This window comes from Tauraco erythrolophus, chromosome 2 (genome assembly GCF_009769465.1).
Source record: "Tauraco erythrolophus isolate bTauEry1 chromosome 2, bTauEry1.pri, whole genome shotgun sequence".
Lineage (NCBI taxonomy): Eukaryota > Metazoa > Chordata > Aves > Musophagiformes > Musophagidae > Tauraco > Tauraco erythrolophus.
Genome location: NC_141466.1, coordinates 128583003 through 128643950, shown reverse-complemented (window position 1 = coordinate 128643950; position 60948 = coordinate 128583003). Strand labels below are relative to the sequence as shown.

Here is a 60948-nt window from a genome sequence, read left to right as displayed (position 1 = left end):
CTTTCCCGAACTCTTCAGGATCTGCTTGTAGGAAGCGGAGCTCCAGTCGCTGCCCCCATGCAGCACTGAAAGCAGCTGGATAAAACCAGATTCCTTTCCTAAGTGTTCCTCGCCTGTCCTGGACAAGCCTTGCATGGTGAGTGGAGCAAGGAGAAAGATACCTGATGATTTAAAGAGATACGAAGACAGGTCAGCAGCAAGGGATCGTTCCCTGGAAGCTAAAATGATAAAGGTGGGGCTCAGAGCCAGACAGGATGAGCTGGCAGAGCTCCTCCACGAAAAGCCACAGGAAGTCTTTACTCGAAAGGCAGTGACACATGGAGTGAGATTGAGGGAGGGGCAGGAAAGAAGAAGAGAAAACGGAAATATTTGACAGTTTCACTGAAATCCCAGCACAGACAACTTGGACTGCAAGTAGGCGTGTTTGCTCAGCAGGATCACTGGATGGTCCCTCAGCCCCTGCGTAAAAAGTGTTGAGGAGAGGGAAGTACGGGGGGCTGGGAAGCAGCCTGGATCGGCTCTTTCTTTTGCGAAATGTAAAGCCATAGTTTGCTTAAACTGGCACAAATCGGGAGTGATTCCCCTGCAGCCTACTGACAGGCACAGGAGAAAAGCAGAGGACAGGACAGAAAAATCAGGGCTATCCAGTCCCAGTGACCGTTAGGAATTGTGCAATGAGTTCTACAGCGTCTCTTGGTGATGTTTTAGGTGTCTGGTAGCTCCTCTGGCTTTAAGGGAACTACGTAAGTGGATGAAGGTAGACACGGGTGCTGCATTTTTGAACAATTGGGTAATCACTACTTGAGTTGTGATAGCTCAGTCTGCAGGACTCTGGAACACTGATGGAATGTTTTCTGTTCCCAGTGTAAGTGTAAGACAAGTCATGTAGCTTTAAAATTGGTATTTGCTCAGCTTTAGTTCTGTTAAATCCTGGCCTTTTTAGCTATGCCCAGTTTAATAGTGGGAGTCGCACGGCTGTAACAAAGAAGAAAATTTGCTGTACAGTATCTTCAAATTACTTGTTCTGGATGCTTAAACAGATTGCTGCAATTAAAAACTCTAGATTCAAAAATGCCCAGTGGCTAGACACTGTTTATTAAAAAACTTGTAGCTGTACAAAAGGCAAACAAAGCCGACTTAAATTTTCCTAGTGTTGATGATGGAGTTCCCATCCGGCCACCTTGGCTTCAACAATTAACAAAAACTGTCAATAGTCCAGTCATATTACAAGGTGGATTGGCAAGTACAATATACTTATTAGCCAGCAATTACCAGTCCGAGAGATTTTTGTTTAATCTCTGGTCCTCTGAGCTGTGGGGAAAAGCAGGCAGAGGGAAGAGAGTTTACTTCACCTCATTCCTGACCTCCGGTTAATTTATGGAACAGATCTTCGTCCAGTGTTTCATTCTGGTCTTTGGAGCGGGTTGACAGGAAGATGTAGCCCCCAATGTACTCATGGATGATTTTGCAGTCTGCGCTCAGACACGTGAAAGCGATAGATACGTTTTGATCAAACTCGATTGCGACCTACAGAAAATACATATGGCAAAAATCAGGAACAGAGATAAGCTGCATGTGGGGAAAAAAGAGCAAGTGCGAGAGCACAGCTGGAGCACAGATACTGGGATAAAGCAATGCCTGTCTCTGCCAACCGAGAGCTGTACAGATTTCTGGGTCTGCGGGATGTCTGATGGGAGAGTGGCTGCTTGTTTCTTAATTTTCTGCTATGGCAGGGCCCTCTGGTGGTCAAAATCTTGTTGCTTGTTCAGGCAGGCAACAAAAACAGGCTTTTAACTAGTTTTTCTAATGGTGTATAAACACTGAAAAGGGCAGGAATGGCACTCCCAACTCTGTGCACTTAACCGATAATATTTAATACTGTTCATTTTTATGTGCTGACCTTAAATCTGATTTTGGGGGCCAGGTTTTGATTTCCAGCTACTGTCAGCTCTAAAACCCAGCAAACTGGGGTTAATTGCTAACTGTGGGTTCTGCCTTTTTCGTGAGGGATTTAAAGCAAATGCAACAGCATTACAGGTTCTGGCACAGGGGGTACTGCAGGAGGGTATTAGGGATTGTATTTGGGATTTGAAAGACAAACCAGGTTCCTGTATCCTCAGTCTGTAATAGACTGAATCACCACAATTTGGAGGATGATGCATGAGCTAGAAAAATGAGATTTTTACTGTGACAGAGCAGTAAACATAATGGGTTGGAATTTCCCTTTGAATGTCTGTATTTCACCCCATCAAAATCAAGGGCAATGTGTAAAGAGTAAGCTTGGTAGAAACCTTTTAAACTGGAGATCTTCTAGTTTCTGAATTTTGACTACAGACTCCATTAAGAAAAAAATCAGATTATTTAATAACATGTCACAACACATTAAAAATCTTTTCACTCTGAGGTTTAAAAAGATTTTCTGAAAGCATCCTCCAGCGTCTGAAATGTAATGACTGAATGCAGAGAGCTGTTCCAGTTTTACCTGGCGTATTTCCCAGTTGACATTCCACTGCTTCATGTTGGAGAACCTCCATGTTGTGATGGGATCTCCTGTGGCTATATCTATTCGTATTAGCCTGTTATAGGACACCCCAAGCACATCATCCTTTTTGCTTCCTTTAAATCTGGGAGAAAACCAAACAACAAAGCTTTTGAGCAGATCTGGTTTGCAGTGATTTCTGTCTAGAGAAACATTTCACCTGCCCTCCTGTGAAAGTGCAAAAGATGTGGGAAAAGTCACAACAGCCTGGGATTGAGGAGAGCTTGGACCTTTCTTTAGAACAGTATTTGTTATACAGCAAAAATGTAGGCTGGTGAACCATGGCATAAGATGTAAAATAATCGGGCAGGTAGATCAGGTTGAAATCTTTCCAATTAATTGTTTTCTGCTAAAAAATACTGTTCTGCCAAAATGCATGAATTTGCTTATATTTTTACTGGAAAAAAGTCAACAATAATTTTCCTTGCTTCATTTCACTAATGTTGAAACATGTTCTTCTAGTTATATTCACCCAAACTATATAAACATATCAAAATGTATTTAATATTTTATATTATATATCACCATTAACTTATTGGGACAAGTGAGTTAGCAATATATGCATGTTTCTGAGTATAAATCACATTACAAAAACATTGAGACATTTTAACATTTTGACCCTCTTCCGATTAGAGATGAAAAATAAATATACAAGTCTCAGGACTTTTGGGGGACAGACATTTCTGAGTTGGAAATAGCTAGGAAAAGATTACTCTGGTAAAGAAACTACCTTCCTCTACTCTCATGCTGAAAGCTTGAAGAAATCTCATCTGACTGCTGTTAATATTTTCAATATTTTTGATCCTGTTTCTGAACCTTCTCTCCTTAGATGAAGCTTTAACTTCCTTGTGACCTGGACCACAATTTGTGCCTCAACTCCCTCACTGAGATACTGCCCATCACTTCTTAGAAATTCACCACAAGATGTTTTGCTGACATTAAAAAATGCACTTTGGGTGTTGGTTTGTTTGTTTAACAGAATTAGTGGTGACAGATGGGGCAAAACATCTATATCCATGTTAGAAAATTAAATAGGGATGGAACATTCCCAGGCACTGAACTCCTGCTCATTTCAATTGCTAGAAGAGTCCCAGGCAGAATTCTGGCTGCAACCAAGCAGTGCTTTCTCAAATGACTCCCAGGTACTGCTCAGGAACTGGAACATCCTCCTTGGATGGATGATCTGGTAGTTCACATGAGGCTACTGGGTTTTGGGAAGTCAGAGTTTAATAGTACAGATGTGGGCTGTTCTATGCCAGCTGGCCTCTGTGCCAGAGACTGGTTCCCAGCTCATTCCAGTTATACCACAGATAGATTCCTAAGTAGCCCTGGAAGAGGTGTTAAGCACAAATTAAGGAAGGTGCCTCCAAATACAGTTGTGTCAGTAATTTTCAGGGGTTTGGTGGTTTGAAAAGAGAAAAGAGTGCAGGCCAGAACGCTGCCATGTTCAAGGTAATCGTCCAGGAAAACTGCTGTGAACACAACAGGATCTTTCTTGAGCTGACTCTTCCAGATTCACCTACAAAAGGGATCGTTTGCTGTTTTCTCAATGAAACGCCAAAGAAATTATGCTCAGAAAAAAGCATTTTATCATAAAATCTGATCCAATTTATCATAAAATCTGGTCCAAAATAAAAAAAAATTGATCATAAAATACGATCAATCCAATGAGCAAGAGTCAGAGTGAACAAATGTACTGCAAAGCTGAGAATGCCACTAAGACGCACATTTTTTACATTTCAGTGAGTTTGTGTCAGTAAGGGTTTAATCCTAGCGATGTGTGACTTCAGGCAAAGCCTGACAGGTCTGCATGAGGGCAGACATAATGGAGAGCCTCACTCCAGCAATGGAGCTTCTCAGTGCTACTGCTACAGGAAAAACCAGCAATGTGGAAGTTACAAGAATTCAAAAAACAGAGAACGTTTCCAGAAGCTGGAGTCAAAGAACTTCCTGCAAATCACCGACCATGAAGACGTTACGGCAGCTTGACATCACTGTAACAGCGTGATTACCTCACGATGTAGTAGGATAAGCCAAACTCGGGGAGGGACTGCCATGCTTGAATGAAGCGCAGCTTGGCCTCCACGAGTGTCATCTGGGATACATTTTGGTGGGCTTCCAGAATGCGAGCAGCCAACTGGGAAACACAGGAAGAGAAAAAGATTTTGGTTGACTGGAGAACAAAAACACCCCTGCTTTCACTAAATCAAACACCATCAGCTCTGACACCATGTTCAGACACTTGGCGGTCACCGTTCACGCAGAGGGACTGCAGAGAGCAGGTGGGGACAGATCCTGAGGGCAGAACAGTGCAGGAAGGTCTCAGTGTCTGGTTGTGCTGCACTGCATCTGGCTCCAGCACACTGCTCTGGAGACTGTCCTGAGCATGGGGAGGCTGAACTCTTTCGCAGCAAAAGCAGTGGACAAGGAGTTAGGTGGAGAGGAAGGAGAGGCACCCAGGCCAAGAGGGCAGGAAGACACTTATTTAAGATGTAGACAGTAACTTCCTGTCCTTAAAACCCTTCCTTTCTTACTCTGAAGAGACTCTCAGGGACAGCGTTATCAGGAGGAGAATAGGATGAGTGACTTAGGAGGCGGTGTGGATGTAGGAGGAGTACTTGGCAGAAGTGCCCAGAGACCTGTCCGTGTGTTCATTTTAGAGAAAAGGCCTGTTCCTAAATATCAAAGGGACAAATGAGTATTGCAAGATGATTCTGCTGTACGGTTTCCAAATGCTGCTTCAATCCAGCCTCACCCCTAAGCAATCGTTGGAACCTCCCATCCGCAACCATCGAGCCATGCTCAGGATACCTGCTTGGGCTTGTATTTTTTGGTGTAACGTAGTGAGACGAAGCATTCTGGTTTCATATCTGTGCTTTCTGGATCAGAGACGGCCTGGGGAGACATGGTCCAGTTCTTCATCTTTAGAAATGAAAGGATCTTGTGGACCTCAGGATGGTAAGAGCTATCGGCCATCGTTTTGCCTTTTGAGGCTAAAACGCAAGCAGCCATCCACCGAGCATATTGATTCTCCTGCAACAAAGACAATTGTTTGGTATTTTTGGACAAACCATTTATGAAGATGACTACAGCTCACACATCTTCCACTGTGCAAGGGAACCACTCTGGAGTCACTCCGCTTAATTTGCGTGGATGCGTAGTTACCATAGTACTCTTGTACGTCCCTGACTGGGCTAATTCCACTTACGGGGCTGCCTTTGAAGAATAGTTAAGTTTTAAATTTTGAAAGAAATCCAGTACTTTGGAATAGATTCTCTTGGAAATTTTATTGCACGACTATTTTCCACCTAATGAACATTTTTACACAATTTGGATTGATACATTTTGATATAATCAAAATAGATTGAAATTGAAAAAAAAAGAAGCAAGATTCTTATCACACTACTCTTGTCTGAGCGGGGAGAGTTCTAATTAAGAAAAAAAAAGAGACCAAAACTCAAACCCCAGTCCTCTGAAAACACTGAACCAAAATATTGTAATTTCTTTTTACTTTTTTGATAGTATATTCTTTTTTTTTATTTTCAGCAGGTTTACGTGGCAACTGATGATATACAGAATTAGTGTCCTTTTATCCACTCAACCTAAGTATTTGTTAGACCACCACATCATTCTTAAATTTTACTAAATGTGTAGATAATAAACTCTCTGCAGCATCCTTATTTTTCTATACAAATTCCAGAACAAGACAACAGGTCTTCTAGACAATCTGCCAGTAAGTCTGGAATACAAACTTTCCCTTGTCTTATTACTCACGTTTTCGCATCTTAAATATACTTCATTCATGCCATCAGCAACAGGAATTAGTAATTTGATTCCAAACTTCTTCGCTGCAACATTTACATCTGGTACAACTTCACATCCTGGATCACAGAGAATCAGAAAGAAATGACTATTTAATTACTACAGCACTAACTTTAAGTACTGATTAATACTGAAGGATGGTACTTAATAGTTGTTTTTCTTTGAGATCAAGGATCAAGACTTTCAAAGCTCAGGCCTAATGAAAGGTTTCTGTTCTTGTTCACTGCCTGGTCTGGCTTGCCAGGGTGATGAATGCTCTGAGCTCAAAGAGCATGTTAGTCAACGTGGAAGAGAAAGGACACAAGTGCTCTCAAAACCTCTGCCTGATCTTCGGAAACGCTCAACACTTAAAATGGAGAGGAATGGATGAGAGAGGCACTTTTCGAAATCTTACCCTAAGTGATGTGAAAGCCTGGACTATACTTTCAGAAGCAACTTAGTCCTGCCAGTGGGATGTAGGTGACATCTACAACAGCTGGCCAGTTCAGGGGTCTCAGAGAACTCTGGGGACCAGGAATTTCACGTTGATGGTGCTATTACAGGCCTTCTGGATTCAGCTGGAGTCGAGGATGCCTACAGTTCCCCTTTGTGTCAAGGGACACCAAGGCCTGGTGAGGTTCCAGCCACTCTGGCTAGTTTTACCATGCATTTATCTGACCTACTGAGGATATGCAGATGGGTATGCAGAGCCATTTGTTCACAGGGGTCAATCTTCTTTCTATTTCAAAGGTTTCTTCTAGGATGAATCCTGGGCATCACTGGTTCCCTGACGCTGACCAAATGATGTCCCTGCAGGAGTAGATGTAGATGGAGGCTATATATAGTGCTGGTGTTTGCTGTATGTACACCTGGGGTTTCTCCTCCAGAAGACTTAAAGCTGGCTGTAGCTATGGAAATCCCCATGCGTGAAACAAACAAGGTCCAGAGAAGGTCTTGGAGCTGTCCCTGCACAGGTGCAACCTATGGCATTCTTGTCCACTGCATCATCCATAATCCTCTACTACCAGTGTGCATTTGCCAAGGACGGAGCTGAGTACTGCCATTTAAAACGGAGTAAAAATATTTGGAAATAAAAGTGTGGCACAGACCACATTCTCTGTCTGACTCATCTTTAAGCGAATCCAGCAGTACCTGGCATTTTACAAGCCAGGTCCAGATAATCTTGGCTTGGGCTAAGCTGGTGAATCCTTTTTGTTCAGGCCTCTTCTGCAGGTGTGGTCTGTCTGCTTAGGAGTGTCAGTAACTGAAAAATTCCCAAAACTAACTGCTACTCTGCTTGCCTTCCTGAGTCTCACAGCGATTCCTTCATTTATCCAGTTCACAAATGAAACAGAAACAGGAAAGAAAGGAAAAGAAAAATCCTACCTTTTAGGTTTAGTTTCTCAATTGGTTCTCCCTGCGCGGATTCCTTGTTTTTAAAATAAGATACTGAAGTGTCTTTAAAGACAAACCAATATGGCTTGATAGCTTTGAGTGACAGCTTCCTGGGCCTAAAAAGAAAAATCACCTTTGTTTATATTGAAAGGTACAAATTGCTAAGTCACTCACAGATATTACTGTGGGTCTGGAGCTGCTCTGAGGTTACACACGTGGCCTCAGCTGAGTTACTCATACTCGTGTCACCGTGTCCCAGCTATCCTGAGCATGGAGGTGGTTTGTACCCCAGATTTGAGCTAAATCCCATCTATGATTTCTTTATTTTTTTTCTCTCTCTTCTATGTGTTTTTTTACTTTGTGTTTTTTTTTTCCCAATTCTTACTCAAAGCTATTCCCCTCTAACAAAGACTAATTCTGTTTTTTAAAGTGAACTCAGTAGCGCTAATGTAACCCACTAGTTTGTTCAGATGCACTAGAATTGGCTTCAGTTTTTCATAGCTCCTTATCTAGAAGATTTGCACCCATAAAACTAACTGGTATTCATTAAATTGTAAGGGAGTAGAGACCATCTTTTTGGCTTTATCTGAATAGCATCTAACACAGGAAAATTCTATTCTTTCACTAAGTTCATAGAGGTTCTGTAGCACTCCAAGAAAAGGAAATAGTTTAAACCATCTTCTTCCACACGGGCAGTGTTATTCCAGCTCCTCACGCATGTAGACGGATGGATATAATCCTCATTTTAATGATTTTACTTAATTTCAATACTTTGCTAATGCAAACTGATATCTTTCACAGAGAAAATTTAAAAGTATCTACTGTGGAATTGAGAATTAACTTATAGATACTAATGGTCAGACACGATCATTGTGCTAGCCTCACCTCTCTTCAGCAAGAGACCATAATTTATTCTACTAGGAGTACACTAACAAAGTGACGAGGTGTATGGGGGGGAAATCCTAGATTCAATATATTTCAGGAGTCAAACCCAGCGGTATGAGCACTATTTTTGTAGAGAAATACTTCACAACTAGCAAAAAAAAGGTCATCAGTGAAGTTAAATAAAAAAAAATAAATAAACCCACTGTCTAGTAGTTTCCTTTAATTCTAAGATGATGGTACAAAGATGGTAGCTGTAAAACAGCAATTTATTACACCCCCTCATGCTTTCTCCAGAGCCTTTGCAGAAGTCCGACTTTAGAATCCTTTCTAGAAAATGGGGATTTTAACGTTTAAATAAAAAAATAACTTGGATTTTCAAAACTGCCAATATAGGACAAAAAATCCTCAAAAACAAGAGACTATAAATTTTTTTAGACTAAAGAAGAAATTATTTTTCTATCCCAACAATTTGCTGAAAATTGTTTTTTGAAAGCTTTTTTTTTTTTTATTTAAAATATTTAATTCTCCACAGTATTATCACCCACGTGGAAGCGGTATTTAGTCGTGTGTTAATGTGACTAAATGTGGATAAACAGTCAGCAGTATGACATGCAGAGCTTTGCATCCAGGTTTGCAATTAAGGAGATGTTTTTATAGTAGCAAAATGTTGTTGTTCCTTTAAATAAATGTTTTACACCTTACCTAGTTTCTACAATGTCTTAGTTTAGTAAGTGATTTATCATGTATCTAGGAAGTTTCTCATGATGAAAAATAACCGCTGAATGCTTTTAAAAGCAAACTGCTCTACTGCTGGGGAAAAATAAACAATCCATTGCTAGAGGCCAGTAACTGACAGGACTTAAAAGGCTTCAATTCCCTTTCATCTTAAGCCACCTTAGTAATTTGAATGTCAAATAAAATTCCTAATTGGAAATTAATAATTAACAGTTCTTAACAGTTAACAACCGTTAAAAATTTTCAGGTGCAGTTTTCAGTTCACTGACTACAAATATGATTTGTCAACAGAATGAATCTGATAAATATTTGTGCCACAGAAACCTTTATCTTCCTGAAACACGAAGTCTGTTTTGTGATAAAACGCATTACAGGCTTGAGGTCACTGCAGTCATTTAAATAACCCATAAATCAAGATATTATAGTGAGATGACAGTAACTCATTTTGATATTAGAAAAAAACTCCAGACTCCACGTTTGGTTAGAAAGGGGTAATTTGTTTGTTTCTTTTGTTTAAAAAAATAAATAAATCCCCAGGGTTGCTTTCAGAAATTCTTCTCAGGGAGAGCTGAAAGTTTTCTTGAGTTTTTCACTGGCAAAAACCAGTAAAATGGGATTGAAAAGAAAACCATAGACTCTTGTTTAGAGTTGATGATTGATGAGCAAGCACTAGGAAATATTAAAAGCGTGGTATTTTAATAAGCATGAGTGTAGCTACCCTCGCACCCCAAGAGCTAGAAAGATTTGCCGAGAATCCTACTCAGCAGCAGTTAAGAGAAAGATTCGAAGAGGGTGACATTAGGCTAGTTAAACCTATCTGCTGTATTTGTTAATTTCTAACCATAGGATCTACCACTGGATTAGAAAGAAAACCTCAAGAGATCTCTTGTATGGTTAAGCTTTTTGGTTTGTATGGTTTATTATTAGTTTTAATAACTCACCTAACTAGCCTGAGATTATCAGCAAGTTTCGGGATGTCTGTGATGTCCTCCTATCAGGAATAATTAGGAATAATTTTAGTACAATGCATTTTGTAATCGTCTGTTAACCCTGTTAAAAAATCAGGAACCAGGTAGGCTCACCAGAGTCAACGCATTTGACACAGTGAAAGCAGTTCTGGGATCTGAAAGGACATACCAAAATGTTACTTGCGTTTCCACCTTCCAGTGTCACTTCCAGATTAGAAAGTGCAGCTTCTACTTCATCTACTTCTGACTCACAGGTGAAATCTTGTGCCTCTGATGACAGTGATAACTTGCTTACATGATACTAAAATAAAACATCAAATAGTCAATGTATCAATTAGCATCCGACAGTCACAGCACATGAAAACAGCCCATCTGGTCTTCTGGGTGTTAGACGACTGTGTAAAGTTCTGCAGCACGGAACCATGTTTGTTTTTTTTTTTTCCACAAGGAAACAGGTATGTCCACTATGATCTCCAGTGCAATTACTGGTACCAGTTTCCTATTTTAATTGCCAGTGTTTGTATCCCTTCACTGTGTAATCTCCAAGGCTGACTCAGCGCTAACATTGGCATGGCGAGTACTGTCAGCTGTCAGTGCCACCCATACCAGGTGCAAACTTGGCAGCAAGGGTCTGTGGTGTTCCGCAGTGGCAGGCCGTGAATTTTTTGGCAGCTCTGTTTACATTTAAGAGGAAGGGATTTATTATTAATAAACATTTGTGCCTTATTACCTACAGGGAGGGGCTAAGCCATGCTAGGTCACGTTGAATTTCTGTGTACTCCGCAGCATCCCTACCTTCACATTGTGCTAGAGCTTTTTTCCAGCCTGTCGAGAACATATGTATTTATGTATTAGAGAGATTTTCTGGATGAGCATACGAAAGGGTAGTTGCTGGTATGGGAAGCGACATGTCATAAATAGGTTGGTATCAAAGTTACATCCTGAGAACGGTTTGCTTTAGATAATGTTAGTAAATGGTTCCATAATTGCATGTGTCAGTTTGAATAATGGGGTGGTGCTACTGAATTTACTTGGTTTAGTTGATGGATGCTGCTTATTGTTTCTCACTCAAATAGCATACCCCCAATCCAAGCAGAGCTATCAGCCTGAGCTTTGCCCTAGTCTTGTCCTAGCTTGTGTCTGCCTCCTGAGGAAACAAGTTTTGCAACTTGGATCAAGTACGTGCCTGTAGCGCAGCGAAGATCAGCATTTCTTCCTCTGTGCAGTCAACTTCTTCTAACAGGATGGCCCAACGGGCTTGTTCATATATTTGGTTTATGCGCACTGCATCATACTGTAGCAAAAACAGAACAACGTTGGGCATTAATGACCATCAAGATACAGGTTCATGGTCAGCTGCAGCTCAAGCCATAAAGGTTGTTTCCTTCCTCCCCCACCTCTGCCCTGCTGTATTTTCCCATCCTTCACTTGCACTGGCTCGTGTGATTATGCGTAGGGTCACAGTGGCTTGCTGAGCCAACAGAAAATGGATCAGGAATCCTTGGCTGAAGCAGAAGGGGAGATCAAGATATCCCCTTTTGTGGTGGTAGGCCTTGGACTGGGTTAACCGAAATGTGAAACCACACTGTGAGAGTGAAAATAACGTGACACGGCCACAGCTGATATGAATGTGACATTCAACAGCTTGCTACTGCCACAAGACAGAAACTCTTATTCCTCACTTCCTCCCTTCTGCTCTTGGCTTTTTCGGTTCTGGCTCTGCCTTTGCACTGGTTTGACATTTGTCAGATCCTGCCGTGAACTGCTTGAATTCGCTACCCATTTTTTGGTTAGTGATTGCTTCTTGTTGTCTGCTTGGTTAATAAGCTGAAGTGACTCACAGAAATATCCAAGCCCCGGAGCTGATGAAAGGTAGGTGATGGGAGGGTAAATCTTGGAACGTGACCTCTCCCAGTACTGGTGAACTATTCAGTTGCCTGAAGCTGTTTTGGGTTATTTCATCCTACAGCTCCATGGCTGGGGCAAAGAAGGAAAATGTTTGGGCTGCTGATGTTGAGGCACATACTTAAGTTTTAGTGGGGATGGCATTTCACCCAAAAATATGCCACCTGAACTAGAAAGTGCCCTTCTTCTTTATCTGAGATGCCTGAAATGAAGGAGTTTTACAGAATTTAGAGAAAATAACGTTGTGAAGGTCAAATCCTTTAAAATTCACATTTGAGCTCTTGTTGATTTGCACTGGTCAATGATCACACTTTGATTTCACTAAGTGTATCACCCAAGCTGTAAAACACTGCCTTAACATAACCAAACCACCACGACTAACTTTTAGTGCAAATAAGGCAACCGAGAAGCAACTTCAGAAAAACATTTAAGTGATTTTTGAAGACTAAGTCTTGTTTTCAAATGAGACTTAAATGTTTAACTTTTGCTGAAGTTTCAAAAGGTATTTAGTCACCCAGTCACATTGACACAAATTTAAGTGCCCGAGTGCTTCTGAGGGCTTCAGCCTAGAAAAGCTGAATATTCAGTGATGGACAGTGGAACATAAATGTCATTTTAAAGTTCATTTTCAAAAATAGCTTTACATTATGTAGGATATTGTTGGTTTAGCTTTCCCTTTAGTTTTTCTTGTGAAAAGAGAGGCAGAAAGTAAACCAACCCCTCTGGAAACCTGGATACTGTTTCTGGTGCTCTTCAGATCTCATCTTTATACTTAAGATCTCTTTTCAGGTGAGGAACGGTGATTCAGTGTCGAGGGGGGAAAAGTGCAGCCTTAGCTGAGGGGAAGAAGTAGAATTTGATCTCTGAAGGGCCCGTAACAAATCCTAGCTAAAATTCAGTATCTTTGACATGAAAGCAGGCAAACAAAGAATAGCAATAAAAACAAAACTCTTACTTTTGGATTCAAATCAAAGAACGTGTAATATTTAAAGCGTAAAAGAAGTTGATCATCCTCCAGAATGCCTTGTTCCATAAGCGATCGAGATGAATCTAGCCAGCTGCGGAAGAAAACAATCCACAGATTCATCTGTAGAGGAAAAACTGTCACACCTGCAGAGCTCCAATGTAATCGTGAAACAAAAGTGGGAACAAACAGCTCTAATTCCTGCAAGCCTGGGGAGAATTCACATAACTTGAGAAGGTGGAACATTCATATGGATTTCCAGCTTTCATTGTATAAACATAATACCTACAATCTTCCTGGTTTTCTCTTGAGCACTATTTGTCAGGAGTACTGATGAACACACTACATCAGGAGTAGATGACAGAAACTGAGCAGTAACTAGTTATGAGGAGATCTACACCAATAAGATCCTTCCTTCTTGATCTCCAGAAATGGGAGGTTCACTTAAGCCAGGACGAAAGTGTACCTGTATATTTAGAACTCCTGCTTTTCACTTCAGTATTTGGTGTTTTAGAATTCTAGCTACTTCTCCAGTGAAATACGATGAAAATATCAAAGTCACTGTGAAATGCTCCACAGATCTAAAAATGATGCTAGAGAGACCATCATCTTGAACACTTGTACCACTGAACTCCCTAGTGCTCTGTATTCCTCTGTGGCGTACAATAAGCAATGTTTGTGCTTAATTCCAGAAGCCACCTCTTTGTAGTGCATTAGAGCTCTACTGAATTTATCCACGAGTATTTCCACTTCCCATGGAAACCCTTCGGGTTTGCTATCCAAACTGTCCTTTAGCTGTGCCCACAGTGCTACTTAACTTCACTGCATTTGTCTTCATCTAACAAAGTGATTTAGTCCAGAGCCTGCACAATTACATTATTCATCACTTGAAACCGAAATTGCCAAACCAAGAATGTTGAATAAGGAAAAAAGACTAAAAAGAGTAAGTATTTCTGAAACAAAACCTAGATCAAAGCATGTTTTTAAGTATCAATATAGACATATATCAGGGGTTTGTTTTCAAATTCTGCTTTACACTTTAAAAGCTGGATTAATGCTGCCCTTGCTAAGCCAGCTAACAAAGATCTCAGAGAGGCATCTTACCCTGCATTGAGTTTGGCTTTGTCAGCTAAAGTCCGAGGCTGGTACATCTCTGCTAGTGTTTCTGGAGAGCAGTTGGGATGACTCAAGGCGAGGATGCTGCAGTTCTGCTCAGTCAAGGGACTGTCGCTGAACCAAGTAATTGTAGAAGAAGCTGGTGTCCCACTGATGGGATCATAAATGGGTGTCATGGTTTTACTATATAAACCTGGACTTGCTGCAAGTTAAAAGAGTAATGTATTATTCCAGGTTAAAACCGACTTCCGACTCAGGTAGTCTACCACCTTCCATCACAAAAGACTTTTTTTTCAAGACTGTTTACAGCAGGCCTTGTCTTTTCACAGGTGAAGTGACCTCAGGGACAGCTCTTTCTTGTTCTGAGATATCTCAGTTGTGTTGGAGATAGCAAACACATACTTTCAAGCCTTTATTTCTCCTTTTCCTTTCAGGCTGTCAAAATTGTTGAATATTTTAAGAGTGGTCCCACAGTTTCAAAGAGCGGCAGCACTTCCTTTGTGCAGGGCCACAGCTGATCACCTGTTTATGGCCTCTCTCACATCAATGGAAAGGAAAACATTTAAATAGACAACAGAAAAATACTGATATATTGGAGATTTCAGTAACTTCTTGAAGCCACTCATTTCAAGCCAACTGTGTCTCTCTGACTACCATCCTCCCTGGTTTTAATCGTGTAGCAAAGGATTTCTTCCTCTTTTGACTTGTAGTCAGAAGAATAAAATCACACTGATTTTTCATTACCTGATAATCCAGAACTCACTGGAGAGTTGCACAGGTTTAAAATATCTTCTGTAAGTGGTTCTTTGCTGTTCTTATCTTTTTTCTTTTTTTTTTTAAGCGTGTCTTCTGATTGCTTCAACAAGGAGAGTTCTTCTGACCGTCTAATATCTACAATGGCAATTCGGGAAGTGAAGCAAAATGAAACATTTGAAACTTCGCAGATTACATCCATAAAAAGCCCATGGTTGGTAATAACATTTGGGGAAGCTCCATGTTGCAATCTGAATTTTATTTTTAGCAGATTGAAAGCAGTAGCCATGGAAAATCCAGTAACGCAATGACAAGGCTAAAGACCTTGGGCTGTGAGAGTGAGTGAGTTTTGACAGTATTTAAGTCTGGTTTTGTAGCAAGCACAACTGCATTTTAGAACACCAGGGAAAAACTCTTTCTCCATAATGGGTCTGCAGTCACCTTTGAGCATAATAACCTCGGTGAAACATCTGACTTATGAATAAGCAAGAACAGAAATGGAACCACTGGATTTGAAGTTTAGGCCTTTCATTATTCACTATATTTCACGTACAAGATTCTGTCTTGGCTATACACTCTTCCCTAATGCACTGCTAATTCTGACATGTATTGTCAGTTCCAAACCTGGCACTTTGTTTCTGAAAAACACTTTTATCCCAAGGTAAGCAAATGCATTTTTGACAGTATTCACTCATGAGAAGAGTCACAGGGTTCCTGTACTGTCTCAATCTGGAAGAAAAATCTGGGTAGAAACATTTAATTCAGCCAAATGTCAGTTGAACAATTGGGGCATCGTTTTATTAGAGCTGTTAAGTGTAATAAAGACATACTATACCTTCCACAATGAACTGCTAGAAGCTGAAATTGAAAGCTGCATTGTGGTCAACCTGAGGTGGTAAATTCCTTCTGAACGTGAATGTGTTAGTGGCCTAAACTTTGAAGATCAAAATTAAAGAATCCCTAAAACTAAGGGATTCTGAAGACTGTTTGCAGACTCAACTTATTCCTGTGGATCAGGCATGCTCCAAATCCTCATCTCTGCTTGGAGGTGCACCATTATTAGAAAGAGCAGAAACGTGGGGACTCAATGTCACAACACCTTCATGGGCGTGCGTGGGGTAGCTGGGTATGCCCTGACCTGAAGAAATTTGGGCATATAAAAGTTTTGAACATTTAAAACATGTTCCTTCTGAGGTAAATACCTATTACCAATAGGCTGAGTTGAATATTATTAATGCTAGTGAAAGTAGGTGATAAATCAGTTGACACCAGTAAAATTGCCGATGGTGAAAGCTGGTGTAGGAGATTGATAAGCTCAAGCTCTTAATCAATGGCATAGAATAAGTAGGACTGAGTCCTGCTCAAGGAGGACAAGGATCCCCAAAAAAACATCAACAGGACGTTGAGTATCCAGTACTCCTGCAGCTCACGGGACGCATTTCTGACCCTGTTTGCTTCAGTAATCACAAAGACTGAGAACCACTGACATGCACTGGATACTAAAAACAAGAACAAAATAATCTATCTTTTGATCTTGAGTCAACTCAATCAAATTTCTCCTTGAGCTAAACAGTTTTGTGAGTAAGAACTCCACATCAAAACAAAGTCACCTAATAAAATGCTCCAACTCAGTTGCCAGAGGGGATTTAGCTTTACTTACTGAGAATTTTGCAGATGTCACTGACAGCTTTGAATACCACGGAAGAGAAGCTGACTTTCAGTCTCACTGTCTTCATGTTTGGCAAGCGAAGCCGCAGCATTTTGTGCTGAGTAGTAAAGAACAGCTTAGCATCTGCCTGCACCCCGCATTTATCGAGCGTCCAGTGGGTTTTCAGAAGCCAACGTTTTTTTTGCTCCCACCAGAGAGCATAGTCTGACCAATCTTGTGATATTTCTAGGAAAATACAAAATGGTTATGAATAAACTATGAAGCAAACAGGAGAATTTATTTACATTGAAGTAGCAACCACAATTCCTGAGACCTGGACCCCATTTGCTGAATAATTGTGGCAGTCACTAGGAACTAACTTTGTTTTCCCTGAAGAGTTAACCTAGATGCTGACTGTGGCACTGCCTTAACCTTGCAGATATCCAGAGGGAGAGTACATCTCCTGAATGTGATGCTATACGTGGTCCAAGGCTACTTGGATTGTGCTGGGATATGGACTAATAACAAGGGTAACCCTTTGCAACTTGATAGCGCAAGCTGAAAATCCTCCCACAAAACCTTGTGTGCCCCCGGGTGCACTCAAGTTCTTCCACAATCTCCTGGGAAGCACCACTCAACAGCTCATCTCTTTTAAGAACCAGCAATGAGTCCCTTGAAGTCTTGAAGACACACAGCTAAGGGTGTTCTCAGCTCTTCTCTGTGGCTGCACAGTTAGATGAACAAGGATGCTCACCTGAGTGCATCCCACTTAGGACAACTTTCCAGTGGCAACATTCTTTAAATAATCAAGGAAAAGAATTGTTATTTTATGAGTAAGCCCTAGGACAGTCAGGAAAGAGTTAAAAAGCTCTCTAAGAAATAAGATGACCTTCTCTACCATGCAGGATGCAGAAACTTTTGTAAGAGAGGTAGAAAGTTGTAAGGGAGGAGAACGGGCATGACACGATATGGTACAGTTAAACTTTTATTAGTCTGTGCAGGAGGGCAGGCTGGTGGGACTGACAAGGGTTGCCTACAGAAACTTCTCAGAGAAGACAGGCCTGCCAAGAGATGGCTGTCTTGTTTCACTAATATGGACTTGCCTGTTCACTTAGTTACAGATTGCTTTAAATATTATTTAATAGAGAAAACTTTTTGCCATTAGTTGAGTACTAGCTATAAAAATATTGTGAAAAATTAGTCTTCTGACCCAGTGAGAACTCCGGCTACCACTGGTTTGCTGGTGGAATTTTGTGTGTGGGTATGCAGAGAAATTGATAAAAACCTATCACAGGTTTGCTACCTGCTTAAATGCTGGAAAAGAGATTCCTTGATAAAATCACTATCTCCACGTAGAACTTTTCCATCATGAAGGATTTTCGTATAAAAATGTCCTTCCATTGAATGACAGCCTTTTGGAAAGAATATCTTGTGCATCTCTCCTTTGTTTCCTTCAAAACTCATGTCTGAAAATAAAACCTCAAACTAGCCACCTGTAAAGTCTATCTGGAAAGGGAGTTGAATAGTTAGTCTAGTCCAATTATATTTGTCTAACTGGAAAACACATCAAAGTAAAGTTTTGTTTGCATTATAGTTAGTCTAGTCCAATTATATTTGTCTAACTGGAAGATACAAACAAAGTTTTGTTTGCACTGCGATAGCACAGGGGCTTTTTTCACTGACAGGCAGGGGTTCTGGCCCCAAAAAGTCCCTGAGGCTGCAGCACCTCTGTGCTCCGGGTACCGTTACAAAGAAGTGAGGTAGTGCCACCTCAAAACGTGCAGGAGCCTCCCTCTGTAGAGGGAAAGCTGCATTTATTACTTTAATAACACTGGGTAAATTAAATAGGTCTTTACTCACCAATTCTTTCTACTAATTTCAGCATCACTCCTCCAATATGAAGGTCCCCTGTGACCCGTAGTGAAAATTCCTTTTCTACCTCTTCATGCTGATGATCAACTACCACCAAGAGCTCCCAGGAGTGGGACCCATATTCACTTGAGGAAATCATTTTGGAAAGGTCTGTGTAAGCTCTGCAAAACCAAAACAAACAAGCAACAAAGATATTTTTTCCTCCACTCCACAAACACATCTCTCCACAGTCTCAAAACACCTCCACGCTGCCAAGACTTTGCAGTGGCCTTTGCTGGAACTTCAGGTGTGTTATCTTGTTACCTCTGGACTAGACTCTGCTCTTGTGATTACTCTTGCAAGATGGGCATGTGGGATATTTTGGTTTTGTCCTGATTCCCTCCCACCAACTCAAGCGTCTCCAGCTGGATAGAGAGAGCCCAGTTTTACCCAGGTTTCCCCACTATACGATGCTAATCTGCCAGTCTGGACACCGTAAAGCCTGCAGTTGTGGGTGGGATCTGTTCTGGCAATCTGTCCAGCGAACAAAGGAATTCCGTTGTACGCTTGCAGCTGTAATTTTCACTGCAAATGAAAGTTTACAATTGCAGTTCTGCCAGCTTGGTCCCATGGCACCAAAACCAGAGAGCAGTTTTACACGTTTGAGTAGATGAGAGGGGAGACAAATAACTTTAATGGCTCTCTGCCAGAAATATCCAGGCACATAACTGCAGTTTCTGCTGATTGTCTGCTTGCACAGAGACGTAGGCACGTATCCTGTCTCAGCAAGGTGAATCGTCTGCTATCCCACCAGGCTCCTGCCAGGACAGGGAAACAGTAATCATGCCAATCCAAACTAGAGAAGATGCTAGAAGTAAAAGCTTTGGTTATCATTGTTAGAGTTCTGCTAATTACTGAAGAAGGAGCTTGTTGGGGTAAGGTGACTGATGCTGCAGGAAGGATTTGAGATATTTAACCAGTGAGAGAAGACACCAGATCAGCACTCAGCGTCCTGTCCAACTGAACCCTGAGAAACAAGCCTTTGCAGCTGAAACTTAGGCAAGAAAGAGGATGGCTTCCATTTATCGCAGACTTTCAGCAATACCTGGGAACCAAATCACTGGCAGAGACTCTGTTAAAGGTGCCATTACAGATGCTGCTTCTAACATAAAAAATAACTAGGATTTGTTCACAAAGGAGGCTAGAGGGGATGTAACAATATTAACAGGTTTCTGTAGATCCTTTTAAAAAGAAGTATTTAGTAAGTTAAAGCCCTGAGACTAAAAGTTAGGTCAAAACCAGAAAAATCAAAGCTTTATGTCACCGATTAGATAATAAAAGAGGTTTTTAGTGCCACTACTTCAGGGCAGAGCCCAGTTCAACGTTCATTCGGAGGTTCCTTTCCAGAGGTGCAAGGAGGCTATTGCCAGCCTGTTACAGCTTAACCTTCCCCAGACTTTCAGGTGTTATTCATGTTTCTTAACATCTTATGGTTTAAGAATTTCAACAGGAAGACTTTTGATATTTTCTTAAATTACATATCATGCAGTATTTGTACTATGGAGTACAACATACATCAAAGTCATCTGCTTCAGTGAAGTTCTTTTAAAATCTGTTCTCAGAATATAAGTGTTGTAGACTTGGTTCCTTGAATTCCTTTGGGCCTAGCCCACGCCTGGTATCAACCATATATCAACAATATAAAATTTCATATCAAAGGGATAATAGAAATGTGGTGGTGATGACAAATTCTGCTAATAAGGAAAAGCGATTCCAAAGGTAAAGGCAATGAGAGTATATCTGTTAAAGATTAGATGGACTCCCCCAAATGAATAACAATATAAACAAAGCAATCTGTCCAGCTCAAACCCATCCTTTTAGGGGAAAACCACCTTACTAAGGAGTTTCCCTAGAACGGTGCTGGGAGTCTGTCTCGAAATTCTAAAATCATGGTGACTTATAGACAGCCCTAACTCAGAAAACCGCAACTTCATAATCATATGACTCCAAGAGGCTAATTTAGACTGAGGAACAAATGCTGTTGTGAATTAGGTTCTCGGATGTGCCAGCCTACACCTTTTCACCAAACAACAGCTAAACCAACAAGGGTTGATACTTATCCAAGAAGTTGGGTTTGCCTTGGTAAATAAAGACATTGTGTTGGACACTGGAAAACACTACGGCTCTCCTGCATCTGGGATAGAGCTGGGATTTTGAATTTGCGCTGCTGTGCACCACATGGATTTACTACTTTAGGTGTGCATTGGACCAAAGGTACCTGGTGGAGAAGGGCTGTGACTCTCCTGAAGGCACAGTGTCCAAGACACAGCTCCTGAGATGGTCTCTCAGGCAGATGAGGCTTTCAGCACAAGGGCAGTGTGAGGTACAGAGAACATTATCGTTGCACTGTATTCGTAGCAAGACAAAAATCCTGACTTTAGAAAAGTCAAAATGCCACCAGTCACGCTGCTAAGTGTCAGTAACAGCTTTAAAAATGAATAAATCTACAGGTGGCCTCAGCACGGGAATGACGTGATGTCATTCCAGGAGACAGGTATGAAATCTGGCATGGGAACATTTTGGCCTGCATTTAGTCCACTATAAGCCAGTACAGTTACAGAAATGGAGCAGTCTCATCTGCCCTCCCGTACCAGCGAAAACATTTGGGAGCTGATCTGGATTTTTTTTTTTTTCTTTTTAAATTTAGTTTAGCTTCCCAGTCTAATTCTGCATAGAAATGCTTGTGCTGACACGGGTGAAAATGAGCAGCCCAAGGGGTGGGTGAAACTCTTCCTTTCATTCACGCTGGCTTGGAAAACCATGGCCTCAGTGCAGCTAATCTTGGCACTCCATCATTCCCTAAAGCTGCTCTCTTCCCTGCTTCCTTTTCAAACCTGGAGCTTTCAGTGTGACGATAAGAAAACACAAACAGTAGTAAATCTATCAGCGTACGCCGGACAAACAAAGCCTCGCCTCGAAAACGTGGAAGCCAAGCAACAAGGGCAACCATTTCGTATTAAAAACCCAAACCGACCCAAACTGCCAGGGCGGGCTGTGCATGCTCCATGTCTTAAAACCTTCAGTCAAGACTGGATCTGCTCCGGGAACGCGCCCCAATTCCTGGGCTCCACGTGGGTTGCAGCTGTACGGCCTGGCACAGGGAGATCAAACAGGCCAGGAACATGTCTTCGGGCTACTGCCGACTCTAGCCAGTATTTCTATGGAGCGCTTTTGTCAGCACGGCTATGGAAAAGCAGCGACTATGCTACAGATTGAGCTCTCTGCAAATTTTAGCCCTTCCAGCCCCAAACTTCGAACTTTGCCTGGAAATACAGGAAGATGTTACTCGTCCTAGAGCAGGAATAGATACACTTTAAGGTAAAGGCAGGGAAAACTCAGAGTATGGCGCTTCCCTGAGTATTTCTAGGACAAGGCGGTGCCCCGGCATCTGTCAGGCGGCAGCTGCCGGGGTGCGCAGGGTCCCCCGGGCGCGCTCCGTGCCGCGGGCTGCGTTTGAGGAAGTGCCGCCGCCGGAGTGACCCCGGGGAGGAGGATCCCGCGGCGACTGCAAGCGCCCGAAACGATTTTAAATAAATACAAATAAATAAAATAAATAGAATAATCTAGTTGCTCGGCATCCCGCCCCCGGCCCCTCCGGGAGCACGCAGGGAGCAGGGCCGCTGGGGCTGCCTGCGCCGGCCCGGACCCAGGCTCCCGCCTTCCCTCTTCACTCACTTGCGGTCTCCGATGGCAGCGCCGTCCCTCGCCACCCCGCCCGGCTCCCTTCGCTTCCACCTGGCGTCTGAGAGGCGGGGAGGGGAAGGGAGCGGAGGAGGAGCGGCGCCCGGCCCGGCCCTGCCGCCGGCACCCCGGGGTGGGCGGCCCTTCCCTTCCCGTCCCGTCCCGTCCCGTCCCGTCCCGTCCCTCCGCGCCGCCCCGCGCCGCGCCGCAGGCAGCCGGCAGGTGGGGAGCGGGCGGCGGGGCGCTGCCCTCGCTGGACGCGCCCCTCGAGGGCTCTCGGCCCGCGGCTGCGGGGTGCCAGGGGTGCCAGGCCCGGCCGCCCGCGTCCTTGCGCACGCTTTGTCGGCAGCCGGTGTGGCAAAGACAAAGAATAGGGTGGATGATCTACTTGAGGATATGGTTTAATGGGGATTAGGGATGGTTGGACTCGATGATCTCTAAGGTCTTTTCCAACCTAGAAATCTATGAATCTATGAATCTATGAAAGCTTGCTGAGTCGCCAGGAGCATTTGGCAGCCATAGTGGCCACCGCAGACTTGCGCGGCTGAAAAGCATCCGCGTGAAAGAGCTCTTTCTGGTGGAGGTGGCTGGGCCGGGAGTGAAGGCTGCCCGGGGGAAGCTGATAGCTGGCCTCAAGAACAAAGAGTGATAAAGCCATATCTGAAATACTTCCATATCTGCCTTTCAGGAAGTGAGAACTGGTGCAAAGATACCAGAAATATGGTTTAAAAGTTAAATATTAACTTTAGGGTAAGTTTGAAACATCTATGAGTCTACTTTAAGACTGATTAGTGTTTGAAAACATAGCTAGGTGGATAGAAGCCACTGTAGTGACCATGGCTAAAAGATTTCCTCCTTCTATCCTGAAAGCCTTCGTGTCTGGCATTGGATATTGGGTGTGAAACCAACAGAAGTGACAGTGGAATGCCCACTGGAGCCACGCTCAGGCATGCTGTAGCAAGGAGGGCTTGTTGGGGGACTCCATCTCATTTACATTTAACTGCACCACCATAATTCCAAGGCCATTGAGACACATTAGGTGTACAAGGGGTTATTGCTTTTAGAATGCAGTTGTTGAGAGATTTGAGACTAGCAGGAGAATATCAGTTCCGTTCAGAGGGTGCAACGTCAAAGAATAGAAAGGCGTATTTGTGATGTAGGGATGTGTTATGATGCACAGGATAAAAGTGGCTTGAATTGACTGGAACTGAGCAAGTGCTTCTCCAAGAGATGTATTCCCACAGAAAGCCTTTTTGCTGTAAACTTTTGACTTGCTTGGTGGTAAAGTGACTAGATAAAACACCGGGGGGGGTGTGGGGGGTGGGCATGTGTATGTGTGGGGGTGGGTTGTGTGTGTGTAACCAAAGCAAACCCAACACCAGAAAAGAGAAATAGAGAAAATAAAGGAAAAAGATCTTTCAGATTGAAGTCATATCCTGGAAAAAGAGCCCCCAGAGGCCATAGAGTTATAAAGGATGTGGCTGTGACACTCCATGGGCAACAAACAGTTACTTTTACTGAAAAAAAGCAGATGTGAAGTTGCCAAACTGGAGATAAAGCCACAGGATATTTGCTCCCCTTATCACTGTCCTAGACTCAGTCACTGAGCTGCTCTGGCCAGCTCATCTCTTCAGATTGTCTGTGCTTGCACCAAGGTTGTGTAAGTGTCAGGCATCCTTTGAGGCATGGACTTGAGAGCTCATACCTTTCAGGGCACTCAGTCACCTGAGGGCACAGATGAGCCTTTGATTGCTCCAACCAGACTCTCCTGGGACCAATTCCAGGAGCTCTAATTAAGCTCAGGCTAGGTTTTCAGTCCGTGCTTGAATGATGTTGTGGGTGCCCTGGTTGGTGAGAGCATGGAAGGGATCACCTTCCAGTCCTGGGTCATCTCTCCATGTGAAGCAACTCCGTGTTTGCTGCTCCTTGGCAGTTCCTTAACTCGATGGCTTTTAGATTTCATAGGACAGTTTGGTAAGCCACTTGTTTGTTTGCTTGTTTTAAATACAGGTATGTATGTAGATAAGCAAATAACTTTTCATGGAAAAGACCATGGAGTAATATGAATTTCAGGTCTGAGTTACTTTCAGTAGTTGGAAAAGCAATTAGAAAAACTTAAAAGGTTGTTCCTGAGCCGGAATATTCTGGTGTGTGCGCTCCTCCCGGCTACGTGAGCTCGTTTTGCCTTACCTGTGTGGCTAGGACACAAAACTAAGAAGCTTTTCCTGATGCTCTATTCGACCTAAGCAGAGACATGATGCAGAGGACCAGGGAAGCTTATAAACAGCTGAATCTGCTGTTGCTCAGCTCAGAAACAAATCCTTGTGTTTCGTTGTTTAAACAAATAAAGCAAAACTTCAGGCCCTTGATTAAGTCGGGGGGTGTGTGGGGGGAAAGGTCAGCAGATAATAGATATAAGCAAAGATGGCTGCTGGGCCAGAACTATTAATAGACATTGACTGTCATCTTCAGGTTGACCTCTTCTAAGTGTAAGCACTATTGTTTTCTCCCCCCCAGTTGCCTGTGAACGCCTAACCGGAGAGAAGAGAGTGTAGAGTTTGATGCCAGCCTTTTTCTGCTATGCTAGGAGGGCTACGGTGCATGTTCCTTCTGAGCTGCTCTGGAACTGCTGGAGAACGTTCTCTGTTACACATCTGCCACATCCCTTTGAGAGGGAAATGCACTTACTGTGCGCTGGAGGAGCTGGACGAAGAGGAAAAGATCTGGAAAAAAGCCAGAAGACTAAGAAGTTTGGGTAAGTTCTCTTTGAATCTAGCATAAACTGTTACAAGGTGTAGGTGTCAGGAAATGGGTGGATTTTCAGTTAGTATGGAACCATACATACAGCATTAAAGGCAGTGATGGCTTATTTCAGAAGAGTTGCAAAGTACGTTTTGGCAGCAGCACGCTTATTTTCATGGGAAGTTGAGGAAATAGGATTTGGACGCCTGTAATTCTCTCATCCTTTGAGAGAGATGGTAAGTGGGGCAAACTGTAACTGAAAAAGGATGGGGAACCTCCATTTGCACCTTCTTTACCAGTTTATGTGCTAAAACCCTCCTCTAGTCAAGAACGAGGCTTAGTGGATGAGTAACAGGACTTCATGCTTGGAGTTAGTCAGCTGAGACTCAGCATGATCATTCAGAGTTTCATTCCTTTTCCTATGGGGTCTACTAAATGCCTCTAGGTAAGAGTCTCTTAGTAGATAAATGTATATTTTGAGAGCATGGGAACATTATGTGACAAAGACAAAATAATAAGTATTCCAACTTTTGTAAAAGATTTATTTCTTCCAGTGCAGTTTTTATAGCTCCTCTGTATGATTTTTAGGCTAGTGTTTTAAATTATCACCAAGCGGGTGTGTAAGACTTGCTCTCTTATTTCTTATGTTTATGCTTCTATTAACAAACACAAGGTGTGGAGAAAGTGTCTCTTGGTAGGCCTCCGTATATCCCTTACAGTCTTACCTTAACTAGAGGAAGAACACTTGCTCAGTAGTAAACTTCAAGCACTCTTGGGGTCACTTCAGTTCATGGGAGCACCTGTTCTCCAATTCCCATTGCTGTCCAACCTGCCTTACTTAGATTCTCTTCACATCCTCCGTGTAGTAGACATAATACTTCCTCCTTCTCCATAAGCGGACTGCCCCACTTGAGTTGTGTCAGGCTGTGTCAAAAGCTGATCCAGAACAGAACTGCAGGTGGGTGGAGAAGACAGCATCAGCTTGTTGCAAGTGCTGTGTTTCCCCCAAGTCTCTTTAGATGCTTACTCACTTCAGCTTTTCCAAGTACCTACTTATGAGAGCGCCCCGAGTTTAGACGGCAGTAGAGGAGGTCTGAGCGTAGCCTTTAAGGCGAAAGTTATGTAAATACATTTGTAAAGTACTTCCAGATGCCCATGTAGGTATCTGGCACCTGTTGAATTTACTAAAGCCTTGAAGGTAAGAAGCTATTGTCGCTTGCTGAGTATCTTGGCTCAGATTCCAGGTGAAGACTCTGACAAACCTGAGAAGAGAATGTCAGTGTCATGTCCCCGTGTCCTATAGCTGGTCATCGGAGACCCGTTCTTCCTGGAACGACATCAAAACCAAAGAGCAGAGATGTACAACAGTGGTGCCTTCTCTTCCCATGGAGAATTTGTGTTATTTTGTAATGTGATTTCTGAAGCCTGCCTTTGAAATGCAGTAGGCAGGTAGATAATTTTTGTTGTGCTAAATAAAAATAGCTTTTGTTGCTCTAGGTGAAGATGTAATGTATGTATCTCTTGTATCCTTCCTCATTACTGACAAAAAACCCCAAACCAATGTAAACCCTGGGATGAGTACCAGGCACTACTGACAAAGCTGTTGAGAAAAGCTGATCTTTACCACAGTGGATCTGTAGGGCTCCCAAGTTTAAAATCCACCCTGTAATAAATGGCCAGGATGAGTGTCATGGTTTGATGTGGGGGGAAGAAGAGCTAACTCTGTCCCAGCTAAAACCAGGACAATGACACGTGGTAATACTTTCCCTTTTGGTATCCCTTGTGTATACTGCCAGGAAACCAGTAGCTGTGGTCTAAATATGTGAAACTTCTGAAAAATTCAGCTCTGAATAGAAGTTTTGTAAGTGATACTCAGATTAAAAAGAATGATAAAGAAGTCCTCCAGTCTTACTGTTGGTTTAGGAGCGTTCAAGCTTCTATTGCAGGTCTGAACTGGGGCCTGAGGTGGATGTGACTGGGTTTCCCTCGCTGCAGAGCAGACAGCAATGATCCATAGTGAGTCAAGCTCGCAAAGAGTGTGTCTGCCCTCTGGGTGCAGATGCTTCTGAAGGGTTCTGAAAGCTGACCCTCGGTCACCGGCTGTCTCATGCTTGAAAAGCAGCTCATGATGAAACACCAACATGTCCAGCACAAAGTCTGAGTCATTTGTCAGTGTTATCAGAAACGTCTTCGATTTGAGGAACAGAGAGGAGGCAGTGGGAGGGGTCCAGTTCCATAGAACGGACCAAGGACAGAAATGCCTCAAACAGACCATGACAGTGCGTGTTTTCCCCAGACAGCTGATTTAATGACTCAAGCCTCTGTCATACTGCTTTCAGCTGAAGCAATGAAGCTCAGCAAAGCTTTAGTCTGGAGTAGAACTGCTTTTTCATGACAGAGAATGAACTCATCCTACCATTCAGCCTTTTACTTTCCTTCAGTCCAGTGATTGCAAGACAGAGCAGAAAGTGGTGGTTTGGACTGTTTTTCAGGCTTTTTAAAAAACATAAGTAGTAGCTTGGTTGTCAAACATGCTAGGTGGTGTGAGACTTTCAGAAATTCTTGGTATTACCTTTTCTGTGCTGCTGTCAAGTCAGGGCTACGAGGAGGTGGTACCCAGTGAATGTTGGCCAGTTTTGAAAATTCTGCCCTTAATTACCTAGCTGTGTGGTTAATTAAATACCTTTTCCTTCTCCACCCTCAGAGTCCAAAAACACCTGCTGTGGAGCTGTAAAAGTTACGAGCTACAAGTTGTTATGCCTCACTGTGTACATAAAAGTTACAGGCATTATATAAAATGTTGGCCAGTGGATTTAGTCTGCGCGCCTGTTACGTTGTTTCTTGTAGATCAAATTTTAACATGTTCATGACAGCTTTGTTGCAGACGTGAGAAAAGCAATAGCAGTTCTCATTCTGCAAGTAGGAAATCCGAGGACTGGAGTGGCTACAGGTCTGTGCAAAGTTATATGCCTTTCAGGGAGTAGAAGGAAGGTTAAAATCCTGATGCCAAGTCTGGAGCTTTAGCTATAAGGCCATGCACATTGTACCTCTTGGATGTAACACTAGTACTTGGCCATCTTTTGGTTGTAGCAGCCTTCCAATAGCAGCCTGAGTTATTCCCAACAAAAAGTGGCTGTATCCCACAGAGCTGTGTGTGGGTTTGGGTTACACGTGCCGATCTGGAGTCTGCTGCTTACCAAACAAATAACTGACCCTCTGTTTTCTGTCCTGCAAATTTTGATAATGGTGTTCCTTTATGTTTAAAAATTTATTCTGAGCTCTCGAGGTGAGCAAAACTGTACAGTATTATCCTGTGGTGTGCTGGACTGTGTCTATTGTTAAGGTGCTGGATCATGTCTGATGGGGATGTCTGGCAGTTGTATGCTTAGCTGTAGGAACAGGTGAAGAAAAAATCCTGAAGGCAAACGTAGGATTTGGTTCTATTCCTTCCAAAACCAGAATGCAAAAGACTGGGTTCAAAATAGTTGTTTGGTTATGTGTTCTTATTGTAACTGTTTTCCTTAGGATACTATTTCTCAGTTGGAGTGACATTGAGAGATATTATCTAAAGCTGGATTGGGGCTGTTTGGATGGAAGCTTTAAAGATAAATAGACTCACCTTTGTTTGACCTTCTTGGTTTAAAATTGTTCATATTATACTACCCTAAGTCATTCTTTATCCTTTTTAGAGGCTTTAACTATTACAGCTGTACTTACAAGATCTAAATGAAACTGAACGTTATATGTCTGTGCAGATTGACTAAAGACAGTGTTTTGCCTCAAGGAGACTGGAGCTTCAATAAGGGGGACCTCTCAGGGTAAAATTCGCACAAAAAGAAGAATGACTGGAGGTTGTGAAGTGGTTCAGTTGTAAATCAGGTGTTTCTGAGCCACAGGTGGTAAAGGCAGAGTTGTACAGGTGTTCCCCCGCTCCGGTTTGGGAGGTCTTGCAGAGCCCCCAGCTCTGTGTTGGGCTGGCAGGAGTTAAGTGCTACTGCATCCTTGCAGGGTTTGGTGGTGCAGCTCTGGGGCTCACAGAGGACTGGTGGTGGTGGGGTCTGAGCTGGCTTCCAAGGAGCTCCTGCCTGTTTCCTGGCCTTTGGGCCACAGCCCTGGAGAGAGCAGAGTTACAACAACTTTGCCTCTGAGGGGGCCACTTAAGTGTGCTGTGTTGGCTGCGTTAGGCTCGTGGGCCTCCATTAGAAGATGTCAGGTGACAAGATCTTCCCTGGTCCGTGTGACGTGGTGTGGAACAGAAACTTGCAGCTGTCTATGAAGCAATGCATTAGTGGACGTTTTTAAACTGGTGTTTCTGTGAAAATGGGTTGTGCACCTCTCCTGAATGAATAATTTCTGATGAAAGTGATGCGAGTGCTCTGTTGCTAAACTTGGTTTTCCCATCCAAACGTGAAACACTATTTTTGGTTCTAGACCCGGCTTTTTAAAAAGAGAAGCTTTAAATAAGACTTTCCTGTCTCTATTCTGGCAACTAGATTGGTGTCAGCATTTTCTAAAGGGCTGAGCAGCACCTGGAGTTCCCAACAAGGGTTGAGACTGACCAGTGAGAGCTGTGGCACAGTTAATGCTCTGAAAAATCATGTTGCAAATCCCTGTGCCTAAGGGCAGGGATTCTCTGTTTCCTCTCTGTTTCCTCTCTGTTTCCTCTCTGTTTCCTCTCTGTTTCCTCTCTGTTTCCTCTCTGTTTCCTCTCTGTTTCCTCTCTGTTTCCTCTCTGTTTCCTCTCATGTCTCAAGTGTGTTCCAAAACAAATAGCAAATATTGTATTATTTAAAAACTAATTTAAGAAAAAAAAAATCTCATCAGGGCACAGCCCTCTTTAAAAACTGTCAAAGTTTTCAAGCCCTGAAGTACTGCTTTAAATATTTATTTAAAAAGAAGTCGTCTTTGACGATGACTGAAACAGCAGTTGTCATAATAGTGGGGTTACTGATATCTCTCTTGTTTTCTGGCCCTGACCCAATGTTGTGCTTCTTGCCTGTGCTTGCTCTTGGGGCTGTACCAGTTATTATTTTGTTCCCTGTGATGGAAGAATACTCCGATTTCTTTGTAAGATCAAGTGAGTGTTGGATACTTGGATTTCCACAAACTGAGAGCTCTACTCCGATGCTTAAGTGCATTCTTCAAACTTGGCCCTCGTTTAGTTTTGCTTTGCACTTAAAGCTGAGCACTGAGAAAAGAGAAACTCTAATGGCAAACTACTCTCTCACACTGACACACGTGAGGCTCGTTTAATCATTCATGCCAGCCTGAGTTCAGCTCTTTCTCTCCACCTGTGACTGAATCACATCCTGTCTGTCACCCATGCAGATCCTTCTGAGTACTTGAAGAAATACAAACATTGCACGATGTGGTAAACAGAAATACCAAGGGAGATCCAAATGTCTCAGCTCAGTCTCTGGAAATAATTGGCCTTGTAGGCCTGCTCAGAAGCCCAGCTAATCCAGGCATAAAACGGCACCGACTTTTGTTGTACTACTGGTAGGATGCAGTCTGACTGGGTTGGAGTGATACGTTCATGTCCTGAGGTTTTTACTTATCTTCGTTGAGGACACGCAGCTGTAATATCCGTTGCTGTAACATCTCCAGAGCAACTTAACAGCAACAATAATAAACGACAACAATAAGGAATAGCAGTGGAGAAAAATTACGCAAGAAGCCTGAGAAGCTCTTCTGTCACGTGAGAAACTTTTGAAGCTGGCAAAAATCCTGCCTGCCTCACTGGGCTGTGACCAGTAGATGCCACTGCAGCCTTATGAACAGGGGCCATGGCAACATGGATCCAACTGAAAACAACTGGAGCGTAGGAAGGGCCACCTGGTGGCCTTCTCAGTCATGTTGGCTGATGACAGCATGTGCCACACCACCCCATGCTAGGGCTGTGCAGGATAGACATGGGATAAAGCCACCTTGTGTACGCATCTGCATGATTAATTCTTAGGGCAGATAACACACTTCCTATTTAGGACTCTCTGGAAAGCTTGCTTTTCCTGTCTGGGTTTCCTGCTTGCCTTTGCCTTATGGTAGAAGTGAGATCCGTGATGGTATCTCTGGCCCTGCATCAAGGAGTGCAATTTAAATTTCTTTCCAGGTTACTATTGCTTTGAGCCCAGCAAGCACTAAAGGTTACTGCCTTGATAGGTGTGCTTGGCGTCAGGATTTGATAAACACTGGCTATTGCATGTTCATGAAATAGAGTGAGCACCTGTATTTGGTGCTTTTTTGAGTATAAAGATGATATTTTGGAGAAAAGATCTTCCCTTGAAATGTTATTTAATGAAAAAAAAGCTTATGATAATAATTTTATAGACATATGTTTTCTTTTAATTTCTTTTTTAAGGAAAAACAAATAGTGGAAGCCACATAATTCTAATTTTTATGTGTACACAATTCTAATTTATATGTGTATATAAATATATATTTTTAACACATCTGACAATAAAGTCTGTTTGGAGCATTATCTATTTAAAAAATACCTCTTAACCAAAGTGTAGAACTCGCTGCTTATACAAAACATATCTCCATAAGAGCCTTAAATTGCTAGGAGAAGACTGCGGTGAGGGTATCTGGGATTAGAACCAGTGCAGCTGTACAGTACAGATGGCGGGAGAACTGGAGGATGTGGTGGTGCCAGGTCTACGTCATTCATGCTTTTGTGTGGAATTTATTAAGGGCGAAAGGAGTTAGCTGTTGTACCAATTTGTTCGGGATATTACAAGCTTGCAGATGCTGTTCCAGCCCGTTTACTTCAGATGGAAAATGCCTCCTTCCAGTCACATCTTATCTCTACCAGGCAGGTGTGAGCAGAGGTTTTGTGGCTGCTGCTGGAGGAACTCTGATCTGAGTACCTGTAACGTGTTTGAGTAGACCTCAAGGAGCACACACCATCAGTCAATTCTCTTTTTCTAGCCTGAGTTCTCTTAACATGAGCCCTTTTTCCTGTGTATTTGGGATCAGTTCTGCAAAGCACATCAACAGATCCTGAACTTAAGGATATGAACAGTCCTGTTAAAGGTGTTCCTTTGTGCTTTGGCCTCGTACGAACTCTTTGCTGGACCTTCATGGATCGAACTATGAGCGACTTTTCCTGTGGCTGACACTGGGAAGGTCAGCTGTTGTTTTGGCTGAAGAACTCTGCAGTTCAAGCTGTGCAGATCTCTTAGCATTTGATACAGATATGTTCACCCTAACAAATATACTCACTTGTGAAGCAATTAGGCGAGCCCCCAGTATCAAGCCCTGAAGATCCCAAATCGTGAGCTGCGCCTTCCCAAAAATGAAATCTCACCCCAATATTTTGTCTTTATCAAACTAATTCTGCCCAGTTTCATCATTTTATTTGTCGCTTTGTTTTTTGTTTGTCCTTCTGGGCCCTTGTGATGCATGCAAGTCATAATGTCAGTCTTTCCTGTGCAGCGAAAGGAAGGGAGATAGACCTTGATGAAACGGAAGGTGAGATTTGTAAGTAATTGCATGAATAGAAGAAAGAAATAATCTGGAGAATACAAGGTATCTGAAAAATTGGATCAGAAGTTGTGGTAGTCTTTCAAGGATTTGATTAAACTGAATTGGACTTAAGATCTTTTTTCTTCTAAAGGAAAGCACATGAATGTGTTTAACAAAGGAAGAGTGAAAGCAGTTTAAATGAAGCCTCTTTTTTTAATAGATGGATCTTGAAAACTCCTTTGTCTCTTTATGTGGGTTCTTCTAAACTGATTACGCTAATGTGATTGTTTCTGTAATTTAATTATCTCTGCACTCAATGAGAACAAGTTAATTAAAAGTCTCTTCTTTTGTTAGCTGAAACGTATTAGTTTTTCCTACGTGGAACTTCATGGCTTTTGTTTGCTCCTCTTGTCGTAGGCTGTTTTTGTTCAGTGCAGCTGTGCTTTCTATTGCATAACAACTTAATATAGCTGGCTTTATAGCTCTTCCTTTTTATAGGCTGGACAAAATTACCTCCAGGGATTTGCAAATGTAGGTCAGTAGTGTAAAAACACAAGTCCCACTCCTATATTAAAATTTGCTCCTAAGTGGCCGATCAGTTTTGCTTCCAGTCCCTTCGGCAGGTTGTATTGCAGACTCTTTGATGTTGGAAGGCTAAATGTGCGCGCTGGGAAATCGCTGGGCTTACAAGCATGGTCCTGGTAGCCTGGGTTTGGAAATCGTATTTTGTTTATAACCAGAAAGGTTTTTATTTTAGAAAACTCTTGGGAGATGAGCTTAACCTTGGGCTACGGTAATGTCAGGACTGAACAGGGCTGGGCGTAAGTTTGTGTTTAGATTGGCAACAGCCAGTCCTTCGGAGCCGCGTGACTCAGTAGCTGACACACTTCCTTCTGGGTATGAATGCCACAGCACGTTGGTAGGAGGTGCTGCACTGCTCCGTGAGTCATTAAATCCAAAGCACTGAATTTTTCCTGGTCATTAAAGATCACTTGGCTCCCTGAAGAGCGCGACTTTGCCTGGTTATTCTGACTAACCCCTGACTCTCAGCTCCCTCCCTGGCACCCCGGCTTCATCGTTTGTTCTTTGCCTTCCTGCTAAAGTGCTGGGGCTTCATGATGTTGGTGTATTTTTAGTACTGGGGGATACACGTGTTTTTACAGCTCTGAAACTAGAAAGCTAAATAATCAGATAACGTAAACGGGATCATTTCTTTTGATTCTGACCTATGCACACCAACGGGACTTTTCTAGTTTTAGAAATTACAGGTTCTGAACTGATGAGGATGGAAGAGGAAAACACGGAAATGAAAATGGGCAGCTGTGCTCCCAGGTCTCTGGACAGCTTTCTAGATCTGTGGCTGCTATTATAGGCTACCATCTGTGAGGATTCATGGTGGCTTTCGGAGATGTCCTTTCCAGCAAGAGTCATGTGTTAGTCATGAAACTTTTTAAACAAAATTTCTTACTCGTTGCATATTATAACACGCCAGCTCTGCATGTTTGATCTGGAATTGTTTTAGGAATATCCAAGTATGAAAGAAATGTCTGTCCTTTAGGCAGAAGTGGAGGCTCTATTTCTAGGCAAATATTCCATAATCTTTACAAGTATCTGATTTTGATAATATGATTTTTAAGTTTCTTTGCCAAGTGTCCTAGTTCTGTGCTTATTGATGTCTTAGCTTATTGCGTTGATGGCCCATTTTGTCTGGTGTATCAAGTAGGCTTCTTGGTCAAGTTTCCAGCCTAGAGATAAATAGCAACTTTGCTTTTAGATCTACTTTTCCGATTTCAGTTTCAAAACCAAAAATCTAACTGCAAAGGAAGTGCCTACTTGGGAAAAGTAAACAGTAGAGCTTTAGTTATCTTAATCCTTCCCTAGAATTTCTCTGGAAATTAAAGTGACTGTCATTCCAGAGTTTGAAGTCTTCTAGCATGTTGTAATCATTTATAACATTTTTTGAGATGTTGTTCAGTAGCCACACAGTATATACATGTTTAATCAGAGTTTTTAAAGGCTTGGTTACATTTCTAGGATGAGAAGTTAGCAGTTAATAAGTCTTTGACAGCAACAACAGTCTTGTTTTAACCCACTTACTAATTCAATACCTGGAAAACTCCTCAAAGGTCTCAGATTCAGCATTGCTTTTAAGTGAATACTTGCAATAATATTTGTAGCTCACACACCGATACCATGCTGTGCTTGTTCTGACCTCCCTTGGAGGACCTGATCCAAAACCAATTTTGCAATAAGCGGAAAGTCTTCCATTGATGTTGTGCTTTAGAACAGATCCTAGAAGAAACTGCAGAGGAAGCGATAACATAGCGGTGGGTCATGTGTCTTGTGTCTGCAGTACTGGGGAGCTGATGTCATGTTTATTAGAAGCCAAGATCAGAGTTCACAGGCTCAGGAAATGTCTGCAGAGTTTAGGAATGGTTTGTAACTTCTATCCCAATGACAGGTTTATTTGGCACTTTTTGATAAGTGGCCTGTTTGAAATTTCCTCTCCAAGTAAGCAATTTGTAATTCCCACTTGAAAGGGCTACTGTGGGGGATGGTGATGGGGCCATATTTGAAAACTATTTATGGTTACTAACATCCTGGCATCTGTCATCCAGGAGTCCTGTGCCTTTATGGTTTTGATCTGTCCAAATGACTTCTTTCTATAGAAACTGGAAAACTCTCTTTGGGTCCTGAGTGCGGATAAAAATATTTATGGTCCCTTAAAACGTGTAAATAGAACTGGTGGCTAAGCTAAAGGATCATTAGAAATAGTTCTACTTTCTTTCCGCGATTCAATTTGCTCGATTTTGATCACAGTCTTACAGTGTGGTTTTCACTGTCCCTCGCCAAAATACCGTCATTGTGGCACTTCAAATCTGCCAATTCCAAACTGTTGCACTGATTCACAGTCCTCTTATCCTGAGCCCCGCTTCTGCTGTCTTAAGCAACAATGTAGAAGTTTTGCAGGTGTTGGGGGTTTCTTCCACTGATGACTTCTGTTGCCTTCTGAAGAAAGTCAGAAAAACTGGTCTTGTGGTGGTGGTGCAGCTGCAGTACTAAAAGGATATCAGGGAAACAAAGTTTGTTGGGAGAGGTAACGGCTTTTCTTAGACCAGCTTGTGTAGCTGGAAAGCGCAAACAAACTCAGAACCTCAAGGGACTTGACAAAGTCACTCTGAGCCGAAAAGTTTGTTTGGTCTTTCTAAATATGTTGGATAAATTCTTGTTTGCCTTTCTGAATTTCAACAGAATTGTCAAGCTTCGTGGATGGGAAAAGCATGTCACTATGTGCTTTTAGGATTATGGTTAGATCCCAGAACTAACTAGAACTATAACAATACTTGGTTTTGATGGTAACTGGGATTCATGAGCTTTGTTTTGTGTAGGATTGTGTGACTGCCCCTCTGAGGCATAGAAGGAGTGTAAAAGAAGAATGAATAATGGAGAATTTACATTTGGCTGCTTTTTTTTCCTCTGTTTCCAGAAGCGATCTGGTGCAGTAGACCTAAACCTGGGTTTCAGCTACACTGGTTTTTATTTCGAGAATTGGAGCAGGTACTTAGGGAAGTGTTACCAAAACATAAACTCTTCAAAATCAGCACTTAGGGACATGGAGGAACTCAACAAAGCAGCTGTTAACTCCACGGTGTTTAAAGAGGATTAACAGGAGTTAGGAGTTCCTGGGAGCACCCAGGTCAGGTAAGGGCCTGTGTGCCTCTCTTGGAACCTGAATACTCTGAAAATCTAGATTTTAGTACATGTGTAACACTTGTAAATAAATCCCAGACTCCCATGTCGTTTGTGTGCTCTTGAAAGTAGCTCAGCTCCTTTTTGTGGCAAGGTCTAGTTGGACAAATAATGTCTTTGCTGTTCTGATGCTTTAAAAATCTAAATAGATGGAAGAGACCTAATTTGCCTGAAGACACGTGGGGGGCAAGCAGTAAGGTTGAGAGGAGAATCTGGGTTCTGTTTCCATATTGCTGCTCTGTTCACTGGGGTTTGAAGTCACATAGGCTAATCTTGAATCATACTCAAATTTATTTCCTGTCATCAGAGGTTTATGCATCAAATATACCCCGACCTCTGTCCTCATCCTGAGGTAAACTAGACCAGACTATCCAAATAGCACTTCATCGTAGTGTTGATCTTGTTCTATTCTTGACTTCCTGTTCAGACCATTTAGTGACGTATTCCTGATGATGTCCCCAGAATCACGGGGAGGGTACTGCAGTTCAGCGTGATGAGTTGAGTCTAGTTCTTGCCAGCAGAGGACATTGTTGTTCAATAAATTTCTCCAAGAAGCTATCCTTTGGTTTTTGCTGTGGATGGTTAGCCTGAAGTTTTATAGAGTTTTGGTATACTTGGACAATTTGTTACACTTACAAAAGAGCCTGTTTTTGTTAAGAGTGAAAACTTTTGAGACTTTAGAAAACAAATTGCAACTGAGCCATGACCCAGGTCCTGGAGGCAGAGTGCTTTTTGTCGTGCTGGTTTTCAGCCAGTAAATCACTGCTTATAGAAGTGCTGTTGATTTGCACCAGTACTGTAAAGATTATGCTTATAGGATAAGCAATCAGCATCAGGAACTGAAATCTAGGGAAACATTATGCATCTATTATTAGCAAAACTTTCACCTGAACATGAGAGATAAGCAGGTGTCATGGCAGAAGTTGAAATTAAGGAGGAATTTGAAACTGGTGGCTTTGAGAAAAGTCAATTTGTATGTGCCTGTGTGAGGGTACCTTTCGGTGGCAGCAGTGGGCTGATGCTGCTGCAGAAAGCTCAGGGGAGAAAAATTGTTTGTTTAGGCATTCCCTGATATCAGGTATGGAGATGGGAGCTGAGGAATCAGCCTATTAATATAAAAGAACCTTTATTGGGCCAACAAGAGAAATGGGAGTCCCCGCAGACACAGAGCAGCCTTGAGTCACATAGACAACAGAGTAGGTGCTCTGAGGTGTTGATGAACCTGCAAAGCAGTCCCAGTTTATGTGTAATTAGCTGTACTCTGAATGGAGAGCCTACGTCCGGTCCAGTGTCTTGAGCAGGAGGTGAGCCCTGTAATTTAGAGGACTCTTGAAGCACATAAATACCTTGTTTGTCAAAATGAAACAAGCCAACCCAGAAAATCCCACCCTGCTCTAAAGGTTGAGATTTACAAATTTGTTTTTTAGAATTCACCTCAATTTTGTTAAGTTATATGCTCAATAAAAGTAATGTGAAAACGAAATACTTGATGCTTTAATTTTTTTTTCTATTGTTCGGTATAGTAGAATCTTTTAATTCACTATGAAGTTTTAAAGTTAAGATGGGAAGGAAGGTTTTAATCTGACTTCAGTTGAAGTGTTTTTGCCTTCTGAGAGTGTTGGGCCAACAGGGAGGATTCAACTCTTTGACGGTGAGCCAACAAACATACTCTTTGTCCTGCTTCTTCTTCAGGACTTCTAATGCCTACCATCGTCTGTTGCTTGGTTTCTGACGAGTGTTTGAATGAAAACACCCTGATGCCACTACAAACCCTGAACTGTGGCCTTCTGTCCCAAGCATTCAAACGGAGCAATACTGTTCCCTTCTCTTGCACGATAGGGAAGTTACTCTGCCTCAGCACTGTTAAAAAGGATTACAGCGGGACTGGGATGCATTTGCCAGGCCTTGCGCTATCGGCTTTGGTTGCACCGTGTTTATATTCGCTGAGGATGGGGCTTTGGCTTTTGATTTCAGTTGTTGCTTATGTCAGGAAACCTAAGTTTCTCAACTGTGATGCAATTTTTCTTTTTTTACTTGCGTGGAATCTGCTTTTAAATAAGGAATATGACTGGACTGAATGTTGTTTTTCTGAATGGATTAGTTCTTTTTTGGGATTGCTGCCCAAGATTATTTTCTTTTTTTTTTTTTTTCCTTAGAAGCAGTAGTTGATATCTGCAGAATGATGGATGAATTCCTCGGTGGAGATTGATCTTCACCTTACCCTGCCAAGCACGGAGGCAGGTGCACCGGGGCCGATTGTCGGTGTAGATGGGTAGCGCTGATAACAGGGACGCTGACAGTTTGCAGCAGTTTGGAGCTTGGCCTCGAAAGTATCTAGACCAAGTGATGGAGATAGGTCTTTAAGCAGAAAAATACGATGGCTAAAAAGAAAAACCTGAATCTCCTTTCATGGAGGAAAAGAAAATCACAGACTTATAAGGAAAGATGTGATGAGCTTCATTCTTTGTAGCTTCCCTTTCCTACTGCCCCCCTAGAAGTTTAAGAGGTCTGCAAAACCTCAGGTTCCGTAAAATATGACCATCCCTAATTATGAGGTTAAAGTATTAATATTGCATATAGCAATAGGAAGTGTGAGGAGGCAGCACTGCCCCCTTTGCTGAACACCCTCTTTTCAATAAAAATAGCAAAATCCAAGTTTATATTGGGAAATGTGAAAGTCCCATGAGTCTCAGCGTCCTCTGAAGTAATTTCTTCCACTGCTAGGTAGTCAGCTTCCTATTTATTCAGGAACAGTGCAATGTCTGTGGGAGGGAGAAAGACACGCTAGTATGTGTGGCCTCCTCAGCTGAACCTTGGGGCTGGCAGGCAGGGGAAAAAACGGCGTGTTCCCTAGCACTGGTTTTTCAGATCTGCTTTTAACACTTGCACAAACCTGGCAATGCCCAAGGCAGAAAGAGGGCAGTCCAGACTGCTTAAACCAAAGAGCTGGCAGCTGCTGCTGTGCTGGTTTTGGGGTGGGAGCCACTGGCTTTGGGACCTCTTGTGTTCTGCAGGTAGCAGGGCTGAGCTGGCACCTGTCTCCTGGGCAGAGCCCTGGTTAAAGTCCGTAGGTCTCAGCTGAATAGGGATGAGTTTTGAGAGGTTGAAATGAATGTTATAGATCAGTGATGGAGAAGAATTAAAACTCCTAGGATTGATTTACTTAGTGAACATTATTATGTCATAGAGTCTGGGCCGTGTCCATCCTTGCATGGTTAAGAAGGGAAGACGTAAGAAGTTTTTGAAATCCCGGTGTTCTCGAGCTTTCCTAGCTGAGTGGTCTACTGAGTGGTCAAAGACACAGGCTGGCTCTTTCTTCCAGCACTGGCTGGAAGTGGCAAGTTACAGATGAGACATTTCTTATAGGGATCGATGGTATTGGTGTGCTCTCCCCGTTCACTGGAAAGGAGTCAGAGGCACTTTGGTATCTGATTGAGCTTAAGAGACTGGTTTATAGATGACAGATAGGTATTTAACACCCTCAACTAAGCAAATATTGATTACATTACGTTCTGGATGCATAAAAACAACTGACTGTGTAGGTATGTCAGAGGAGGCAGCAAAGGTATTTGTCCTTTCCATATTCCTAAAGCTGAGTCTTTACCCCAGGGTAATGGCCCATAGTTGAAACATCCATGTACTTAACCATTTTAGTTAGCTTTATCTTGCAGGTCTGTCTAGTCTCTTTTCACATGAGACTAACACATCTGGCCCCTCTGTCCTGCTCTCCCATCATACTGCTGACAGCACATACGTTTTAAGCATCTCAGCTTTCCTCTGAATTCCCCAGCTGCCTCTGTTTCCAACCATCCGCATCTGGCATTTGTTAGTGACAATCTGTGGCATCACAGATCTCTGGCTGTCCACAAACACGGTCCTGTGCTATGGTTGTGTCCTGTTGTGTGACTTGGCTTGTAGGACACCTCCGTCGCACGATCTGAGGCGGTGGATCCTGATGCAAAGAGCACAAAGTCTCCTTCTTGTGTCTTAAACTGATTTTCATTTGAGATATGAGACAAACCAGGCAAATGGAAGCTTAAAAATAACATTCTCGAGGCTTTTGAATTCTTTCTCGTAGATTAGCTTTAGTAAGTCAGAATTTTGGAAGCTGAGTCCTTAAAATGGCAAATGGCAAAACTTAAAGAAGGCCCTAAGCTGAGTGATTTGTTTTCAAAAGTGAAGGACGATGAGCAGCTCCCATCAGCTCAGTGAAGTTTGTGGAGGGCCCAGCGCCGCTGAGATTCGGGCTGCTTTTTGTCTGCGATTCATCCAAGTCTTTGAAGTACACACTTCTCTTTAATCCTGCGAGTGATGCTGTGTGGCAGTCACACACGAGTTAAGAACGTGCTGCGTTTTAGAGTTAAGCTTCAGTTTTTCAAATGGTGGTTTATCTCTACACCACGTACAGGTAACTTCTCGTACACTCTTGTGACCACTGTGCGTCAGAGGAGCTCATTTTGGAGTTAATTGCTCGTGCAGACAAGTAATGCTTGTATGGTCCTGTACCAGTGCTGTCAGCGTGCAAAAGTAAGACAAAAATGACTTTGTGCAAATTTGGGGATTTTCAGGTGAAAATCAGCCCCTTCGTGTGAGCTGCTTGGGAATTCGCTTTGGGAAATGACTTGAGGTGGCTTCATTTCTAGTGTTGCTAGACTTCAGTCTTCTGAGGACAGCCTCTTCTGATGTGATTGTCTTTTCCTTTTATTTCTACAGCAAGGTTAACATGTTTGCTCCTGTTCCTTAATACAGAACAACAGAATTAGTTTGATATTAGTGCGTGTGTGCACTTAAAAATGGATGTCTGCATATAGTGTGGATGTGTGTGTGTGGATGTATGTGTCAATTTTTAGAAGATTATTGGAAGCAGCTGTGGGTGGAAGAGAAACAAAGCCGTGGGTTTGCGAGCCAAACAATTAACATAGGAGTGGAATACTGTAGTTACATCAGTCTTTCTTTAAAAAGCCAGCGTTTCTCCCTTATTCCCAAACGTACATTATTAATTCTCTTGGCATGTAGCATAGCAAAATGACTGCGTTTATGAACTTGACTACTTCTTTTAACAAGTTCCAATAACTGCTTCCTAAACCTTGTGTTTTTATATCAATTACATACAGTAAGCATTGAAATCAACCAAAGAGAACTGCTGAGGCCAAGAAGGGTTATTTATGTTAAATGAGGATTGCCAACTGCCAAAAGTAAAATGTGGATATAATTTTATAACACCATTTGATAATTAAAGTCATAAGTGAGGTTTCCTGCTATTGTTTAAAAATGTGTCACGATGAATTTAAATCAAGGATGAAGGCACAGAATGGGCTACTAAAGAACATATCAGTACAGCAAAGATGGTACGGCGAACATGTCTGCTGCAAAAGAAAAACATGTGCTAACAATTTCAGTGAAATAATTATATTTATTGCATATAGATTCTGTTTTAGGAACTATAACCACTTAGAAACTGTTTTCATTCATGTCAGATTGAGGTTAATTTGTTGTTACTGTGTGTCTATAGATAGATTTTACTGTCAGAGAAATTTAATATGTTGGTTTAATGATAAGGCAAGTCTTCTAGCCAAACCAGATTTTTTCAAAAGGCCGAGAGATCCAGAAAAAGTTAATAATTTTGCCTAATATTTATGTGTCCACAGCATTTTGGAGTTAATATTGTATCAATAAAGAATAGAAAACCTTGGCAAGTAAGTACCCACTGGCCAGATTCAGGAAAATATTTAAGCACATGCTTAACTTTAACGATTTCAGTGGGATGTTGATTTTAATAGGAGTTAAGCACAAGCCTAAGGACTTTTATAGGGATTCTTTTTTCAGTTGTGGCCTAAACTTGAAGAAGTATTAACTTCAAATTGCCGATGTGAACAGGAATAATAATAGCCCTTTGTTTTAATTTACTACTTGTCTGAATAGATAATTTTGCTACTGTACTGTCAAAGCCATTTACTCAGAAGATTTTAGGGTTGACTTATTACAGCCTATTGGTAGTTGATAACGCTACCTTTTTCCCGGAAAGAAGTAGTTTAATTCACGTGCATTCGTAAGAGTTAATCGCTAGAACATTCCTGGCTTTGGTAAGCCGTGTTCATGGAATAGGTAAGTAACTTCCAATGTATCATTTCATACATCGCTTTGCTAATACAACCCATGTGTTTCGTATCAGCGCCGAAAGGACATTCATCAGTACACACCACTTCTGCCAGACATATTCTGTGCAAAGTCCCTGGTTACATCTCGAATGTCAATATGTGGAAAAAGATGAATAATGAAATGCAGTAGATATCATCTGTTACACACGCCATTTGCGAGTTCGTTGTCAAAAAGATCCCATAGAAAGAGCTGATGGTAATACAATGTTCAAAGTTACATGTTCAGCTCTGAGAGGAAAGAAATGCCACAGTCAGGCGTGTAGTCGTAATTCCGCTGCCTTGTGCACATGCATTATTATCATATAGACTTTAACTATAGGATCACAAGTTATTTCTCCAGCGACATATATTTTTTCCAAGCTGGAAAAAGCTTGAAAGCTGCACAGTGCAGGAGCCATTGATGCACCTATGAATTCTACTTCATGCCTAGAAAATTTCAGCCAAAATGTATGTGGTTTTTAGGGTATTCATGGCTCTTGAAATTAGGGATGCTGGAATGGAAGCAACTGTATAACCCCAGCATAGGAGGTCATTGTAGCCACTGGTCTAACAAATGTTGAAAAATGTTCTCATTAGTGACACTAATTCTAACTTAATTAATTAGTCATTTGAGGCAGAATTCTTTAAAGTCTAATTTCCCCCTCCCTGTCCCTGGGGGAAGAAGTGGTGCAAGGAAGAGATTGTGAGGCAAGGAGAAATGAAGTGGGATGTCAGGGACAGAGAGAGGCAAGAGGAGGTGCTGGGGTAGAAGGGAGGTACTGGGGCTGGCAGGTATACTCATAATCAAGCAAATAAGTAGCCTAAACCACGCTGACATGTTCTAGACATCTGTGACAGGTGATTTCACAATCTTGTCAAGTAACTATTACTTAACTTTTTGAAACCTCTGAACTGAATTTCTCTTGTTTTTAAAATTTAGCACTTTACCCGTCCTGTACATGGGAGAGGAAGAGAACAAATAATTGACTCTCTCCACCAAATTTGCTGTCCTGAAAGATGTCCCCTTCTTTTCTTTCTCCCTACTCTCTAAATCTTCCGATTTGCTAAAATTTGCTGTTACTCCTGTTGATTTACGCTTTTCCAAAGGTGTCTAACAGTTCTCTGAACTTTTTTCCGCTGACTTCTCTTGCTGACCAATGTAACTTTAGATTCTGATTTTGTCCTCCAAAGTACCTGCAATCTCTCCTGGCTTGATATCATCCACTTGTGTTTTGTTGCGTATTTTTTTTTAATAAAAAAGTCTCTCAAAAGCACTGTAAAGACTTCTGACTACTATTGCACTATGATAGGCATGCGTAGGATGAAGACCCTTGTGAATACAGTCTCTCAGTCTCCCAATCTCCCAGTGAATGGGTAACAATGATTGTTAAACACAACTTTTCAACTGCTTGTTTTGCTACTTTATCATCATTTCACGGAGACCGTGTTTTCCCTTGTTTCCTCAGAGGAGCAGTGTTGTGAGGGTGATTCTCAGAAGCCTTGTTTGCCTCTGTAGAATCTCCCTCCTTATGTACTGTAGGCCAGCTGTCTTGTAAAGGGTGAAAATTTTCATTTGTTCTCTTGCCTGTATGCAAGGTATTTCTTACTGTCTTATTTGTGTGATAGGGGTTATAATCAGTTATATAGGCTGGGCTAAATGGTCCCAAACTGTTCCCTATCTCTTAAATATCAGTAAAATTATACTTTCTGGGCTCCTGACGTTCCATGTGTGTCTTCGGTGTGCGCTCTACAGATAACCAGGAATGGCTCAGCGTCCTTCATTTAGCTTCTCAAGTGCTCTGAAGTTGTAACGTGAGGCTGATCTGGATATATTTGACTATTCCAAACATTTTTTTTTTTTTCTCCATAATCTGGATTGTGCACTTACTCTGTTGTTATTAAGTTCAGCTTTAAGTATCTGATCTCAATTAACCTCCTTTAAAATCTAAAGCAGGAAAGGCCATGTTTAAGCCTTCTAGATGTTATCGATAATCAGGAAAAGCATCACAGATGCCCTCTCCTATTAAGGAGTTTACTATCAACAGCTTTGGAAGGCAAACATGGAAATGTCTTGGACCATTTAGAGAAAAAGACTCCGCTACTGTTGCGAGGGGTTATGCTGCCGGAATGCTCAGATACTTGTGGATTGCTCAATGTGAGAGCAGATGACTGAGCTGAAATTGCAGCCTCCTGCGTTTAACAGCAGCAGGAAGCATTTTGTTGTGCTCCTTTCCCTGGGTGCTCTCTAGTGACAAAAAAAAATTGCACATTTCTGTCTGGTGAAATTCAGTCGGAATCCTTGGTAGCTGGACAGAAATCAGGCTCGACGTAGCTGCTTAACGTGGTTTGCATTACATACTAGCTGCAGATATTGCCTTGAGGAGAGCGTGCACGCGGAATATTTTGTTTTAATTGACTCCAGTCTGTGTGACCAAGGAGTTTCTAATCTTTGTCCTCTAAGTTAATACACGAAAAAGAACATAAGGCTTCTCTCTTTCACATATCTTTTCTTATATTGATACAGAAGAATTTTGAGAAACAAGTAAAGAGAATACAGATTACGATGTTTAAACTGAAGTGAAAAGGAGTGTAAGATCAGTGCAGAGTTGGCTAGCGAAGGCGAACTGGAATTTGGTGGAGGTGCCTCTTCTGTAACCAAAACGATAAACGCAGTTGCTGTTAGGAGCTGCAGCAAATTTGTATTTGCACGCTGGACAGTCGTGACTGAGTAGCAGATATTTAGCAGGTCTGCTGCTAAACAAACTTCTCCAAGCTCCGTTGTGGAAGAATCTGCATGTGAATTTTTCAGTTCAATTAGAAATAAAAATGATTGTTCCTTCATTGCTCAGAGATAACTGCCATATGCTGATACATATTCTGGATTTCAAAATGAGCATAAAACTCCTATCACTCTGCTGATGCTGAGCACCGTTGTAGGATGGAGCACAAGTGTAAACTAAATCCTGGCTTCAGATTGGTCAAGCCTTCAGCTTCACTCAAAATGCCTGTGTTGACCAGTGGCCAGCAGCATGTTTTGATAGCATTGCTGAGGCTCATTGTGAATTTTTTATCTTCTTGGTAAGGTACATGAAGCATTCATGTTCCTGGTCCTTGTTACAGCTGAACACCAGAAAATCTTTAAAGCTTCTATCTTTACGTGACTTCAATGAGGTAGGAAGTCTCAGTTGCTTGGAAAATGAGGAGAAGGAGCAGAGAAACTAACTTGTGTACGAACACTGCGACAGAGGAAAACACTGATCCTGGATTTCAGCGGCTGTATTTTTTTCTGTAGCTTTTAATCTTTCTAAAAAAAGTGAGCTTAAAAGCCACTTCAGGAGCATGCAAGATAACACGTGACAATTTGGAGTTCCTCTCACCATCGTGAAATCATATCCTGGATCCAAATGCGCCCTTGTTGGTATTGATGAATCGGCATGTCACAACACAACCTGTTTAAAAAGAAAAAAAAAATAATCTAATTCTTATTTGCTATAGGAGATCGATGTTGCTCTGAACAGTACTTATCTTGCTCTCCGACTGGCCCTTGGAGCTCTGGCCTACAAGATGGTGAATAACTTCTGGTCTCCCTGGGCCTGCTGTATATTCTAATACGGTTGTCATAGCTTTCCTCAGCAGCTTGTAGAACTCTCCCATGGGTCTTGTGCATCACGAGATTGGTGGCAAAATTGTTAGGTGATGTGGAGCTAGAATTAAGAAAATCGTTCTCAGAAAGCTCCTATGAAACTTGCCTGGTTTCATGGTTCATTAGAAACTTTAAACTCCTGCCATGCATGTTGAAAGATTTGCTTAAGTCAGTGAAGTCTTTTGAGTGAACCTCATCAAGCAAAATTGGTGGTTCCACTGAGAGTCAAGAAGAATATTACCAGTTTCAAACAGCATTTGCTCTGAGATTTCTTTGATTCATTTGGAGCTGACACAGTAGAGCTGTAGAGCAACTTGGGACAAAATACTTAAATGATCTACAAAGCAAAACCACAGAGTTTTGTGAAATTATCATTAGAGCTGTGTTGAAAACTAGATGATTTTTTTGAAAGGAGAGGGGAAATACGAAACTAAGGTCTGCAAAATTGCCTTACTGTGGTTGCCATGGTAAGAAGCTTAAACCCTGGAAGCTTCACAACTGCTAAGCTTCATCAGAGAACTCAGACTAGCTGTCATTACTACAGCAACACCTACAGCCTCCCAGTCGAAGCCCTCTTTGCTGAGCTGGACCCTATGTGAAGAAATACATGATAAATTAGTGCTCATCTCAGAAGGCTGAACAGGCACAGGAGAGATTTTCAGGTCAGCCTGAGGGACCTTGGTTGCCCAAACTTTATTGAAACTCATTCATAATTTTAAGCCGCTTTGAAAATCTTACCTGCAGGAGTCTGAAAACATCCAATAGATAAAAATGAGAGAGTGGTCTGAGAAAATGGGAGATCGAGATGTACTTCAGCTTCAAATGGACATCCTTGGGCATTTGCTTTAGACCCTACATCCCAAGCTGTGCCTGCAGTACTCTTAACGCTGTATTTTCATTATAGTTTACTCACAGCCTTCTGAATGTTTTCTGTATATGCCAACACTGGTACTTCTATATTATTTTGATTTTATTAACCTGTTTAAGTATCTCAAAAGCCTGTTTCAGTGCTTGTGTGGTCCCATTGAACAGGGTGACCAGATGCCCGTAGTGAACCACACTTGAAAATTCCCGAGATGCCTCCGCCGTTCTTTTCCTTGGGAGAAGACAGTGGTACGTATTGAGAGCTTTCATCAAACCAGAGGTAGCTGCCTGTGGAGGAGTAATACAATATGAGGCATCTGAATTACACCACCTGTAATAGTGGAGTGGCGTTTTCAAATGGGTTTACTGCTGATTTTGGCTTTTTTATTTTTTCCTTCTGCAGAAGAAAATTACCTTTTCTGTGGAGAAAGCTGATCTTTCAGCTTGCTGCACCCCAACAGACAGTTTCAGAAAGCTCTTTTACTCTGGGAGTGATTCTTACCCACGAGGTGGTGGCAGCCTGCTTCACTTTGTTTTGTTTTCTTCTCAGAATTGTCTGGTGTCACCCCGTTCCTTGAGTGCCTGAAACCAAGAATATCAGCTTGTGAAGGTTCCTGCAGTTTTCTGTCTTTGTACGGGAAACCAGGAAAGGGGAAGCTACGCCACTTAGGATCTCATTTAGAATCTGGATTGCACAGGATTGAACTCTTACCTGGCCAATTTCTCCCTTGAATTATTACCCACCACCCAGTGAAGTAAATCAAGGCATATCTTGGAGCATAGAGTAAGATACACTGAGCCAACTACTCCGTTTTCACCATCGCTAGGCTTTGCAGAAGCACATCTTCCAAATATAAAGCCCTTTCAGATATCACTAGAGCAAGGGGAACACAGCCTTAAAATCCATATTAAATGAACCTAATTTCCTCTGAGATGTTAACGTGCTGCACTGATTCGAAGTTAATCAAAACAGATGTTTTCTGAATGCATCAAACAGGATGTAGAAAATTTGGCTATTTAATGCAGATTCAGAGGCGAATTCCTCATAACCACCACGGAAACCATGGCTGTTTGCTGAGTACTGCGGATCGGTGCTGCGCTTTTTAAGCGCCACTTGCTGACTGCTGCACGCTGGTGCCTACATACTGCAGACTTGTTTAAAGCTTAGTTGTACAGAGGCACTAAAGAGAGTTGGCCAAACCTTGTTCTTGGGACATAATGAATGTATCCTGCCAATTTCTTAAATAGGTGCAGGATGAGGTCTAGTTTCTGTGTAGGAGCAAGACACTTTTACGTATATTGTATATTCTATTCTGGGAGCTTTGCTGTTAAATTCAAACACTTTTCACAAAAGAATGATACAAATGGAATTAAACTGAGGAGTTCATGTCAGTATTTGGTATTTCTTTTGGTTGCAGGTTCTTTGAATCTGTATTTGGTCAGACCCATTTCTAACCCTTAAATGCAGTACTACTCAGAAAGAAAACACAGTTGTCTCGTCCCTTCTGGTTCAAACACAGAGGTAAAAAGTCTTTTTAGTTCACAATATCTGTTTGTATGTGTACGTGCTGTTGAAGTAGGTGAATAAGTCCAGTTTATGCAATAACATTTTAGTTGGGAATTAGTCAGTCTGAATCTCCCTCTTGAAGTTTCTCCTGTCGGTAGTAAGAGATCAGGTAGAGAATGGTCTCAGACAGTCAGTCACGGTACTTCAGCGTGTATTACATCTGGTCTGCAGTTTTGCTGATCTTTATTGCAGTTTAATGATTCTGACATGACTTAATCGAGTAGAATTTGATCTCTATCAGTACTTTTAAAAAGAACCAAGGAAAACTGAGGAGTTTCAGGAATTCTAGTTTTGAGAATGGAGACTCCACAACGTCAGTGGACAGCTTGTTCCAGTTTTTGACTGCTCTCACAGTAAAAAAAAAAAAAAAAAAATTTTCCTATGGTCAAATGAAGTTTCCTGTGTTTGTTTGTGCCTGTTGCTTCTTGTCCTGTCCCTGGGCACCACTGAGAAGAGTCTGGCTCCCTCTTCTTCGTTCCCATCAGGTATTTATACCAGATGATTAAGATCTCCCTCCTGAACCCTCTCTTTTCTAGGCTGAACAGTCCCAGTTCCCTCTGTCTCTCCTCATATGAAAGATGCCCCAGTCCCTTAATTGTCTTGGTGGCACTGCATTGGACTTGCAGCAGTAAACCCATGTTTTTTGTATACTGGGAAGCCCAGAACTGGCCTCTCCAGTGCTGCGTAGAGGGGAGATGTTCCTAATGATTCTTTTATGCACTCTTCTTTCCGTTACAGTTAAGGTCTTTTGCTGCCAGTCTTCTCTTGTACGGATCTGATATTCTTCACTTTCTGTTCTAAGCTGCATTGCTTTGGGACACCATTAAAAGCTTGGCACTGCTGCTTTTCTTTTCTTTTTTTTTTTTTTTTTCTGTTAGGACAGGCCAAATTGTAGGAGTTTTTGGAGGGACGGACTATGAAATGTGATATATTTTCCTATTGCTGTATTCTACCAAAATGTCGCTCTAAGTAGCGTGACAATATTCAATGTTTATTAAGATCCGTGTAAAATTTCTTTTAGCTAAGATAAATGGATAAAACTTCTTATCGGCCATGGAATGAAATCCCTTTAATCTGTGTAGAAGGACATTTGTGTTTGGCACAAGAGAGATTCAGGCCAGTTTTTATAGGGTACAGATACGATATAATCAAACATAACAAGGGAGTTTCTGTAAATGAGCTATTAAAATCCCTCCAGTGGATTTCACCTTTCTTCAGTGAACAGCGTTCTACAGCAGTTGCAGGCTTGGCAGACGTCTCGGGGACTAGATGTCATTTTTGGTGTTTTATGCTCCAAATGACTGAGAACTCTTAAACTCATGACACTGGGACTGTGGTGAACTTGGTGTCTCTGAGCTTTGTCAACAGGTCTGTAGTTTGGAAGCTTGTACAAGACCCTGGCTCCTGCCTCACCCCAGGTACAGAGGAGTTCAAGTCCTACCGATTTCAGTAGCCGTTTCTCACCTAAATACTTTTGAAGATGTGGGCTGAAGTCTCCTAAGGTCTGTATGTGTGAACTCTGTCCAGTCCTGGCATACACTGGAATTGATGTTCCAGAGCATTATGCTCTGTCACTCCTGCTTGTTGATTGTCTATTCCTGCACTTGCATGTGCTTGAATCACGGAACCGTTTAGGCTGGACGGGATCTCTGGAGGTCGTCTAGTCCAACCTTTAACCTTATCTTTGTAGAGGAAGGAAAATCACTTGTTTAAACTTTGAGCGATAACCACTTGCAGTTGTTTAATGATATATGCCTCTGGGCGCCCGTATTTAAATGTTTAATGTGCACACTTGCTGTATCAGTTCCTTAATGGCAAATTAAGGACTAAATGAATGGATTCCAAACCAAACACAAACCAGACCAGACATACATACAACCAAGCATCTACAATGCCTGTATAATCCAGACCACATTTAGGAATAAGCGGATATGTTCTCTTTGGTGATTTTGATAATATGTTGTACTGAGTAGCAAATTCTAATTACGGTGCTTTGATACTCTGTTAGCTGGGGCAGAAAAGCAACCTTCCCCTTGCATTTTTGCGTGTTTTGTTTTCTGGTTTGTAATTCATAATCTGAAAGGAGTATCTGTTTTCTTTGTGGAATCATCTATGTTTTGTGAATTTGTGGTCAGGAAAATGGAAACATATCCAAGGGACAGTCATCTATTTGACTGGGCAATTCAAAATAAGCACAAAGGGGCTTTACTTTTGGATTTCTTAATTTTTTTTTTTTTTTTTTTTTTTAAATCTGTGCAAATGGCTGAGAAGCTGTGAACCTAGTGAAAGTTTATACAGTAATGACTGACCAGCGGACTGGGGGCCAGGAAATTGTTCTCTGTCTTGTGTAGCAGGAAGGCTTATAATTACATTAAATGGTTAAATTATGAAAAAAAAATATTGCAAATATTTACAAAATAAATGAACCACACTTTCATAAAATGTACCTTTGGAGTATCTTTTGGGATGTGTTTGAAACTTACTGCTGCTGGTCTGTGGTGAAGTCGAGGAGATATTAAAAGTCCAAATCAGCTTTAGTACTTGTGTGCATAACAAGAATACTCAGCATGATTATAACAAAAATTATCAGTGCTTTTTGAAAGGCTGTCGTGCTTTGGGCCGCAGAGCTCACAGGTGGGATTAGCTCTTATGTCACCTGTGACAGCATTCTTGCACCTTCTGGTGAGGAATCTGGTGTGGGTGGTTGTCAGGTCTGGGTGACAGTCTGAGCTTGGGTCTGCTCCAAGGTGGCACTTTTGGTCTCTCGTTGGGTTTTTATTTGAAATCAGCAGTTAAAATCCGAGCACATCAGTAGGTGGCACTACAGACTCTCTGTTCTGTAGGTGACTTTCCACAGTAATTCCTCCTTGCCAGCTTGCCCTGAACAAGTGTACGTGTTTCCAAAAATAACAAGGTTGTTTCCAAGTTTTCTTGAAATATATGCACGGCTGGTTAGTCATTCATAATCACTTCTTTGCAAACACTGTGGATGTTTCACATAAGAGCAGCACGTCAGAAACGAGAGTTTTGCAGGAATTCCCAATCTCGTGGAAAGGAGTCCCTGAAATGGTTCTTTCTGGCAGCAGGGGTGGTGGGTTTACCTACGTCAGTGACTGAGCTGTGGCACTTTGCCTCCTCCCTTCTCTAAGCCCTTTCTGGGGTTACAGACTGTGGGCGCTGTTCGTCCAGGTGAAATGGACGGATAGAGCCTTGCTGGAAGACTGCTCGTGTTGTCTGGAGGGTCCTCGTGTCAGCTGAAGTTGTCTTGCTTCCTTCTGCACAGCCAACCCCTTGTATTTGAGGAGAGTGTAGGTGGGAGGGACAGCTGTTATGAGTCGATACCCACTGCCTCGCTGGCTTTTGCCAATGTTGTATGTGGAACTGAAATTGGGCCCTTGAGCTCACATGCCACTGCTGCCCTCTTAACCTCCATTTCTGTTTTATTTTACTGGAAGTGCAAGGTTTGATTATACAACAGGTACCCAAGCCAGGACCAGGGTGATGGAGCTGTATATTGTTGAATGAGTGGAAAAACTTCCATGGGTTCTTCAAGGTGAATGATGTGGACGATAGGAAGCAGGATATCATTCTTTAAACTATGTGTGGGAGCTTGGTGCCTACCTGGCTATGTTGGACTGGCCTGAAGCATCTCAGCTAGAAGCAATGAAAAGCTCACAAATCAATGAAGAGGCTTTAACGATGTTTTGGTGTAATTGTCCTTTTTCTTAGAGGCTTGTGAGGATAGCTGGTTACACCTAAGGGAACTATACAACCTCAAGTGCCAGGTGACCTGAGTATCTCCTGGTCACCCATGCTACCTTTATTGATGCAAGTTGGTGAGCAAGAGGTCAACATCAGCGTGGTCTCACTCTTGTGGGGCTGAGGCAGGCAGAGGCTGAGGGACTGGACCATGTGATATGAAAGCTCGTGGCAGAGAACAAACTCGAACCAAGGTTGGCACACGTTCTTGCTTTGACTACACCAATGCCTTTGCTTGGGTCCAGCAGACTGGAATACTTCCCTTGCTGAAAACTCCTGTCCAAACGTGTTGTGGTTTGGATTGCCGCTACTGAGAACTGTCTGCTGGAGTCTTCCACAAGACAAGTTTATACTACGTCTTCCTGTGACTTTGAACTCTGTCTCTCTTCCTCTCTCCCTTCTCCACCAACCTGACCCATCTACCTACTGCATCTTGACTCTTGCACCCTGATTCATGAAACACATAGTACCTTTGTTATTCAGGGGAGTATAGAAGCACCTGCTTTTGGCAGGTGATTAAAAGCAGCTGGTAATAAAGGAATCAGTGGGACACATGCGTGTGTTTAGAGGTTCAGCACCTGATCATACTGACCAGGTATGCTTTCCATATGCTTGTGATAGCTATTTCCTTTCCATTCACAGGGTGCTGGCATAACAGGGCTCAGAGCTACTTGATACCTGAAGCGAAGCCACAGTATAAATAACAATGTTGATTATTTTAGCTGACTACACTGCTGCAAATGTGATTGCCGTTTTTAATTTGATTTCTCTGCCAACCTTTGTTCTTGAAGACAGGGACTGTTTTTCTTTGCTATCCAAGAACCCATGGTGTGAAGGAAGAACAATAAATAAAGATAGGAGCAGCACAGGAAAGCTGCAGCGAGAGAGCGAGCAATGCTAGTGATTTTTTTTCCTTCCCTGCTGAAAAAGCAAGCATTTGATTATGTTTCTCTTTGTTTAGACTCTCTATTGAGCGATCAGTCTAAGAAAGCCTGAATCAATTAGAAAACAAAGAAATGTTGTCAAAAGGTTGTATAATGAATTCGAGTTTGGAATAGACCCAGTACAAATCCACTGCTTTCAGCCTGGATCTAACGGGGTGGGTGCATCCCCTGCCTCTCAGGTGCTTAGCTCAGGTCCCTATGCTCACTGTATCGTCGGTGGAGAGCTGGGAGCTCTGGATCATCTTCAGAGGAACCTCCCTTCCTCTCTCCAAGAACTGTCAGGGGACCTAGGGAGATTAGCTTCAGTAAGGTGCTAAACTGCAGTATTTGAAATACTTCTACCTCCTTCCTCTTTGCTAAGAAAAGAGACTAGTTTGTTTAGTGTTTTGGAATGAATTGGGGCTTTTAAGCTCTTTTTCTGTTTTCTAAACTTGCCGTGCAGGCTAGAGACTGCCTAGCTTGCGTGCTCTCATCCCGTTTCCTTCCGGCACATCAGTCGTGCTAATGATCCTGATCAAACAGGAGGTAACTAGGATTGTCTGGTCACCGACAACTGCTGGCTCTCCAGAAGAACGTGTCCTACTACTGTGTGAACGCTTCCTGGTAGGGAGTTGGGATTTAGGTGCAAAATCACCCACATACTTACTAAGCAAAAGTCAGTTACCCCCTGGGTGCGCTTTGGAAGGGAACATAAATTCCTGCAACTGGATTTTGCACATGTGGGTTAAAGTGTCTCTCCAAAGGCCACTGTATCATGCAGTGTATATACCATCCCCTCTCGCGTGCTTTCCCCTTTAGGCTGTAATGTAAATACAGCTGCTGTCACGGGTCAGTGCTGCCTGTCAGATCTTTGTTACTGTAAAACTACAGTTGTCCAACACGAGGGTAATGGTCTCTTTCTTTTTCATTCGCTTGTGTGCATGCTCTCTTTCTCTCCCCCTCTCAAAAAGAAAAAAGGAGGGAGAAAAAAAAAGAATTTGGGTGGTCTTAAGCCTATATTCATATAATTCTAAAGACCAAGAGTCAGAATAGCCAGGAGGCCCTGGGAATCTTTTTAATCTACAGCTGTGCTGTCACAAAGGCGTTGCCTTCCTTGAACTTACAACTTAAGGGACTTTAAATAGAGGTTTCAGGAACTTCTTGAAATTGTTACTGATTTCTTGACTTTTGTCATGAAAATGCTTGTTTAGCAAAGACAACGGATGCTCTAAAACCGCCGCACAGAGATGTGCTGGGCTGATGGTTGCTATGCCTAAAGGTAGCAGATGATACAGCCTGGGAGGATCTTTCCTCCATTGAACTGGATTTTGAGAAAGTGTGGAAAAGAAGGTGCAGCGTGATAGTGTTGGGTCAGTGAAGTTGTGGCAGGGCAGACTCTGGACATATGTGGCAATTCGTTTACTTTCTCAATTATCAGCTTGGCTGAGGTTACAGTCTGGGGTCAGTTAAACCAAGGGGGAAAAAAAAAGTCAATCCTTTCTAATGCTCCCCTTTTAAAAATATACCCTCCCTCCACCAGAGCTTTTGCCCATTTCTAAAGGCCAAGCTGAAACTGAAGACTTCTGGGCTTTTTTAAGAAAATTTATATAAAAAGCAATCTGTATTCCATTTATAAAAACTACCTAGTCAAGGGTTTGTTCAGCATGTGTATCAAAAAAACCTGCACATTGTAGGGGATTATCCCTAGAAAAAAACATTGAATGCCTAAGAAATTGGAGATAATGATATCCTAAAAAAACTCTTGATGTGGTAGTATGAGGAATTGTAGAATCTAAATAATCTTAACTCTATGTAGGAGATGACCCATTATGATTTTTAGAGCCGTTGAGCACCTTGAGTTCTAAGTGAGGTCAGTGGAAACTGTGGATATACAGTAGTACTTGTGAAACTCAGGCTCAGAATGTCTTGTTTGTTCCTGTGTGGTCACTGTTTCTTCCACAAGAGAGGTTTTAGTACAGTAACTAGGCAGGGAAAACCTGGGGTTATGATGAGGTTATCTTGTAACCTCTTTGGATTCATCTCTGTTTAGGGGTTAGGAGAGTTAAAGCTTGCCAGCCCAGGGGGAAGGTATTCCGTCATGCCCCAGGGTAATTCCCAAGAGGGTCTGGTAGTTTCTGACCCCGACACAGATGCACGGCACAGCAGGACTTAAGGGGCATCGGTTTCTGTGACCAGGTAAGCTGCTTGGATTTTGAAGCAGGAGTATCAATATCAGAACTCACATTCATAATCAGGTTTTCATGGTGCTTAGCACTCAGTAGTTTTTAGAGGAATGACTGTGGGATGATGTTCAGAGGTCTCCTTCATCCTCTGCGCTGGGCCTTCCTGGGAATCTGACTCCGTGCATGCACAGAGGCAGAGCTCGGCACGGCAGCGAGTGGTTTCACAATCCTGTCTTTATTTGCTGTGCAATGAGCAAGGAATTTTCTTTTCATTACTACATCATTCATGACCCGATGTGGCGGCTCCAAGAATCACATAACCTTATCCTGCACTCACGTTAGCAGGAACAGTTTAAATCAACATTTCTGCTGGGGGAAACTGTTGTTTGGGAAATGGGGAGCATCCAGTAGGCGTGTCTGTCGGTGTGTTTTTCCTGCTGAATCTCTCCATGGACTCCAATACCTGTCTAAATACAGCTCCCTAACACTAGCCGTGCTATTTCGCTGGGTGGGCAGGGAGTTCAGATCGCTACATCACAACATATAGTGCCAACCTTATGTTGTGCACGTAGGTTTCTTCAGCAGGAGAGCTCTTGTCTACGTACGCAGTGGTACCACTTGCACAAAAGGTGGATTTAATTCAAACTAAGATAAAGATTTGGTTTTTAGTGGGAATGAAGTTCCTAAATAGATAAGAAGCTGGGCCTTAGACTGTCTCCCCAACATGGAGCTCCTTACTGCCTGGCTGCCTGCTCTGTAGGACACTGGGATGATACAAGGAGTGAGGCTGTGAGAGAAGTCATGTCCATGATGCAGTAGTTTGGAAGAGTGATTTTATTATATTTTTCTTTTGGTACAGGAGAAACAGCATTTGCAAGTGTAGTCTTGTGGAGACATCGGTATGCAAAAGACATTCTATTTTGGGATATCGAGATGATAAAGATGCTTAGGATGTCTAGTGAAGTGTTGTCAGAGTGTGACACTGGCAACTGCTGTTTGTGAGATGAGGATAATAAAGATAACTGTCTTTTGGGTAAATCTGTCTTGGAATTTGACTGATAAAGCTCTATCTCTGCATTCGCATCAGGCAGTAATATCGATAGTGGTAAAATTTGGTTCGCAGATATCAACCCTTGTCTGCCAGCAACATGGTAAGGAAAATGGATCATTTTGATCATTCTAAATGCAATTTGTTCAGTTCTTTTCAAGCATATAATCCCGATACAAAGCAAGGATTTTTGTTAGGGCATTTTTCAATTCAAATGGAACAAAAGCGCAGACCACTTGGAGGTTGAATTATCACTTGCAGCTGCACTGATAAAAGAGCAAACACTAAATGCCTCTACAGTTCTGAATGCTTTAGAAGCAATGAAGTTTCTCTAAAGCAGCTGCTTTCTTCACTGTTATCTGGTTTCTCATTCAAAGCAGTATCTCCCTCCTTCCTAGGGCATTCCTACATCTGTCTTATGCACGTAACACAGGCAAGTATCAACAATGGGGAGAAGATCAGTTTAGTAGTCTGGTATCTGTTTCCAGAGGGATGTCATGCTATTATCGTTAGGCTGTAGCTTCTGACTCAAGGGTATTCAAAACAAATCAAATTAGCAGCTGTGATTTGTTACATTGTCTCAGGTTATGGACTTTCAGCCTCTTCATTCTGAATAGGAAATACAGAATATATCTGTACATTATATTTATACTTACCTTCTAGAAGAAGAGACAAATCTCATGGGGAAAATGGGGAACTGCCCTGCTTTCACCGATACTTGGAGCATGTACCATAGCTCCAAGCTTTGCTGTGTTTCTGGGGTCCACTTGGAGTCTTTTTATGAAATCCATCAGTTTTTATTTAGTATTGACCAATTTTTCTTTTTTTTTTTTTCTTTTTTGCCGTGGCCACCAACATAGGCAGAGATAATGAACTAAAAAGGCATCTGTGAACTCAACCTTCTGCACTCTCTGTAGTGAAGATCTTGATGTTCAGAGAGAGTCAGAACAGAGAGGACTCCTCAGCAATCTCAGATGCAGTTTTTTCCTAAAAGAAGCAGTAGGGTCTCTGCTTCCATTCCACTCCCATTCGTTTTCACCTCGCTGCTGACAGTTGCTATCTGCAGCCTGGAGGTTAGCCAACACCAGTGCCACTTTGTGAGTCAAGTGTCAGGACATGGCATGGAGTGATAGTGCCTGAAATCTTCCTGGGCCCTTAGAGATAACAAAGCCAGGTGCTCTTGAGAGCCGAAGTTCAATTCCCATCACCTTCTGTCAGGCCTGGAATCTCGAAAGAGCAAGTGGTGAGGCAGCCTGTGTTGACAAGTCAGAGGAGGGGTTTGCTCTGAACATTGACTTTCTGAGGAGTGGGAGAAGGTTGGCTGTATACACACACTTGCTAGATACTATTCTTACACATGTAACTGGTTTGAAGAGTCCACTTCTGCAGTATCTGGGCACTGTAAGCAATAGTCACAACAGATAGTGAGGACCTGGAGCCAGGGTCCCTGCTGATGTAAATCAGCGCGGAGCTGGGCAGGGGGATGCTGACCGGCACCCTCGGCTGTGGCACACGCTGTGGGGGACAAGCACAAGTACAGCACCATGGAGGGGTTAATAAGCATTTAGACCTCTCGTTAGCACCGGTCCGCACACGCTCCCGTATGGCCAAGGCCCTTGTCGAAGCAAGGCTGTGTCCATCGTGTCTCCACGCATGTTATGTTTTCTCAGCTATTGACAAAAAGTTTATGTTCAAATGGCCAATATTATTTTTACAGATAGGCAAAACAAATAGTCACTCGTCTGGTTTATTTGCTGAGAAATCAGACTCAGTTCAACTGAAACTGTTTGCAGTCAACCTTGGCAAACTTGGCAAACAATTTCGGCCAAACTTTCCCACCCTGGAAAAAATGAGTGAAGTGAAAGCCGTCACTTCAGCATTTTCTATGTGAAATGTTTAGGCCTTTGTTTCGAAATGGGGTTCCAAGATCAGGTTCAATTAAACTTAATTAAAAAAAAAATATTCTAAAAGTAAAGAAGCACGCTCAAATAGATGAAAAAAAAATTGCCAGTTGTGAGAGTTATGAAACATTTCTCATCAGTCCGAAACGTGTTTTTCCCTAAACTTTTTGACAAGAAAACCGAGATGTTTTGGTTTTAGACCCTAAACAATTAGAATGAATAACCTGGAGAAATGTTTCCTAGCTGGTTCCCTGATCCAGGCTGTGGTGGATCATGCCCATGCACTGATGCTGACGGCTGAGGCTTTGTGCTGAGGAAGCAGCGTTATCTGCTCCTGGCTATCTCCATGTCACCGGCTTAGTGCTGTAAATCACCCTCGGGACTCCAGACCAGTTGTAATGGCAGTGCTGGGACAGCGATGTGGTGGTGCGTTTTCTTGAGATGTCCCGTTTGTTTGTATTTCGCGTGAGGGAGTGAGGGTGTCCACAGTATTGATATCGGATAATGCCATGGAGCGGGGTAAATGAGGGGAAATGGAAGAAAGAAACATTTACAGCCCATCGCCACAGCAGAAGTTTGCCTCGGGGAAAATGAGACCCAAGAGACGCATACAAAAATAACTTAGGATGTGTTTAGTTAAAATAAGACAAAATCTCAGCATTTTGGCTGAGCTAAGTGGAAGAATCAGATACTAACTGTACATCTGCAGCCAGAAATATTTTGGACGTGGACCTGTTAAATGATCAAATGCGTGTTATGTGCGGAACCTTGTTTAAATCTGAATGTTAATACCACTCAGAAGATTTACAGAAACTGTTTGATTCTTAATACCTCTTCTAAAGATATATCTCTACAATCCAAGTGTGTTTATTGCTCAATAATAAACAGTGTCGACAGGAAACTCATGCAGAGTAAACATGGTCCTTATGTTTTACTTCTGCGTTTTCATAAGAGGTCAATGCCCTGCTTGAGCTTTCTAATCCAAATTCTTAGTAGTTCAGTTTAGATGTTTCTTCAACGATATGGGTCATCAAAGAGTAGAAAGAGCTTAATTTAGTAATACAGTTTTTAGGCCTGTGAAATATTTCAACTGGTAAATAAGTCTGTAGAAACACCTTATATAAAACAGGCATCTTTTTATTTTATTATTATTATTTTATTTTTATTTTTGTTCCTCAAATGGCTAGCACTAGTTTAATTCCACTGACACTAATAATTCTTGTACAAACTGTTTTCTTCTAATATGTTAAGCAATATATTAGCTAAAGCTAGATAAAACAGAATTAAATGTTGTTGGTATATCTTATTCACGTTTCCCATTCAAAACATCTGTGATGAAAGACAGCCTTCTTACTAGATTAGAAACAACGCTTTTAGCTTCTACATTAAAAATAGAAATGTTATTCTTGTGGCATTTTGGCATTTTAGTTCAATCTCTTTTTCTCCTTTGTTGATAGTGAATGCGATTGAAGAAGAGCATTCAAAAGTTTCAGAAAACAGAAAAAGTCTAGAAAACTTAAAAATCAGAAATTAAGAAGCTGAAAAAGTAAAGCAGAAAACCTCTGATCAGCATCAGGGATGTTAGACGTGATTTGAAACAATAAGAAAGAATAAAAAAGTAATAGCCTTCCATGTTTCTAAAAATGTAATTTTTCAAAATTGTAAACGTTTTATATTAACATTTCATTTTTATCAGAAACGTTGTTTTGTAAATATTTTAAACATTAATTAATTTCATTATGGAATAAAAATTGCTTCAAAATCTCCTGCCTCTATCTAGAAGTTTTGTATACTGTAGATTTCTAACATCATGTAGTCAGGACCTAAAAGATTATTTTTAAGTAGGGAGAAGGTCTTACCCTTTTGTGTCTTTTTATGTTAACCAAAATTTTTTTCTTTTCCATTTTTAATTACTGCATTATAAATTTTGTAGGTTCTGTGAATTCTGGGAACCAAACAAGGCTCATTTCCAGCCTGTGTCCTGCTGGAATTCTTTGAACTCTGATAAACAACAATCTAACTTGTAGGAACCACTTTATAAGATCCACAACTCAGGACCTTCTGCATTTATATTTCATTTTCTTGTATCTCTGAGCTTTGAGAGGCAGATTTCCAACTTTTTCTTAGAAGATGAGCTAGATCAATGTGTATCAAAATAATCCTATTTACAAACTTCCATCTTTTCAGCTTTACAGAGTTTAGGTTTGTGCAGACTGTCTTAGTTGGACACCCCCCCAGTAGAGCCAGTTACAAGATTGTTTAAAGAAGAAAAACCAAAATTAAATAGAAGCTCAGAACTCTGGCTTATAAAAACCACTATGTGAATTTACATCAGGAAGAGGGTCTTGCCCTGTTTATTATTTGGTGTTTAAATTATGGCACGCCTGTCTCAGCCTTGACATCTGTGTCTCTGTTAAGGGGTGCAGCAGAGTAGGAGAGCATCTGTAGACGAATTGATGCTGAAGAACAGATGTCCACAGCGTATGTGGCTCGAGGGTTTCACTGTGGTGGACATAGTATGGACCCACAGCCTTAATGTCCTTTAATATTTGGAGCACATCATCTGGTTTAGTTTCATGAGAAAGAGCTCAGTTCTTGTGCCCTCAGTCTGCTTTGTGATGGGAACCAAAGCACAGCAAATGAAGATGACTGGAAGATTTGTTTCA

The 60948-nt window shown here is 42.0% G+C and overlaps 1 protein-coding gene across 1 annotated transcript; it reads right to left on the bottom strand.

The window, feature by feature from the left end:
• Positions 1-1353: 1353 nt before the first annotated feature.
• FERMT1 (FERM domain containing kindlin 1) lies at positions 1354-18735 on the bottom strand. The gene is made up of 14 exons (XM_009980181.2): positions 18570-18735; positions 16722-16955; positions 15053-15199; positions 14297-14510; positions 13184-13286; positions 11510-11617; positions 10493-10624; positions 10297-10346; positions 7727-7851; positions 6314-6420; positions 5351-5572; positions 4552-4676; positions 2483-2624; positions 1354-1527 (listed from the first exon to the last, which is right to left on the bottom strand). Exons 1-14 carry the CDS (start codon positions 18718-18720, stop codon positions 1354-1356), a joined length of 2034 nt encoding a protein of 677 aa, XP_009978483.1. The 5' UTR covers positions 18721-18735.
• Between the last annotated feature and the right edge of the window lie 42213 nt (positions 18736-60948).

Excerpts from the sequence above, each read along its gene's own strand:
- FERMT1 (XM_009980181.2), bottom strand. The coding sequence starts at position 18,720 with ATGATTTCCTCAAGTGAATATGGGTCCCACTCCTGGGAGCTCTTGGTG. Across the intron at positions 7,852-10,296 it reads GATAATCTCAGGCTAGTTAG|GCCCAGGAAGCTGTCACTCA; the intron begins GTGAGTTATTAA and ends TTTTCTTTTTAG. Across the intron at positions 2,625-4,551 it reads TTATCCTACTACATCGTGAG|ATTTAAAGGAAGCAAAAAGG; the intron begins GTAATCACGCTG and ends GTTTTCTCCCAG.